General features: G+C 40.1%; 2 protein-coding genes and 1 long non-coding RNA gene across 7 annotated transcripts in view; 2 read left to right on the top strand and 1 right to left on the bottom strand.

Annotated features, from left to right (window-relative positions):
* Window positions 1–13,756: 13,756 nt before the first annotated feature.
* slc30a7 (solute carrier family 30 member 7) lies at window positions 13,757–37,910 on the top strand. The gene is made up of 11 exons (XM_080430264.1): window positions 13,757–13,917; window positions 15,161–15,262; window positions 16,977–17,090; window positions 21,004–21,091; window positions 21,305–21,434; window positions 23,306–23,518; window positions 27,340–27,384; window positions 28,332–28,467; window positions 34,725–34,815; window positions 35,501–35,650; window positions 37,490–37,910. The coding sequence occupies exons 1-11, from the start codon at window positions 13,835–13,837 to the stop codon at window positions 37,535–37,537; spliced, it is 1,200 nt and encodes a 399-aa protein (XP_080286390.1). The 5' UTR covers window positions 13,757–13,834; the 3' UTR covers window positions 37,538–37,910.
* An 84-nt stretch (window positions 37,911–37,994) lies between these two features.
* LOC308087576 lies at window positions 37,995–41,145 on the top strand. 2 transcript variants are annotated; one of them, XR_013933350.1, is made up of 3 exons: window positions 37,995–38,504; window positions 38,780–40,612; window positions 41,006–41,145. It is a non-coding gene; the product is annotated as an uncharacterized lncRNA (long non-coding RNA). The 2 variants fall into 2 exon arrangements; XR_013933351.1 differs by lacking the exon at window positions 37,995–38,504 and adding an exon at window positions 38,676–38,695 and having other exon boundaries at window positions 38,776–40,612.
* A 30,541-nt stretch (window positions 41,146–71,686) lies between these two features.
* dph5 (diphthamide biosynthesis 5) overlaps window positions 71,687–72,089 on the bottom strand; it is a 33,658-nt gene continuing 33,255 nt past the window's right edge. For all 4 annotated transcript variants that reach the window (XM_080430698.1, XM_080430700.1, XM_080430699.1 and 1 more), the window contains one exon: window positions 71,687–72,089. This exon is cut by the window's right edge and continues 597 nt beyond it. The gene's annotated coding sequence lies outside the window, so the exon portion shown is untranslated.

Raw genomic sequence — 72,089 nt, 5'->3', positions numbered from 1 at the left:
AACAGTCACCAGAGCATTAAATAAAAGATCATTAGTCACTTTTAAAAGTGCCGTCTCTGTGCTGTGCAGTGCCCTGAAACCCGACTGAACATTTTCAAAGACAGAATTAAAATTCATAAAAGTAATCAATTGCTTGGTCATGATTTTCTTCTAAGATTTTCGATAAAAACGGCAATTTGGAAATAGGTCTAAAATGATTCAAAACAAGGGGGTCAAGTGACGTTTTTTTTAAAGCGGTTGGACCAGGGCATTTTTAAAATTTGAGGTAAATATTCCAGTGGACAATGAACAGTTCATAATGGATACTATATGGGGGGCAACAGTCTGTATGTTCTCCTTAAAAAAAATGGTGGGAATGATATCAAGGGGGCATGATGAGGATTTCATGTGTGTGACAATTTCCAAAAGTGTTGCTGTTGTGATTGGGTTGAATGAGGTGAATTGGGAGGGTGGCACCGGACAATCACCAGGCACTGTCGGTTCAGCGGACAACTGCTGTCTAATTCCCTCTATTTTGCTGGTAAAATGTTGCAGGAACTCTTCACATTTTTCTGGGGAAGCTTCTTGGGGCTGACTGGGTGGTGGGCTAATGACAGATTGGATTGCTTGGAACATTATCCTGGAGTTATGGGCGTGGGAGGCAATTAACTTGGAAAAATAGTCCTTTCTGGCATCCTTAACAGCTGACTGATATTTGTGCATCAGATCTCTGAGGTAGTTGTGTGAGGACATGAGCTTATCTTTTTTCCACTTTCGTTCTGCCTTTCTACATTGTTTTTTAATTTCCCTGGTCTGTTAATTTTGCCAGAGAATTGTCTTTGGCTTAGCATATTTGATTTTGAATGGGGCAATGGAATCAAGGATTTGAGTACATGTGCTGTTAAAATCCTTGACTAGGTCATTAACTGAAGGTTGGCCTGGGGCAGTTGGAGGGGAAGGGGAGACATAAGCTGGAAAAGCCTGTTGGAAGCGCTGGTTGGAATTTGGTTTGAAGGATCGTGAGCGGGAGGACATAGGTGGCTGTGGAGGAATAGAAGGGAGTAAGGTCTGGAAGAGCACGGCTTTATGATCTGAGGGGGGGGAGGAATCTGCTCATTTTATCTTGGTGTGTGTGTGTGTGTGTGTGTGTTTGTGTGTGTGTGTGTGTGTGTGTGTGTGTGTGTGTGTGTGTGTGTGTGTGTGTGTGTGTGTGTGTGTGTGTGTGTGTGTGTGTGTGTGTGTGTGTGTGTGTGTGTGTGTTAAAAAAAATTAAATGGCCTTCGCCAGTGTCCTCATATGACACTGACCAGCGTCCTCTGACCAGTGTCCTCATATGACACTGACCAGCGTCCTCTGACCAGTGTCCTCATATGACACTGACGGTCAACGCCTGTGTGCAAGTTCACATCAAGTGGTTAAAACCACTTTAATAAATGAACATGAGGTTGAAAATGGGTGGTGTGCTCCTTTAAAGAGTCTTTCCTGATAAAAGCATCATGATGGGATGCTACAGTTCAGACTGATGTAATAAATGTTTTTATTATGATGTTATTTATCATTGTTCAGATGGAGATGTGATCCTGGAGATGCCTGTACTTCCTGTGATGACAGGAAGTGATGTCACTCTGCACTGCCTGTCCAAACCATCCTCTGATCGTCCAGCTGGTTTCTATAAAGATGGATTCCTCCTCAGCACTGAGTCTACAGGACAGATGACCATCCACCCTGTCTCTAAGTCTAATGAAGGAATGTACAAGTGTCTCATCTCTGACCGTGGAGAGTCACCAGAGAGCAGGATGGATGTGAGAGGTACAAACACACACTTTATATGAGGACTGAGAGGCTGTGCTGATTGGTCAGCTGCTCCTGAAGACCCCTTTATGAATAAATAAGGCTTTGTTAAATGAATTAATAATAATAATAATAATAATAATAATAATAATAATAATAATATGGATATGTGTTGAACAAATTATCACCCAGGAATCATCGTTGTCTGAGTTTATCCAAAACAAGGGCAGGAATATCAGCCTGATAGGAATGACCTTGTTTGGATAAATGGATAAATGTAGACAACAATCAGGGGCGCCGGAATGGAATATGACCTGGGAGGACACATCAGGGACACATGCACGCGCGGGATGTAGACCATTTTCGGGTTATTTCGGGTGGGTTAGTTGATTTTTGGGGGGGATAATTCGGTTATTTCGGTTAATTCGGTTCGCCTCGCGCTCGTGGTGGTCGCGAGGTGCGGGGGACTAGACTGATTTTTTTTTTTTGGGCTGGACTGAATAGTGGGGGGACACAGTGTCCTTTAATTAAGCCACTGACAACAATTAATTAATGATAATCTCTCTCTCTCTCTCTCTCTCTCTCTCTCTCTCTCTCTCTCTCTCTCTCTCTCTCTCTCTCTCTCTCTCTCTCCGGCCATCAAAGACAAGGACCAACCAGACCCTCCCTACTCCTCCCCCCCTCCACCCCCCCCTCCCCCTCTCTCTCCCCCTCCCCCTCCCCCTCTCTCTCCCCCTCCCCCTCTCTCTCTCCCTCCATATGTCTATCCTGTGATGTTGTCTGGAGTCTTTATGGTTCTGATCCTGGGTCTGTGTCTGTGGAAGAAACACACAGGTATACAACACTAAATAAATCTAGAAAATCAATCGGAGTCTGCGTTCATGATTTGTGGCATTTTGTACAAAATGGGCTCCTCCAGCAAACTTTGAAAGCCTGAATATTGTTATCCTCATAGCATAATTGCCTACGTCATATTTTATCTGCTTCACCCTGCCTTATCAGCCTATCAGAATGCCTATCAGAATGCTTCTTACATTCACCCTGCCTTGTTGCCTATGTCCTCAGCCTATCAGAATGCTTGTTACATTAAAAAATCACTTTGTGCCTAATCTCTTTGACTTAGGCAGAAAGTGATTTTGGAATGTAACAAGCATTCTGATTGGCTGAAAACATAGGCAATAAGGCACAATGAAGCAGCAGTGTTAGGAGACTAAAAAGTGAGTAAGGCAATTATGCTATGAGGCTAACGATATGAAACTTTTGACAGATACATCTTCATCACATGACTTCAGAGATAAGGTTTAGTAATATGTGAGTTTTGGACAAAATCTGTAGGAGTGAAAACATAATCCCTCGCCTTTAGCTGTTCCGGCCTGAGGGGAATAAAATACATAATTAAAGAATAATAACAGATTAATTAGTGAGAACTAAATTTGTAATGTGCACACAGTTGAGTGAGTATCTCTGCCAGGATGGGTTGCCTACCCAGGATTATATATATATATATATATATATATATATATATATATATATATATATATATATATATATATATATATATATATATATATATATAATTAAAAAAAGTAATCAATTTTTTGTCATATTCAAAGTTTGAATATGACAAACATCTTGATCACATGACTTCAGAGATAATGTGTGCCGAGTTTTGGACAAAAGTTGTAGGAGTTGTAGTAAAAAGTGTTTTGAATGTAGTAAAATGTAGTAAAATGTAGTAAAATGTAGTTGACACAAATGGCCGGAGTATTGCTATGACGATAACTTGGCATAGCAATTATGAAGGATTAAAGATTTACATATAACTAACTGTGTGGCCTTTTTTATTTTATTTACAGGTCTATGCTGTGTCAGGTACGTTCAGTAAAGATATATATTCATCAACATGACAGTAGAATAGATTAAATCTGGTTAATACCTTATTTATGTTAATTATACTGTATATATTTTAATTACAGACGTGTTCAGTCTCAGGGAACCAATCAGGGATCCTCTGCAGTCCAGATGACCAATCAAAGTGCAGCTCCTGATGATGCGTACGATACACTGCAGCACGGTCAGTCTGTCAACCAATCATGTTGGTTTATGGAACTTCTGACAACTAGTTCAGTTGTTCTAATTTAATCTAGATTAATTAAAAACTTTATATCTGAAAATAGGTTTGTTTATTTACCTTTAGGCTACACAAGTGACTATGAACAACTCCCTCAATCTCATGACCATGAAAATGGTAAGTACATAATACATAAAGTTATTCATCATTTGAGGGCAAGTGGTTGTTGAGTAAATGTCCAGTAAACAGAGATATGTGTGAATTATTATGACAATTTAACTCAGTGAACAACAAAACCCTGTCAACAAACTGAAATGAAAACACCTGACTGAACATAGTTCAAATTTAAGTTTATATGTCCCAAACTGGGCAATTTATGTTACAGCAGATAATGATAGGAAACTCCAAGACACAGTAAACATACATACATACATACACAAGACATAAACATAGACATAAACATGATCACAACATCCAGATAATAATAGCTACTAATAGCTACCTCCTCCTGCTTCCATTATTTAATGGAAGTACTGTAGGTAAAGATGAGAATTTGTACCTGTTGTTTTTAGCTGCAGGGGTCTTTAACCTTTGGCCAGAACGCAATAATTCATATTCAGGATTTAGGGGGTGAGAGCTGTCCGCTATAAAAGATGATGCTTTCTCAAGCACCTGCTGGTCATATGACTCAGACAGCTGAATCGCACCCCCACAATCTTGCTAGCCCCCCTCACAACCCCGTTAAGGGCATTTTTCTGTCTAACGCCAAGGTTTCCATACCAACAAATGACAGCAAATGAACAGACTCTATGAAAGCTCTGTAAAATAAAATCATCAATGACTTATCCACCTGACATGTGTCTAGCTTCCTTAAACAGAAGAGGCACTGCTGACATTTCTTACACACCATTTCATATTCATCTAATGAACTTTTAACTCATATTTCAGTCCCAGAATCTTCAAGACGTCAACAAGCAGCTGATCCAGTTTATGCAAATCAGGATTGAGTCAACATGAAGCTCTTTGATAATGATCTGGAGGTAATGCTGTATATCATCTGTTAAATGTTTTATTCTGAGTTTCTAAGCTGTATGTTTAAAGGGATAGTTCACCCCCATATTGACTCATTTTCTATCAATTACACACCCCATGGAGCCTTGAATTCATGGAGATTTTTTAGTTTTTGTCTCATTCCTAAGACAATAATTTGATGAGCGGCGGCGTTCCGGTAGGAGACACAAAGAGTCTCCTTTGAGTCTCCTACCGGATACATTAGCATCTTTCTGCCGGTCATCAAATTATTGTCTCAGGAATGTGACAAAAAACTAAAAAACTTCATGGGGTGTATAATTGATAGAAAATAAGTCATTTTTGGGGTGAACTATCCCTTTAAGTTGTATATTCCACAGTTCTTGTAGTAGTACTGTAAAGTGTTACCACAGCAGATAAAATGCAGGCTACATTGTACAATGTACAGCATGTTTAAAGGGATATTTCACTTTCAAACATGTTTGAGATCATTTTATCGTCTACTCAGGATTTTGTGTTTCATCACAGTATTTAAGTTGCTTGATTCAATATTTAGATATTTGATATTCATTTTATCAGACACGCCCCCTTCCTATACAAACCCATTGTAACTTCAAACTCCATTTTAACCATGATAGATTAATCAGAAACACCCGTCCTTGATTCTGGTGACTGATATGGTCCTTCTATTGCGTGAGGCGGCTGTGTTTCTTTAATACTTTTTTTCATTTATTTTATAAATGTATATTCATTTATTTTATTTATTTATTTTTCCCAAAGAAATATACATAACTAGAAAAAGTGCTCCTCGGAGCACAGGTCTCCGCCAGGTCAGGTACGTTATTCTGGCCTCCTGGTGGCGCTATAATAGGCCAATGTGAAAAGGGTGCCATTTATTCTTAGGCCTTTCACGGCAATCAGACACTGCATTCATGATTTGAGGCATTTTGTTCCAAAACATTGTTTTGCTAAATTAGACCTGCTGGTGGTGCTATGACAGGCCAATGTGAAAAGGGTGGCATTTCTTCCTCGGCCTACGGAAATCGCAAGCTGCGTGCATAGTTTGAGGCTTTTTGTTCAAAACGGACCAATCCTGCAAACTTTGGAAGCCAACCTTAGGCAATGAGGATGGAATATGGGAAATCGGACAGATCTGTGTTGATCACATGACTATAGAGATACTGTGTACCGATTTGCATGACATTTGGATACAATCTGTAGGAGTAATATAAAAAAATGGGTTTTGCACAAATCGGCCTCCTGGTGGCGCTATAATAGGCCCATGTGAAACATTTGGGGCAAAGGTTCTGAATTGGCATCCAGGGAGTGTGTGTGTGCACAGTCTCTCGCCATGCCTTTCGGCCTGGCGCAGACAATAAATGAAAAAAGTAATTGAAAAAACACTGAACCAGGTTTCTGTTGAAAATGAGACCTCAATGAGATTACCTGTCTAATTAATTAATACATTTCGGCTGAAGGCGAGGGATTATGTTTTCACTCCTGTGAGTCCGTCCGTCCGTCCGTCCGTCTGTCTGTCCGTGAAGAGCTAATCTCTGGCACCGTTTGACCAATGCGGTGTGAAACACTTTTTGCTACTAATCCTACAGATTTTGTCCAAAACTCACACAAATCGATACAAATGTCATGTACATGTCAGATGCCAGGTTTATTTGTTGACCTGACATCCTATAGTGATATTCTACTGTTTAGATTGATGATAGGTTCTTCTTGGTTTCCCTATGATCCTAGATTACTCTTTCTATGCATTTGATATATTACCTCGTGAAGTGAACCACACACAGTGACAGACAGACAGGACAATGAATACAGAGACAACATAAGAACAACACAACTAGAAAAGTGCAGATCCCCACCAGGCCAGGTTGCCTACCCAGGGCAGTAGTGATGTGTGGGTCAACCTATCATGGTTCTGATAAATGACCATACTGTACAGGTTTCTGGTTCACAAGACCATGATGGTCATTACTGTATATTATGTTGTGAATACTGTTGTAAACAGAGGGAAGGCTGGAGCTCTCTGCTGGAACTGTTGCCCCACGACCCGATGTGTATATATGTTACAGGGAAATTGGCATTCCAGGGAAATTGAAAAAGTAGCGCTCGTTTTCAGGCGCAGGGCTTTTCGAGACAGGTTTTTTTTACGCGAGGCGCTCCTCCTGGCGAGGAGGAGGAGGAGGGGCTTTGATGCAAGGCGGCGAGAGGAGGAGGAGGAGGAGAAGGCGCAAGGCGGGGCGCTCCTCCTTGCAAGGAGGAGGAGGGGGAGGAGGAGGAGGGGCTTTGATGCGAGGCGGCGAGAGGAGGAGGAGGAGAAGGCGCGAGGCGGGGCTTTGATGCGAGGCGGACCAGGCTTTTGTTGTTCCCCCCCACATAGCAACCAGGAAGCTACGCTAGGGGAACGCTGAACACGCGTTCACACGCACACGTGATAATAGTTATTGTCCATGACGGAGGCGCGCCGACTCAGCAAAGCTTGAGGCCGAGGAGGCGGGCCCTCGTGCCTCCAGGCGCGAGGGCCCGTGCCGACCGGCCGATGGTCTGCTAGTCGAATCAGCGCCGTCCGAGTTGTAAACCGATAGGGTGAGAATAGATCTTTTCATGGGTTATTATCCACGTGTGTGTGTGTGTGTGTGTGTGTGTGTGTGTGTGTGTCTGTGTCTGTGTGTGTGTGTGTCTGTGTCTGTGTCTGTGTCTGTGTCTGTGTCTGTGTGTGTGTGTGTGTGTGTGTGTGTGTGTGTGTGTGTGTGTGTCTGTGTGTGCGCCCCACATGTGTGCGTGCCGTGTGTGTGGTGGATGTAGGGCAGGCAGATGCCTAAGCCTAACCTACATGGTAGACGGAAATGATTCCATCTTATAATGAGCTTTATGAGGACCAGTTATATGAAGATAAGGTTGAAAATAGGTTTAAAGTGCTCTTTTAAATGACAATAGTTCATGACATATTATTATTATTATTATTATTATTATTATTATTATTATTATTATTATTATTATTATTATTATTATGTCAGGTTATGGTTACTTATGACAGAGTCATGTCAGTCTTATGAACAGTGAACACACTATGAATACAATGAACATTCATTGAAATAATCATAGTTCAGTTGTTTCATGCATTCTATCCTCTCTCTAACATCAAACAGTGAACTCATAGTGAGTGTTCATACAGACGACTGAAGCAGTTGTTGTTCTTCACACCTTAAAACCTCAACTCATCTTTACTCTGAAGAACAATGGTCTCTTCCTTCTATCTCATAGTTACCATAGTAACCTTAAGTCTGGTGGTTACAGACATGTTTCGATATGACTATACATACGCCATATGTGTGTGTGTGTGTGTGTGTGTGTGTGTGTGTGTGTGTGTGTGTGTGTGTGTGTGTGTGTGTGTGTGTGTGTGTGTGTGTGTGTGTGTGTGTGTGTGTGTGTGTGTGTGTGTGTGTGTGTGTGTGTGTGTGTGTGTGTGTGTGTGTGTGTGTGACCATACTTCTCTTCACTCAAACATGCTCCCCGGGCCTGACACAACCAGTGTTAATGACATTAAAAACACTGGGCAGCATTGACAACCTTTTTTAGACGTGTAATACATTGAGAATGTAATGTTGTGGTCTCCCCAAATATGTCTTTTCGGGGCCAAATCCCATATGCCAGCAGGTCTTACGGAAGCACAGATGAGATTAATAGTAAAAGGTTTTATTGTAGCAGCCAGGCTTATTCTATGTAACTGGAAGAGTCTGCATAAAGAGCCACAACTTACAGAGTGGCTGAAACGTATGACTGAAACGGCTGCATTAGAGGGTATGATAGCAAGGGATGATCCAAAGGGAACAGCAGAATGTGGGACATTTCTTTGGGCTGATATTGGGGATGGGACATTGTAGATGAGCTGGGGGTGACTGCCTGTCAACTGGTTGTTTTTAGTGCTCTTGTTGCGTTGTTTAGTTTTTTGTCAGGGCTGTTGTTTTGTGGATGTTGCGAATATGAATGAATACTGTTTTGTACACTGCTGAAACGCCTATATATGTGAAAAAAACAATAAAAGAACTTGAATGATAAAGGGAATATAATGCTGTTCTTATTGTTAATGTATATTATTGTCCCAGGAAGAGTAGCTGCCGTTCAGGCTCCAGCTAACGGGGATCCTTGAAAATAAACAAACAAATAAACAAAGATAATTGTTACAATACCCGATTCTGATTGGTCACTCAAGACGTCCAGGGATGGTTAGTGGTTAATTTCTGAACAACTAACAGTGTTAAGGTCGTTACAGACGGGGAGCGGTTGACGCAGGGGTTCTCGCTCGGATCAGCGGGGATCGCGCTGCAATCATAGTTGTTTTGTCCTCCTGTGCGTAGCGGGGGAAAAAAGATGACCACAATCCAGCTCTTACCGCCCGAGGGCGTGTTCACGAAAACGAGAATTTCGCGGGACAGCACCCGCTCGCCCTTCAACATCTCTGCGCGTCCCAAATAATCGGCCGCCTCTCATTGAAAATGAATTACTATGGCGCATCAACCGCTTCCCGTCTGAAACAACCTTTACACTTTTTCCCCACCTTTTTTTTGGGGGGGGGGGAACCTGAACCCTCAACTGCTCCAGTGGAGCTGCTCCCAGTACAACAGTATCAGACTGTGGTTGTACCGGTCAGCTCCCAGTACAACAGTAACACACTGTGGTTGTACCGGTCAGCTCCCAGTACAACAGTATCACACTGTGGTTAGTTGGGCCCAGTGTTGCTATGCTCATTTGGGAAGTGCTTGCACTGTATTTTAATGACGTGACGCGCACGTCGCTTAACACCTACACTATAGGTCACACAGTGGACAATTGATATGCATCTATAGGCTAATTCCTATATGTTAATGTACCTGGTGTGAGTCGGGAGCCTTTGTAAACTTTGTTGAAGTGTGAATTTAAAGTAGTTAAATCTATGCGTGTGCCTGCGTGTGCTTCTGGTCAAATAGGTTCCGGCACGCCGTGCAAGGCCGTCCAGTGAGCATTGCACCCCTGGTTGGGCCATGCCGAGCCTCGGGCTACATGAAAGAAAATTGTGTTTTCGGCCCTGAAATGATGGTAACTGTTTAGGCAGGTCCAGTTATAGGGCCCAGTATAGGGCCCAGTTTTAGGGCCCAGTTGTAGGGCCCAGTTAGGGCCGGCCCTTACTTTTCAGGCCCGTTGACAAGGTGAGGTGGTTATTATTGAAAGAAACCCCAGAAGCAGGACTGATGTTTATTCACACTGTTGAGCTTTATTATTTTAATACTGACCAGTTTAAAATAAACAAGTGGATTTTCAGGCTGTTAGTTAAAGGAAGCTTCCGTGAATTCCATTGTTTTATCCTTTATCCTTAATGTCTGACTGTACCTCATACTGTTTACATTTATGATGAATCAAATATTCCTCCAGGGTGCCTCTGCCTCTAGGAGGCCAGCAGAACAGAGTGATCTCTGATTATGTCTTATATAACTATTTTATTAACTCACTGTAGCACTAAAGACATTATGCATGTACTGTATGTCTCAATACAGTCTATGATTATGACCTTTAATAGTCAGGTAAGGTTTTATAAGATCTGTTATGGTTTCATGTATATTATCTATGCACTGACATCAAAGTGTTCATACTGAGACCTGCAGCAGAGGACAGGGGGAGGGTTTAATAACTGAAAACCAGTGGTATAAAATAACTAAGTACATTTACTCAAGTACTGTACTTAATTACACTTTTGAGGTATTTCTTTTTACTATACTGGAGTATTTCCAATTTTCAGTACTTTTACTTCTACTCCACTACATCCCAGAGGAAAATATTGTACTTTTACTCCACTACAATTATTTGAAAACTTTAGTTACTAGTTACTTTGTAGATTTTAAATATGATTACTAAACACACTAACCACTTCAGCCCTACATTTCGGTCATACATTTTGAACTTGATGAGTACTTTTACTTTTGTTACTTTAAGTACATTTTGATACCAATACTTTTGTACTTTTACTCAAGTAAATGTTGAGCATTTACCATAACTGCTGAAAACCACAGTCTGTTTCCCCTCATGCAGGATGTAACTTCTATAGCAGGAGGAGGGGCACTAGTGGTGTGGGTTTGATACAACTACACACACACACACACACACACACACACACACACACACACACACACACACACACACACACACACACACACACACACACACACACACACACACACACACACACACACACACACACAGCAGAGTTAGGCCCTAGTAGGGACATAAGTCCCTGCAGTGTTGCACCATCTCACACTAGTTTAGCTTAAATGTCTTTTAAAAAGCCATTAACTAGGTTAAGTTTGAACTTAGTGTTTGGTGGTGCAACTGACTGCTGTGTGGAGACAGTTTTGGCATTTTGCTCACCAAAATCATCAATCAATCACACCATCAATTCCAAATATAATTATTATTAAGTATTCTGCGGCACCCCTGGACTTGTACTTGCATCACGCCACGGCACCCTGGGGTGGCATGGCACCCACTTTGAGGAAATAAAGTAACTATCAATGAATGAACCAGAGCCACGAGGACACCTAGTGGTGAACTATAGCCCCGTTTGGAACCTCAACTCTCCACCATAGCTCAGAGATAAGGTCCTGCTGTACCGGGTCCAGCAGAGGTAGAGTCCGTCTTAATGCAGTGAAGATCACCTTTTTTACCACATTGTATCCATAAAGTCAACGTAGTCTCATATACATACAGATGTTTGAGAATGAACCGGAAAGTTATTTTTTTTACGAAGGAGTTGAAAAAGCCGTTTAAACAGCTTATTTAGTCATTCTGTGCCATGTTTTCACATTGTAGCCCGGAGCAGTACTGACACCTGCCGCCAGGGGGCTCTTCCAGGTTGAAAGGGAAAACATGGCCACAGGCTGAATAAATAAACCATTTAAACAGGTTTTTCAACCCCGTCCTAAAAATGTCACTTTCCGGTGAAATGTCAAACATGTGTAGATGTCTGAGACTACCTTTACTTTATGGATATGATGTTGTGAAAAGGGTGATCTTCACTGCGTTAGGACGGACTCTACCTCTGAATGAATGAATGTGTTTCATGAATTTCTGATTTGATTCATTAGATAATAAATAAATGAATAGTAATAGTAATGTGCATATTTATAAAATATCTTAATTTGTTGTTGTTTTGATGCAGACACTTTCGGTTGAATCTTTTAATACTTGATGATAGAATAGAAAGTTTAATTTTATTTATTTGTTTAAGTATTTTTTTATTTTGTTTAATTTTTTTATTTGCCCCAAAAATAGGGACATCATACTTAAAATGATTAATAAACATATCTATGACGTCGATTTTTTGGGAAGAAAGAAAGAGAGAAAAAGAGAAAGAGAGAAAGAGAGAAAGAAAGAGAGAAAGAGAGAAAGACAGATAGAAAGAAAGAAGCTAAAACAAAATAAATAAACAAATCAACACGGAAGTGGAAGTGCTTGTTTCCGGTGGTTGGTTCCGGTTGGTGTCACATTGTTTTTGTTCCCCACATAATGCCAATGAATTAGTTTAGTCTCACTACGAGTTAGAATTAAAGATGTTATTACACCAAAATAAATGAAAATAAACGATTATACCAAACTAAACAAATGTTAAACTAGGGGAATTATATTATAATTAATATATAAATATATATATATATATATGAAATAAATATATAAATATAAAACGTTTTACTGTACATATTTTTGTTTTTCTTATTTTTCAATTCTAAACTGTTTATATGATGTTCTGCATAGTAGTGTATATCTGTCTGTCATTTAATGTTTTATGCTTTACAATCCTATTTAGTTGACCTTGTATTTAAACTGTACTTTTCATGTGTTTTTTTTTCTGCAAACTTATAAATAAAGTATTCAATCAAAAATCAATCATCTTGGAGATGCACGGCACCGGTGGTTCCGGTCGTTGGTTCCGGCCACCACGATGACGTAACGTCACTTCCGTTCCAGACCGGATCAGAAACCCCGAAAACGGTATTGATCCCAGACCAGAGCCATAGAGAGAGAGAGAGTTACGACACGTTTTGATCTCGCCGCCGAGCGGAGGCCTCGATGGGCTGTTAGTTCTAAACATTGGAACTATAGACCGCCGAAGTCTGACGTCATTTACACATCCTTTGTTTGTCTACCTGGTTTGCAGTTTTCCACCCCCGTTCTGAATCCCATAGACGTATTGAATATCGCGTCAAATAAGAACTGTGTTCCAAAAATAAACACATGACCCCGGCGGGTTGACTCTTATGGATATGAAGCATCAACTGACGGTGAGAAAACGCTAATGTTACTTCCGCCGAATTAGTTACATTTTCGCCAGAAACAGACTGTATCAAATATAAGTGACTGACTATCATAAACTATACAGAACCTCCTCCCTGACAATAACGCCGACACGCGGTGTTTATTTTTGGACCACAATTCTTATATGAGACGATTCTAAGATGACCCAATGTTATTCTCCATAGAGAAATTACTTCCGCAAACCTGGGGATGAACGAGTGACGTCAGGACTTCGGTGCTCTATACCATTGAGACCTTATTTTTAACTCTATGATTGAGACAGACAGAGCACTTCCGCATTCCACTCTTACAATGGGAGTCAACATTAGAGCCATAGAGAGAGAGAGTTACGACACGCTTTGATCTCGCCAGCTATAGTTCCACACATTGGAACTGTCTCATTGAGACAGACAGAGCACTTCCGCATTCCACTCTTACTATGGGAGTCTATGCTATAGTGTCGTCACTCTCATATTATATCACGCTGCCCCAGACCATAGTTGTCATGGGAACGAGCAGCTGAGTGTGTGTCGTCTCCTGTGTGTGTTTTCCTCCCAGCTGTGTGTGTGTGTGTGTGTGTGTGAGTGAGTGTGTATGAGAGAGTGTGTTTTGGTGTAACTACACACACTCATGATGTTGCCTCTGTCAGTGAAGGATGATGAATATAAACCTGCTAAACTCAACCTGCTGGTTAAAGTCTCTGGATGGTTCAGGTAAATATATATATGAATATTCATAACTTATAACAGTTCTATTAAACTGTCTTATTATTAAGAACTAACACATGCTAGCATGCTAGGCTAGTCTGGCTAACTAGCCGGCTGCTTGATGCCATTCATGTGTATTGGAGCTAATGTTAGCCTAGCTAGCTACAGCTGGCTAGCTGTGTTTTAATGTGTTTAATAACAACATCATATTAATACAATTAAAACATTTATAATTGTTGCCTTTAGATGTGTTGTCACATTGTGTCTGTTGACACAGTGATGACGTAATAGTTATTATATATATTATTATACTTAGTGTTGTTGTGGTTGGTTAGCATCAGGGCTAAAGCTAGCTGGGCTAACTTTGACTAAAGAACTAGAGAATAAGCAAAAGAAAATAGCAGATCTACAAGCTCACAACGCGTTGCCTTGCGACGCGTTGTGAGCTTGTAGATCTGCTATTTTAACGCCACTTTTATGTGACTTTATAGCCCTTTAGATCAAGACTCTAGTAGATTTATTTCAATCGATTTGGACTTTTCAAAATAAATCTCTACCAGAGTCTTAGCTCCCCCCCCCATTTTGCCCTGAAATGTCACCATTAAAGCCCGTATTTCTCCAAACATGTACAAATGATAAATATAAGGTGTTTACCCGCTTGACACAAATATTAACTCTGTGTCTGGAGTGTGTGTGTAATGTATTAATCCATATTATTAAATAAAGAAGTGTTTTAATCCCGTCTGTGGCCGATTCTGTTGGAAGTTCCCAATGGACGGTAGCGACGGGGCGCATCCGGTGAAAGCCGGAATTACACTCAGTGTAAACAGGACGTAAACGAGGCGTTCGGCCACAGAAGGGATTAAAACACTTCTTTATTGTATAATATGCACTAATACATTACACACACACACCGGACACCTAGTTAACATTTGATGCAAGCGGGTAAAACACCTTATATTTATCATTTATACATGTTTGGAGAAATGGGGGCTTTACTGGTGACATTCCAGGTCAAACTGGGAGGCTCTCATATAGATACGAAAATAAAAGTCAGACTCGATCAAAAACGTCTACTATAGTGTTGATCTGAGGCTAATTTTAATACTTTTATGTGACTTTAACTAGTTATAACTCTATAGCTTATAGACATGCTGCCACATGTTTAGTGTAATGATAGCTTATGTTGTATTGATGATGAAGTGTATTGATCTGGTGTTTTAATGTATTTATTGATGAATATGATCAGATCTATCCTGGCCGATAAGACCTCCAGGAACCTGTTCTTCTTCTTGTGTCTCAACCTGAGCTTCGCCTTCGTAGAGCTGACTGTGGGCATCTGGAGCAACAGGTCAGTCACCATGTTATTATGATGGAGCTAACATGCTAATCCTGGCTCTGATGCTAACCTCTAGTTCCTGTTTCTACTGCCACGTATGTGTACTGTAGTGTGTGTGTGTGTGTGTGTGTGTGTGTGTGTGTGTGTGTGTGTGTGTGTGTGTGTGTGTGTGTCACACTGTGTGTGTGTGTGTGTGTGTGTGGGGAAACACCTGAAGTAATAACATGTGTGTAAACAGTACTGTATATACAGTAAGTGTGTGTGTCACTGTCACACTGTGTGTGTGTGTGGGGAAACACCTGAAGTAAACAGTGCTGTATATACTGTGTGTGTGTGTGTGTGTGTGTGTGTGTGTGTGCGCGTGTGACTATAGTTGTGAGGATCTACAGTAGAATAATAGTAATAGTAATAATAAGTTACATTATTAATAATAAATTAGTAATAGTATTTGTAAGGACATGTTCCTGGTTGTTTTATGATAATAAAAAAATAGATTTTTAGAGATAATTATGTTTACAATCAGGGAAATATTCAGGTTAGTGTTAGATATTTAGAGAATATAGCAAAATAAATAGCAGCTCTACAAGCTCACAACGTGTCACGCTCGCTGCGACACGCTGTGAACTTGTAGATCTGCTTTTTTCAGCTTTAGTGTTAAGAGTTAAAATATGGCAATTTTTTTCAAAGATGACATTATTAAAATTGCCGTCCTAAAATGTTGATGTCATCACAAGGTGTGTGTGTGTGTGTCAGAGAGAGATTGTGGAAATTGTGGTTGTGTCTCATTTATCTCAGAGTGTCAAACATGTAAATTCTTGGGGCAAATCTAAACAAAGCACCGCCTTGTTTATATTTGTTTTTAACCACACCCGGGGTCCCACAGGGCTCTATACTAGTAGCCCCCCCCCCCATCATCTATAATAGTAGATCTGGTTTAGAGCAGTGGTTCTCAAGCCTACGGGTCCATTTGGTTCCATTTGTACTCTCAGAGTTATGCGGTCCTTTCAAATTAAAACTTTTGAGAACCACTGATAATAGTGGATGCTACAAGTTAGTAGAATAATAATGTAAATATTACTGTAGGAGTAATACAACTGTAGAGCAACATCAACTGAAACATTCTAAATACAAAATAATGGTTACTGTAAATCAGTGGTCCTCAACCAGTGGTCCAGGGACCACCAGTGGTCCTTGAGGGGGTTCCAGGTGGTCCCCAGCTAAATGATGGAGAGTTGGTAACCAAATGGACCCTTATAGATTTTTAACTCTTGAGAGAGTAAAATGTAACCAAATGGATCCTTACGGGTCCATTTGGTTACATTTTACTCTCAAGAGTTACATTATTGTTAAACATCTGCATTACTTTGATCAACGTTTTGCCTGTTATCTCTCCTATGGAACCAACATCAATACAACATGGATGGAATTGTGAACAAAATCTTATCCAACGATAACCAAATATCTTAAGGTCTGAGAGTCTAAATGTCATCAAACGATGGTTCATCAAATAAATAATGGACCTTGATATGAAAACCACTGCTGTAAATGACATCATCCTGTGTGATAAATTACTTGGTATGACATAGACTGACATACTCACCCAGACAGATACCAGTATTTAGGCCGTTATCAACATCTATTACCTGGTTGCTGATTCCACATGTTCTTTGACTGCACTGTGTTGTGTAGTTAACATTGTGTATTTGTCTCCATGTGTGTGTGTTAGTTTAGGCCTCATCTCAGACTCCTTCCACATGTTCTTTGACTGCACGGCTCTGCTGGCTGGTCTGGCTGCTTCAGTCATCTCTAGATGGAGATCCAACGACTCCTTCTCATATGGGTAAGAATACTTTATCTGGGTAAGAATACTTTATCTGGGTAAGAATACTTTATCTGGGTAAGAATACTTTATCTGGGTAAGAATACTTTATCTGGGTAAGAATACTTTATCTGGGTAAGAATACTTTATCTGGGTACTTATCTGGGTACAATACTTTGATCTGTATAATTGAGTGTGTTTTCACCCATGGATCATCTCAGGCCTCAGAACCAACGTTTAGGGAGGATGTGTTGCTCATTATGTGAAGAACTAGGGATGTGAAACCACTCATATTTTGCGAGCCGACCTGTCGAGGGCAAAAATGTGTCGATCGATCTTTCATTTATTTATTTATTTAGCTGAGCAGCAGTTAAGTGGAGAGACAAATTGAGCTTTCTTTTAAGAGCCACACCTTCTGCAGCTGCACCCATCATGTTTAGACTTTGTATCAAAGCCCTAATGATAATAAAAATGAGACTTTATTTTGTAAACATGTTTATTAAACACAGAACACTTGTTTAATCCGTAGGCTACAGCCTAACTAATGAGGCTGACGTTTTTAGAATAATGTCAGACAGAGCTCTCCGTCCCGATGCCAAATAATAATAGTAACAACAGAACACGTTCAACAATATGTAGCTATAGGCCTCAGGCCGCCTCATACAAACTTTTACAACATCTTACGGAGCGTTTGGTAACCTCAGCGAGATGCTCGCCCTAAAACACGGTCGCCCCGGATCAAATCCGGCGACCGCCAGGTACTCCTACATGTAAATACTCAGTAAAAGAAATAGCGGCGAGTGTGTTTTGAGACGATCGTTCCGGTTACCTCAGGGTACGTTCTCTCTCTCGTGGCGCTGTCATTGTTTGACGACAGAGCACGGTGTATTCTGAAAATGTCATCTCACGGAAGCCTTTCCCCTCATCAACACTAATAGTAGGCGTCATATCTTAGGCCATCATTTTGGCTGTCAAATCAGTGATCCTTTCTGCCCGCCGGTCATCACTATGGCGAGGTTTCACGGTGAAGACTGACATTCTGTTGTGCTTGGGTAATGGGCTTAATGTGATTTGACATCACTGATGTTAATGATGAGAGATACGCATACTTTGTTGCGAACGCAGCGGAAGGAGGCGCGCCTCCGCGCAAGTGGAGCTTACTATGAAACCGTGCTCGGGTTGTGTCTCTCTCTGTGTGTGTCTCTGTGGGTTGTGTCTCTGTGTCTCTGTGTCTCTGTATCTCTGTGTGCACTGCCTGTGTGCAGCTCCTCTGAGATAAGTAAATGTCCAATTTAGACGTACCATACATCAAATGAAAGGTCTTTGAAAACTGAACACACCTGTCAAGGTTGCGTTTAAGCCCGGCCCTTCCCCTGGAAGCCACGCTCCAGAGAAGGTTCCTAAAAACTCCCCATTGAAACCCCATGTTAAATGAAAAGTGCCCGAATCGCTCCGAAACTTTTTCTACCCCCCCTAAGTGGGGGTCTACGAACAAATACTTCGGGCTCGGATTTTGGCTCTGCCCCCCGGAAGTGGGTGAAACAGGCACTTCAAACACTTTGTTGAATTGTTCAAAAACATTCAAAGTTTTGTATTTTTCTAAGATGCTCCTTTCAACGCAGATTTTTTTTGTATTTTTTATTTATTTTTGTATTGGTTACTTTTTTTTACATTTTTTTTCAGATTTCTTTTGATTTTTTTGCGTTCGCTTCCCGCGTTCGCGCGTCTTACTTGTGTTGCACAATTTGCATGACACTGTTTTATCCCACACCACTCTTGCTGCCATTTCCAAGCGGGCTCAACTCTATGAGGCTCAACAAGCAGGACTAGCCAACACGCACACAACCATGCAGACCGCCGGACAAACACAGACAGACACACCGTTCCTCTCATTTGGAAAATATTTGATCATTTTTTACATTTTGAACTGGCTATTTTGGAAAACGGTAAAGTTTATATTAATGTTTTTGAACAAGCCATTACAAAAACAATTATATATATATATATATATATATATTTATATATATATATATATATATATATATATATTTATATATATATATATATATATATATATATATATATATATATATATATATATATATATATATATATATATATATAAATATATAAATATATAAAAAAACTTTACTGTGAATTAATGTTAATATCTTGCTCAATACTGAGTATAGATTTGTATCTGATTGACTCAAGTGTAGTATAACCTTGTAGTGTCCCACCCCCCAAAAACGTGTTTGGTTCCCCCCAAAACAGTGTCACCTTTTTCACCGTGTCACCTTTTTCACCATGAGCCTGTTTGCATGCCTGAGGATTACTGCATGTTTTTATGAGGGTATTAACTATCCTAGGAGACACAGGGAGAACATGCAAACTCCACACAGAAAGACCCTTTCACCAACCCCACCTAGGGTATGGTTACACTAACCCCACCTAGGGTAGATCGGCTGTTTTCAGTGATTAATTTAAGATGAGAGAGTATTTGAAGTGGTCACATGGTCACACTAGTGATGCAATACATGTTCAATCTTCCAGAAAACCCTAATGGTCTCTGATATTTCATTAACCCATTCAGACCTGAGGCCCATTCTAAAAACACCTTCTAAATCCTGACCTCAGTTTTCTGAAAAACTTCAAAAATTACAACAAAATGTATGTTACTATATACTGTACATAATGTATGTTACTATGTACTGTACATAGCAACATACTGTACATAGCAACATACTGTACATAGCAACAACAACCCCTAAAGGTGTTCCTGTCCTGAAAGGTAAAGTTACACATAGGGGTTCCTGTCCTAAATTGATTAAACGTTTAAAAAAGTGTGTTTGAGCGGGGAAGCAACTGTGTTTAGTTGACTTTAAATGTCTGTGGAATTTACAATAAGTCAATAGTATAGATATTGAGATGTTTGGCATAAATATTGAGGTTTGTTCATATCTCTCAGCCCCAGAATTCACAAGTAAAGTAAAAAAAAAAAAGGGTGTTAAAATGAACGGTAATTAAAATTGTACCTATCACCATTTACTTTACGGGCAAGTAGAACATGACCTCTGGGCAAGTAGAACATGACCTCTGGACAAGTAGAACATGACCTCTGGACAAGTAGAACATGACCTCTGGACAAGTAGAACATGACCTCTCTGGACAAGTAGAACATGACCTCTACCCAACGGGAGAGTACCTCTGAGTCCTTCATGTCGACGCCTGTGAACATGGTTTGTCAGACATGTCTGTCCAAAGAGCAGCTCTGAATCCTAACAACAGATCCTAGATCAGATAAACCACAACAAGCTACATTAATCAAGAGTACAAAGGTCACACACACACACACACACACACACACACACACACACACACACACACACACACACACACATTGATCTCAATATAAACATGTGTCACAATGAATAGTTCATGTATTCAATGTTTACTTTAAGTGATGTTTCTGGATGGTGGCTGTTGTTCAGCTCCATTAATAATGACATTCTATCAACGAATGAACAAACAATGATAATGCAGAGGTCCTAACAAATCTATAATATATATATATGTGTGTGTGTGTGTGTGTAGGTATGTGCGTGCAGAGGTCCTAACAGATGTATAATATATGTGTGTGTGTGTGTGTGTGTGTAGGTATGTGCGTGCAGAGGTCCTAACAGATGTATAATTATATATATGTGTGTGTGTGTGTATGTGCGTGCAGAGGTCCTAACAGATGTATAATATATATATATATATATGTATGTGTGTGTGTGTGTGTGTGTGTGTGTGTGTATATAGGTATGTGCGTGCAGAGGTCCTAACAGATGTATAATATGTGTGTGTGTGTGTGTGTGTGTGTGTGTGTGTGTAGGTATGTGCGTGCAGAGGTCCTAACAGATGTATAATATGTGTGTGTGTGTGTGTGTAGGTATGTGCGTGCAGAGGTCCTGGCAGGCTTTGTAAATGGATTGTTCCTCATCTTCACAGCCTTCTTCATCTTCTCAGAGGGAGTGGAGGTAATGTAGTATTATTATTATTATTATTATTATTATTGCAGTAAAACATTCAGGCTAAAAGGATAACATTCCATGGTATTCAGTTCATCAACAGAGCAGAATATTAACACATTAATACATGTCATTAAATACAGATAGCTGTATTTACAGAGGAGAGGACATGTGATGTATCTATGGTTTTTATCAACATGTACTTTCTATGTTTGCCACCAGAGGGCCCTGGAGCCTCCAGATGTGCATCATGAGCGCTTGCTGCCGGTCAGCATAGCTGGTCTGTTGGTCAACCTGGTGGGAATATTTGTCTTTCAACATGGAGGACATGGACACTCACATGGAGACTCAGGTACTGTGTGTGTGTGTGTGTGTGTGTGTGTGTGTGTGTGTGTGTGTGTGTGTGTGTGTGTGTGTTGTTCATTTTACTGTAGCTCCACCATAGCACTGAAATAACCCTTCAAACTATGGGATCATCCCACAGCTCGTTGATCAAAGTGAAATAAAATAAAAACCAAACGCATGCTAAAGCAGAAAGGTGTGCTCCTCAGAGCTCCTCAGAGCACAGGTCTCCACCAGGCCGGGTTGCCTACCCAGAGCCAGCATGTCATGTGATCAAGATCATACTTTATGTGAGTTTTGGACTAAATCTGTAGGAGGAATAATAATAATAATGAATTGGGCCGCTCTGCCCCTGAGACACTGCTGTAGTAGTACTAACAGTAGTAGCAAAAAGTGTGTTTTGAAGAAAACACACTATGGCATAAAGTCTACAGTAATATTATATTTGCACAAACAGGTCTATAAGTTGCTCCTGATCCAAGGAATCCAGAGAATAAAACATGTTGATTGTATGACCTACGTACGGCTCAAGAGATATAGGACAACACATGGACACAAAATACTGACCCGGTGTGCAAGATCCTTGACTGTCTGTCTCTCATCCTGTCTCACTCCTGTCTGTCTGTCTGTCTCTCTCTCTGTCTCTCTCTCATCCTGTCTGTCTGTCTCTCTCCTGTCTGTCTGTCTGTCTGTCTCTCTCTCTGTCTCTCTCTCATCCTGTCTGTCTGTCTCTCTCCTGTCTGTCTCTCTCTCTGTCTCTCTCTCTGTCTCTCTCTCATCCTGTCTGTCTCTCATCCTGTCTGTCTCTCTCTCTGTCTGTCTCTCTCTGTCTGTCTCTCATCCTGTCTGTCTCTCTCTCTGTCTGTCTCTCATCCTGTCTGTCTCTCATCCTGTCTGTCTCTCTCTGTCTGTCTCTCATCCTGTCTCTCTCTCATCCTGTCTGTCTCTCTCTGTCTGTCTCTCATCCTGTCTCTCTCATCCTGTCTGTCTCTCATCCTGTCTGTCTCTCTCTCTGTCTGTCTCTCATCCTGTCTGTCTCTCATCCTGTCTCTCTCTCATCCTGTCTCTCTCTCATCCTGTCTGTCTCTCATCCTGTCTCTCTCTCATCCTGTCTCTCTCTCATCCTGTCTGTCTCTCATCCTGTCTCTCTCTCATCCTGTCTGTCTCTCATCCTGTCTGTCTCTCATCCTGTCTGTCTCTCATCCTGTCTGTCTCTCATCCTGTCTGTCTCTCATCCTGTCTGTCTCTCATCTCTCATCCTGTCTGTCTCTCATCTCTCATCCTGTCTGTCTCTCATCTCTCATCCTGTCTCTCTCTCATCCTGTCTGTCTCTCATCCTGTCTGTCTCTCATCCTGTCTCTCTCTCTCCTGTCTGTCTCTCATCCTGTCTGTCTCTCTCTCTGTCTGTCTCTCATCCTGTCTGTCTCTCATCCTGTCTGTCTCTCATCCTGTCTGTCTCTCATCCTGTCTGTCTCTCATCTCTCATCCTGTCTGTCTCTCATCTCTCATCCTGTCTGTCTCTCATCTCTCATCCTGTCTCTCTCTCATCCTGTCTGTCTCTCATCCTGTCTGTCTCTCATCCTGTCTCTCTCTCTCCTGTCTGTCTCTCATCCTGTCTGTCTCTCTCTCTGTCTCTCTCTCATCCTGTCTGTCTCTCATCCTGTCTGTCTCTCATCCTGTCTCTCTCTCTCCTGTCTGTCTCTCATCCTGTCTGTCTCTCATCCTGTCTCTCTCTCATCCTGTCTGTCTCTCTCCTGTCTGTCTCTCATCCTGTCTGTCTCTCTCTCTGTCTGTCTCTCATCCTGTCTCTCTCTCATCCTGTCTCTCTCTCATCCTGTCTCTCTCTCATCCTGTCTGTCTCTCATCCTGTCTGTCTCTCAGGTCATGGTCACAGTCATTCTCTATTTAACGGCAGTGCGACCCACGACCACGCCTCCAAACACGGGGACAGTCATCACGGCCACGCCCACGGAGGTCACGGCCACGCCCACGAAGGTCACGGCCAAGCCCACGAAGGACACGGGCACGCCCACGAAGGTCACGGGCACGCTCACGGAGGTCACGGGCACGCTCATGATGAGCCACCGTGTCACGGTGAGTAGGAGCAGGCTGAGGCAGCAATATTTCACACTCTAGAGACTCTTAGAGACACAACTTGGAGCTTTACAGTAAACTGTAGCTTTCCTGTGGAAAAATATAAACCTCATGAAATAAAACATATAATTATGTGTACCAACAGACAGCCGTAAACATTTCTCTCTACAGACTCTCTTAGAGACACAACTTGGAGCTTACAGACTGTAAACTGTAGCTTTCCCGTGGAAAAATTTATTAAATCTTATCTCTATAAAAAATAGATTATGTGCACATTCTGCACAACACGCAACATGTTCACCAACAATAAACATTTCACTCTCTAGAGGCTCTTTCTTAGAGAACTGCTTACTGTACGCAAGCTTTTTGGTGGAAAAATAAATACGTCATAAAATAAAAATGAGAATAACTAACTCTTATGTCAAAAAATAAACTCAAACTGCAACATAAACAGGCTATAGCAAAAATATAAAATACAGTTTCAAGTCAGTTTGTCTCTGCATGTAGGAGATAACATAGTGACACAATAATAAGTGGGCAAACAAGTTCACAGCAATAAACAAACACAATGTAATATCTGTAGTCTGTAGGCCTCATTTATTTCAGCTGAAGTAGGCCAATCTATCTAACTGTTTCAGCTGAGGTAGTTTATCTCTGTCTGTAGGCCTATCTATCTATAACTTTATTTCAGCTGAGGTAGTTTATGTTGCCTTTAGAGAGTAGAGAGAGAAAGCCATGGGCAATAAAGTGCCCAGTAAATACAAAGGAAAAGAGAAAAACATTGCATCTATCTGTAGGCCTCGCTAATGCCTCTTGAGGCATTTCTTGTGACTTTTAGAAGGATAGGAAGAGGAGGGGTTAGAGTTCACAAAGCTTACTTCTGATAAAGCAGCATGAATGGCAGGTTTACTTGGTAAATAGAAGCATCTCTGGTAGTTAACCTGTTCCTCTTCTCATCTACAATAAGTCCTGCTGTACTGAGAAGACGCTACGCTAAGACTATCTACACTTGTGAAGATGCACAGAGATAGGATGGTGCTGCTTGTGAGAGAGCAGGGAAGAGGCCTTTATTGTCCTTCTAAAAAGCAAGTGGCTGTTGTTTTCCTGGGATAACTGTCTCTGATAGATACAGAGTTATCTCAGATGATGTTGTGTTGTCAGCAGCTTCATGTTGCCCGTCTTCAGCCAACAGTCCATCATACGGTACATAGCATGTCAGCCAGTTGGCGGTACCTTCTGTGGGGACTCGGCGTCTGAGCCGCTCGCTGCTAAACTCTGTTGCTCCTCTGCAGTGTCCAGGAGGACGTCAGAAAGCAGCCCACGGATCTGTGGCTTGAGGGCGGCGTGGAAAAATGTGTCTTTATACCTGTCAGAACAAAACAAAATGAAACATTCATTCATTCATCATGATGGATTTCGTAGGTCTTGCTTAACGTTTGATTAGTCATGGGCTTGCCTGGCCTCACAGCATAGTCCACGTGTGTTTTTATTCTATAGTTTATATTAACTACTTATTTGTAAATCAAATTCCGGTGGATTTGAGGGAAATGCAAACCATCCGATCCTACACTACAGGATAGCACAACACAACACTATTGTTCAATGTTATCTTTAAGCATAGCCTCTTTTATCAATCATTTAGGCCAAAACTATAATAAATGTCTCTCTTCTCACTCTCTACACACACACTCACACACTCCACACCAAAAGTACTAAAATGTTTGAAAATAGCAGATCTACAAGCTCACAACGCGTCGCGATGCGACGCGTTGTGAGCTTGTAGATCTGCTATTTTCAAATAGCCTATGTATAAAATAGGACTAAAGTGGTTAATGTATGTTTTATAATATCATAATTTTTATCTGCAAAGTAACTAGTAACTAAAGTTTTCAAATAATTGTAAAAGTACAATATTTGCCTCTGAGTAAAAAATATTGAGAATTGGTAATACTCCACTAAAGTAAAGATAGCTAAAACCTTTACTTAAGTACAGTACATGAGTAAATATACTTAGTTACTTTACACCACTGGTTGGGGCCGTTAATTTCTTTCTGAATATCTGGAGTACTAGGCAAGGTGAGAACGTTTAAAATGACCGACGATGCGTCGCCCAATTGTGATGATATCAGTGATGGCACGCTGTGCCAAAACGCCCTCGTTCACAGCCAGCTGGAGTGTGTGTGCGCCATGCCCGAGAGACTTCTGCATCCCTCATAGCCTTCTCCATACTCCTAGCATTATCCTGTAGAATAACGTGCACTTTTCTCTTTGGGATCCCCATGCTGAGAACACGGCTCTGAAAGCCTCAGCCATAGTTTCCTGTGTGTGACCCAGAGTGAAACACAAGTTCATCTCCAACTGTTCATCAATAAACTGTCCAGTTAGGCTCAGCAAGTTTGATTTAATTTTAGTCAGTCTTTTGAATAAAATTCCATTTAGTTTTAGTCATATTTAGTTATAAACTTAGTTATATAGTTTTAGTCATTCTGAAATGTTTTTGTTTTTGTCTAGTTTTAGTCGACTAAATTTAAGATTTTAGTCGACTAAATCTACAGTTGATTTAGTCGACTATAATGTGTGTTGGCCGTGCCTTGATGGCGTCGTAGTGGCAGATTTTACACTTGGTGCATGCGAAAACAGCCGATCTACAAGCTCACAACGCGTCGCAGTGCAACGTGTTGTGAGCTTGTAGATCTGCTATTTTCAGAGCGGAACCAAACATAAAATGACTTGTCTTTTAGTGGATCTCTTCTCCACTAGATCCTCACTGACATTTAGTCTAGTTTTTATTTGTTGACGAAAATGTCAATATATTTAGTCTTAGTTTTAGTCATCATAGCTTAGTTTATATTTAGTTTTTATATAGTTTTTATATAGTTTTGGTCAGTGAATAAAGGCAGTCGACCAATATTTTTCGTCATAGTTTTAGTTGAGGAAATCAACAGTGTCATGGACAAAGGAGACTCACTGGAACTCTAAATGTCACTCGTGAAGCCGATTGACGCCGTCTTGTCGTCCTCCATAAGGCTTTTGATATGCCCGTATATGGTCATGTATAACAGGCAGGCAAACATCAGTGAAAGGTTTACGACCTGGAAGTGTGTATGGTGGATCCAAGCTGGAAACGAGGCGCTTGAACCCGACGTCTTCCACAACAGACAGCGGCTGATGATGGAGTCATACTGTATGAATTCCATTACTTTTGTATTTCATTCTTTTAGTTTCTAGCTGTAGGGAATAGGATGCTGTCGTTTCAAAGTCTCTGTTACGGTCAGCTGAGTGAGTGGCGTTTGGGTTGCTGCACGCTCTTCTTTCTCTTTCCCTGCCTTAGCGCTCGCTAATGTTTTATACTCATCATACTCCTTGATGTGATCTTTCAAATGTCTTGGTGTTGTCGTGGTGTTGAAATGCTTTGGAAGTGATCCTCCTCACGAGGTACCCCTTCACACACACATTGTAAACGGCATATTTGATGTCCCTCTTCAACACTTTGTAAAACCTCCAGAGCGAGTTTTTCACCCACATGTAGAGAGACAGCCATGGACTCTATAACATGATCTATGTTGAAACATCATCTGATCGGCCCGCGCCGATCTGTTTCTGATAACTCTGATCAAAGCACATAGAGGTTATCGGCCGATTGCAATCAGTCGCCGATCGATTGGAGCGCATCTAGAAATAAAGTTCAAAAACTTACTTTAGGAGTTTATTTGGTTTATTTTACCCCCCAAAACATAAATGATGTGTTATACATAAAAGTGTTTAATGTGTTGTTTTTATATGGTGTTATTTATAAAAGTGTGTATAATGTGTTGTTTCAGATGAACACACACCAGGGAAAGGCGCCAGTAAACAAATCCTACAAGGTAAATATACCTGTCTGTCTGTCTGTCTGAATACGTCTGTCTGTCTGTGTCTGAATATACCTGTCTGTCTGTCTGTAGTACTGCTCTGTTTCATGATAGAGGATTCCTACTGCCTGCATGCAGGGTGGTGTTGTGGCCAGTAGGCGGCAGTCATACACTGTCAACTACAGAGACATACTGTGTGTGTGTGTGTGTGTGTGTGTGTGGTTATCATTGTGTAAACATTTTAAGTTCCAATAGTCATCCCAACAATATTGATATTAAGGTAATTGGTACAAAATGTTGTGGCCCCTCAGTGGTGGAATGAACTCCCCACTGATGTCAGGACAGCAGAGTCACTGAAAACACACCTCTTCAGGAAACACTATCCTTCCTCTTAGCCTGGCCTACTTGTTGTTAACTAGTTGTACGAACTCTTGTTTTATTGGATCTTGTTTAGTCGATACACTTATTTGTTTTATCTCCTGCTCATTTGATTTTGCTATTTTGTCTCATCTGTTTAAGACAGTAGGTAGCTGATATATTGCACTTTTACCTTAGTGCTAGGTATACTCTTAGTTGCTTGTTTTAGAAGAAAATGCACTTAAAGGGATACTTCACTTTCACATAAAATAAACATTAAAAAAATATATTAAAAAAAAATGAAAGAAGTTATGGCAAAATAAAGGCCCCCTCACACACTCTAATGCGTGAGGGGGCCATGAATTTTCCATTACTTTTTTCATTTATTTTTAATATATTTTTTAAATGTTTCCCTGACCCAAAAGTGAAGTATCCCTTTAAAACTTCTGGTGATTAGTAGTTTTGTTCCCTACCTATGTTGAATGCACTTACTGTAAGTCACTTTGGATAAAAGCGTCTGCTAAATGACTGTAATGTAATGTAATGTAATATATAATGTAATGTAATATATAATGTAATGTAATGTGTAATGTAATGTGTTCCAGGTGTGTTCCTGCACATAGTGGCTGACACACTGGGCTCTATAGGAGTAATCATCTCTGCTCTCCTGATGCAGAGATATGACCTGATGATCGCTGACCCTGTCTGCTCCATGCTCATCTCTCTGCTCATAGGAGTCAGGTACACACACACACACACACACACACACACACACACACACACACACACACACACACACACACACACACACACAGTGTGGAGGTGGGGTCAGGGTGGGGTTGTGCTCCTCCCAGTGAAACCACAGCACCATGTTTAGTGGTTCTACTGGGAGCAGAGCAGCTGGAGAGGCCACAGGGTGGGACTGAAGACCACCCTGTACCCTCCCTGACACCACCCTGTACTCTACACCCTCTACACCACCCTGTACTCTACACCCTCTACACCACCCTGTACTCTACACCCTCTACACCACCCTGTACCCTTTACTCTACAAACAAAATGGTCTCTGGAACAACATATTTTGAGATGGGGGTCCGTGGCAGAGTCCTGTAACGGGCGGGTACCCGCGGATACCCGACGGGTACCAGACGGGTACCCGCGTTTGACGGGTGAAAAATATACTTTTATAAGATCACAGGGACGGGCGGTTCTGAACTAAACGTGGGGGGTGGGTAACATTTTATTGTAAAAATCAGAGAGCACTGTTTCCGCCCAAACAACGTGACTTGTGTAACTTAACACAGCACCACGGCATGGAGCACACTGGTCACTTATCTTAACTCACTAAAACACATTGAACATCCTGTTAAACCTTCAAATTAAAACCATCTGACAACGTAAACAACGACACATGCGTAGGCCTACTGCGTATGTGCGCGTTCGCGCGCGTGGCTTAAGCTCGCTACTCCGTCTTCACTTGATTTCTGAACGAATCTGACCACTGAATGTAGCTCTATTGTTGAAGGCTGCTATCTTTTTCAACACGTTTCAACACACTTTTACAATGAGTGACTGTCTGTAGGCTGTTTACATTTGACTCTGCATGTAATCACGGGTAAACGGGCGGATAACGGCTCCATTATTTGACGGGCGGGGCGGGCGAGGGTTCTCAAAATTGGACTTGTGCAGGACTCTGGTCCGTGGCCAAATACATATGATGTTGGGGGTCCTTGACATGATAAAGTTTGAGAACCACTGGTATTATAGCAACATACGTTTAAAAAAACTGTTAGGATTTAGAAGACATTTGTAGAATCCCCCAGAAGCAAAGATTTGAGTTAAAAATGTTCACTTAAAAAAAATATATATTCAAAGATGTGCTAAATATTTTCACGATTTTCAAAACAAATAGCAGATCTACAAGCTCATAGTGCGGCTCTCAGTGTCACACTATGAGCTTGTAGATCTGCTATTTTTGAATAGCCAAATAAATCTAAAAATGACACGGATGTGTTAATGCTTATTCTGACCGCACACTTGTAAGTCACTCAGGATAAGATTGTGTGTGTGTGTGTGTGTGTGTGAGCCAGATGTTTCAAAGTGGTTTGGTGTGTGTGTGTGTGTGTGTGTTGGCTTTGTGGTGGGCGGGGCTTTCACGTTAATGACAGGCCTGTCCTCCAATGGCCTTGGCTCTTAGCTGGTTGATGACTCTGTGATGTTTACCGTGACCTTTGACCTCATCTAGCGCGTTGCCACATCATGGTCACTCTGCTTCTACACAGTGTTGCCATGTTTGTGTGAGAGAAAAGCAACTAGGAAAACAAGCCCTAAAGAAGGGACTGTCGACCAACAATGAGCGTCAGATATATGAACATAACGAATCACGCGACCCCCAGTGGTGGAAAAAGTACTCACATTTTTTACTTAAAGTATCAATACTGATAGCAGATCTACAAGCTATCAGTATCGCGATGCGACGCATTGTGAGCTTGTAGAGCTTGTAGATCTGCTATTTTCTAGTGGCCGGAATGTATATAGGACTGAAGTGGTTAATGTATGTTTTGTAATTATAATCTAAATCTACTAAGTAAGTATTCAAGTAAAAGTATTCAAAATTGGAAATACTCCAGTAAAGTAAAAGTACCTCAAAATTGGACTTAAGTACAGTACTTAAGTACAGTACTTGAGTAAATGTTCTTAGTTACTTTACACCACTGGCGACCCCAACGGCAACCTTCCCACGACCCCACATTGGGCCGAGACCCATAGTTTGAGAACGGCTGCACTAGAGCCATGATAACCTGGCTTAACGTTCACATTTATACATTCTACTGTGTGTGTGTGTGTGTGTGTGTGTGTGTGTTTGTGTGTGTGTGTGGTGAACCACAGTAACTCTGGGTCTGAACAGAATTCCTTCAACCAAAGCGTTGAACATTCTGTGAGCTCTGAGCTCATAGCATACTTCATGTTCTCTAATGGAAACACAGTCTTCTAACTGCTGGGTCTCATCTTAAGGTTAACCCATACAACCCCGGGAACGCATCTGTGTCACTTTAGATTTCTATTAAAAAATAGCAGATATTGTAGATCTGCAATTTAAAAAAAAAACAATCGTGAACATTTGTGCAAATCTTTGAATATATAAACTGAAAAAAAGTTCGGAAACTTAACGGTCAATTATATCTCTCCTTTAATAATACCCAGTGGTATTATGTTTTATATCATTTTTATCATTGATTAGTCACCTTTACAACGAGGTACAGCTTGTAAGGATTGGGTATTAGTGGAATGAGCAACACAGCTAAACGTGTGGGTAGCGCCTCCAAAGAATTTGCCAAAATCCCCCAACATGCTTCTGTTGGTAATCGCTCTTGTTTTGAGCGACCTGACTGACACACACCTGCTGAGAGGTGTGTGTCAGTCACAGGTTCTACACCTGAACATGGGTTCTGCAACTTTGTTGAGTTTGTGTTGATGCTCCAAGCAGTAACACTGACCTCATGGAAAGATGACACGTTTGTCCCTTCAGGATAAGGCCCGTGCAATTAAGCGTGCCAACGTGTCGTCACCAGCAGAAGGGGCAAATCAGCCTGCGGGGGCGAGGCATTGGGCGTGGCATTGGGCAATGTTAAGTCACCCTGGTTTTTACCCCTCAAAGATGTCCGCAGCTACCAAAAGACACTTGTTGACGCCCCCTTCAGGATTTTTGGCACGCTCTATAGGGCAAGTGAAGCTGGTGTTCCGTTATGCAGATTACACATTATTTGATGTCAGCCCTGGTACCATTTGCAGGCAGGTGTGTGTCAGTCACAGGTGTGTGTCAGTCACAGGTGTGTGTCAGTCACAGGTGTGTGTCAGTCACAGGTGTGTGTCAGTCACAGGTGTGTGTCAGTCACAGGTGTGTGTCAGTCACAGGTGTGTGTCAGTCACAGGTGTGTGTCAGTCACAGGTGTGTGACTTCTAATGAATGTTAGACTCATTAAAACACACGTCTCTGCTTCTAGTGACTGAACTAATTCTGGTGGTAGGTAGGTCTCAGGGGTAGAGCGGCTGGATGGTAACCGTGAGGTTCCCAGTTCGATACCGGGCTCCCCCTGAGTTAGTGTAGAAGTGTCCTTGGGCAAGACACTGAACCCTACATTGCCTCCAATAAGTCGGTCAGCTCTAGCTTTGCCACCAGTGGTGTGAATGTGGGAAAAAGTGAGGACGCTGGGGGCGACTAATGTATGAATGAATGAACCATAGCTCCTAATGTATGAATGAATGAACCATAGCGCTGTAAAGCGCTTTGAGCACTTGGAAAAGCGCTATAACAATGCAATTCATTATTATTAATTCATTGAACTTAATAAACTGTCTGGAGTGAAACACAAAAGCCAGAGTAGACTTTAAAGTGAAATAGCCCTTTAATAGATACTTTTAAAAACAGCCAACAGACACAACATAGAACAGACACAACATAGAACAGACACAACATAGAACAGACACAACATAGAACAGACACAACATAGACCAGACACAACATAGACCAGACACAACATAGACCAGACACAACATAGACCAGACACAACATGGAACAGACACAACATGGAACAGACACAACATGGAACAGACACAACATAGACCAGACACAACATAGAACAGACACAACATAGAACAGACACAACATAGACCAGACACAACATAGACACAACATAGAACAGACACAACATAGAACAGACACAACATAGAACATAGAACATAGAACAGACACAACATAGAACAGACACAACATAGAACAGACACAACATAGACCAGACACAACATAGACCAGACACAACATTGACCAGACACAACATGGAACAGACACAACATGGAACAGACACAACATAGAGCAGACACAACATAGAACAGACACAACATAGAACAGACACAACATAGAACAGACACAACATAGACCAGACACAACATAGACCAGACACAACATAGACCAGACACAACATAGACCAGACACAACATGGACCAGACACAACATGGAACAGACACAACATGGAACAGACACAACATAGACCAGACACAACATAGAACAGACACAACATAGACCAGACACAACATAGACCAGACACAACATAGACACAACATAGAACAGACACAACATAGAACAGACACAACATAGAACATAGAACATAGAACAGACACAACATAGAACAGACACAACATAGAACAGACACAACATAGACCAGACACAACATTGACCAGACAACATAGAACAGACACAACATGGAACAGACACAACATGGAACAGACACAACATAGAGCAGACACACAACATAGAGCAGACAGACACAACATAGAGCAGACAGACACAACATAGAACAGACACAACATAGAACAGACACAACATAGACCAGACACAACATAGACCAGACACAACATAGACCAGACACAACATAGACCAGACACAACATAGACCAGACACAACATAGAACAGACACAACATGGAACAGACACAACATAGAACAGACAGGAACAGACACAACATAGAACAGACACAACATAGAACAGACAGACACAACATAGAGCAGACACAACATAGAACAGACACAACATAGAACAGACAGCCTCCATCAGTCCATCAGTGTCATGATGTGAAAGTATCCTCAACATAGACCAGAGACATATAAAGGTAGAGTTGAGAGTCAACATAGACCAGAGACATATAAAGGTAGAGCTTCCTCTGGCTCTGAGGCGTCTGTATCTCGGCCGTCATTTTGGAGAAGGCAAGTTGTATAAAGATATGAAGGGATATTTTCATACGACTAGATTCTTCCAAGTCCCGAAAAACACAGGTCGCTCCAATGAACTGCATCGGCCAATGAGGTGTCTAGGTTTATATATCTATGAACTGCATCGGCCAATGAGGTGTCTAGGTTTATATATCTATGAACTGCATCGGCCAATGAGGTGTCTAGGTTTATATATCTATGAACTGCATCGGCCAATGAGGTGTCTAGGTTTATATATCTATGAACTGCATCGGCCAATGAGGTGTCTAGGTTTATTGCGAACGCAGCGTAAGGAGGCGCGCCGAAGGCGTGCCTCCGCGCAAGTGGAGCTTACTATGAAACCGTGCTCGGGTTGTGTCTCTCTCTGTGTCTCTGTGTCTCTGTGTGCACTGCCTGTGTGCAGCTCCTCTGAGATAAGTAAATGTCCAATTTAGACGTACCATACATCAAATGAAAGGTCTTTGAAAACTGAACACACCTGTCAAGGTTGCGTTTAAGCCCGCCCCTTCCCCCGGAAGCCACGCCCCGGAGAAGTCTCCTAAAAACTCCCCATTGAAACCCCATGTTAAATGAAAAGTGCCCGAATCGCTCCGAAACTTTCTAAGTGGGGGTCTACGAACAAATACTTCGAGCTCGGATTTTGGCTCCGCCCCCCGGAAGTGGGTGAAACAGGCACTTCAAACACTTTGTTGAATTGTTCAAAAACATTCAAAGTTTTTTTTTGGTGAATTTGTATTTTTCTAAGATGCTCCTTTTAACGCAGATTTTTTTTTATTTTTTTATTTTTTTTTGTTACTTTTTCTTGTTTTTATTTTTTTCATATTTATTTTTTATTTTTTGCGTTCGCTTCCCGCGTTCGCGCGTCTTACTTGTATATCTATGAACTGCATCGGCCAATGAGGTGTCTAGGTTTATATATCTATGAACTGCATCGGCCAATGAGGTGTCTAGGTTTATATATCTATGAACTGCATCGGCCAATGAGGTGTCTAGGTTTATATATCTATGAACTGCATCGGCCAATGAGGTGTCTAGGTTTATATATCTATGAACTGCATCGGCCAATGAGGTGTCTAGGTTTATATATCTATGAACTGCATCGGCCAATGAGGTGTCTAGGTTTATATATCTATGAACTCCAGAGACCAATGAGGTGTCTAGGTTTATATATCTATGTTCATGACCTTTGTGTTTGACCTCTGTGTGATCTTTGACCTTTGTGTTTGACCTCAGTGTGATTCCATTGTTGAGGGAGTCGATCGGGATCCTGATGCAGAGAACTCCTCCTTCTCTAGACCACACCCTGCCTGAGTGCTACCAGAGGGTAAGAACATGTATATTCATATGTATTACACCATGTTTATCATCTTATTTTAGTTGTTTGGTTAACTGGAAATTGTATGAATTAATTCATTATTGATTAAAAAAATCTGTAATCATTATGTCTGCTCTCCTCCCAACACACACACACACACACACACACACACACACACACACACACACACACACACACACACACACACACACACACACACACACACACACACACACACACACACACACACAGACTACACAAAGGAACACATTGGACAGATGTTTATTCATATACATTTGCGTCAATAAAAATGTCATCAAATCTAAACCCATCTTTTCATGGTTTTTGACGACAGGGTTAGTTGTGCTGTGACAGTTTATTACACTATGTTGTGTCACATGACATGAGGGTTTTAACTCTTTAACTGCCAGAGTAATAGTGTAATAGTGTAATAGTGTAATAGTGTAATAGAGTAATAGTGTAATAGAGTAATAGTGTAATAGTGTAATAGTGTGCCACTGCTGCCAGTGAAAAGGAGTCCGCTCACAATCACAGCAGAGATCAGCTCATTACACACAGGGGTGTCGTAGTAGAGGAAAAAGAATGTGTCCGGTCGTGAGATTACTGTGTAATTGAATGTAACACTTTGTGTGTGTGTGTGTGTGTGTGTGTGTGTGTGTGTGTGTGTGTGCAGGTACAACAGCTCCAGGGTGTGTATAACATCCAGGAGCCTCATTTCTGGACTCTCTGCACAGACGTTTACATCGGAACCATCAAACTGCTGGTCGCTCCCGATGCCGATACACGATGGGTCCTCAGCCAGACACACAACATCTTCACACAGGTACACACTATACACACACACACACACACACACACACACACACACACACACACACACACACACACACACCCCATCATCACACAGGTACACACGCACACACATTGTGTACACAGGTACACACACACACACACACACACATTTGAAATATTTATGTCCACATAAACAGAAGTACTAGAATGCCTTGTACAAAGCACATAAACACTGCCAGATAATGGGAAAACAGCCAGTTACAAAGTGCATGTAAGGCAGAATATTGACACCAAATAGAGCGGCTTCCTATAATAGCTGATATTGAGCAGTACCTTGCTAATTGTTTAGCCCTCCTTTTGGAGAGGCCGGCCATTTGAAGGCCGCTCACAACCAACTTGTGTCCTAGACTACCAAAGATAAAAACCAAAAGTTTACATCTGTAGCCTAGCTGAGAGATGGTCTGCTCTAGCTGATGGTATTTTAGCACTTTGGTTAGTAAGGCTTCCTCTAAGCTGTAATCAAAAGTACAGCCGACCTCCAGAATGAACACCTCCCTATGTCTCTACAGCATGATGGAGGACCTGAAAATAGAAGTGATATCTTTTGATATTAAATCCACTATTCTGTCATGCCTACTTATGTAGAGTTCCCTGTATACATGGCACCCATTTAAGATGTGGGACATGGTTTCAGCTATTTGTTCATGACCATGATATATACAGTGAGGAGCATGGTTGCCTGGAAACCAGATGGAGAGGTTAAGTTTAGATGGTAAAACCTGCAACCTCGCTTTCAGAGTAAAGACAACAATGCACTCGTCTAAGGCAACATTTTTGTAGACAGAGAGACAGACAGAATGGACAGCAGGGAGACATGCAGTCTTAGCTCGGTCCAGTGTTGCTGCTGCCTTTGCTGTTGTGCCCATAAGAGGCGACCTCGGGCATTAGTCAGTGGGAGTTGGTGTTCTGCTCCACACACAGTCATAGATGCTCTGACAGAAATACTGGAGTCAGATATAAAGTCCTCCGAGACAGCCATCGCCTCAGAGTTAGACCCTACCCAGCCCAACACACGCGCACACACACGCACACGCACACGCACACGCACACACACGCACACGCACTTTATGCCGGCACTTTATATTTCTGAATGTAGCCTTTTATTTGATCTCTTGCACTAGATGCGCCCAGACTTATGTTTTATGCTATGGTATTTCATGTCTGTTGTTGTCCTGTACTGTCTGTATGTTTTAAACCACTACTCTTGCTGTAAACCTAATTGCCCTTCTGGGACATTAATAAAGACCTTGACCTTGACCGTGTCAGTGTAACACCCTGGATTTGAACCCTGGTCTCTCTTGCATGAGGGGAAACTTAAGTCAAACCTCATCTCCGCTAGTTTAAAGGGGAATCCTTGTAAAATGGGGGAGATGTGTTTCATGGTTGAAAAAAATATGTTTAGAGATACGTTTAAATTACAATTTAAAAAAAGATTCAGCTTGGGTTTATGATGAGACATTTAGAAGTTAGGTTTAGGATTAGAGATAGAGTTATGCCTGATTAACACGTTGCATCGTGCACCGAAAAATATCGGATCTACAAGCTCATAACACGTCTCACTACAACGCGTTGTGAGCTTGTAGATCAGCTATTTTTCGGCTTTAGTTGTAAAGGTTAAAAATGGCATTCATTCACTCTCTTAAAATGATGTCTTCACAAGTATTCTAATAGTGTGTGTGTGTGTGTGTGTGTGTGTGTGTGTGTGTGTGTGTGTGTGTGTGTGTGTGTGTGTGTGTGTGTGTGTGTGTGTGTGTGTGTGTGTGTGTGTGTGTGTGTGTGTGTGTGTGTGTGTGTGTGTGTGTGTGTGTAGGTGGGTGTGAGACAGCTGTACATTCAGATCGACGTGGCGTCGATGTAATAAAATAAGGTTCTTTGTGAACCTTGTGGGACCAAAGCCCCTCCCCTTCTGTGCTGCTGTCTGTGGAGAAGCTCCGCCCCTGGCTCCTCCCCCTTCCACCTTTTTATAAGGCTCTGGCTGGCCCCGCCCCTCCCCCCCCGGCCAAAGCCAAAGCCCAACGGACCAATGACAAAGCAGGACGGCCAATAGAAGGACACAGACTGGCCGGCGATGGGAGCTTAAACCTCCTTTCCATAAATGGACATGAACATTTTAAATAAATAAAAAAAAAATGTCTAAGTACAGGAACTGTCAGGTGGAAACCTTGTGTCTAAAACGGTTACTTTTCAGAACATCTGTGTGTGATTTTAAGATTTATTGGGCTATTCAAAAACAGCAGATCTACAAGCTCATATGGCGGCACTAAGTGCCGCCATATGAGCTTGTAGATCTGCTGTTTTTTTTGGGGGGGGAAATCGTGTACATTTTTGCAAATCTTTGAATGTATGTATTTTTTAAAGTGAACATTTGTAACTCAAATCTTTGTTCCAGGAACCCCCAGAAGTTGTAACAGAGTTAAAACATGTTCGCTTTAAAAAATATATATTCAAAGATTTGCACACATTTTCCACGATAAAAAAAAAAAAATAGCAGATCTACAAGTTCATAGCGCGGCACTCGGTGCTCCGCCATGAACTTGCAGATCTTCTATTTTTTAATAGCCAAAATAATACATATTTATAAAACCCAAACACAAACTAATCACTTAAATTTGATTTTTTTCTCTTTTTTTTTTCTTCCCAAAAATAACCGGTCTAGACCGGTTATTTTTGCTGCTTCTGTGTGACACTAGTTAGTATGATGTAAAAGGGCATTAATTAACGGAAGAAAACAAAAACATAACGAGTTAAAGTGGAGATACAAGGTTTCTGCCACAAAGTGGAGATACAAGGTTTCTGCCTGACAGTGGGTACAGCCACACATGTCCGTAAAGCGTCCGTCAAGTTGCCGTACGGACGGCGGAAGTCCCATCCACTCCCATGTTAAGTTTAAAACCGGAAGTACCGTTCCGTTTTTTTTTTTAACATGGGAGTGGATGGGACTTCCGGCGTCCGTACGGCAACTTGACGGACGCTTTACGGACATGTGTGGCTGTACCCAGTGACTTGAGTACCAGACGTACCAGGAAGTACCAGGTACGGGAACATCCTGTACTTCCTGTTGAGACAGGAAGCAGTCGGTTCATTTCCAGCCGACAGTGAGAAGGAACGTCCACACATACGTGACAAGTGGCCGGAAGTTCCATCCATTATATCATTATATGGTGCGTCCACACATGAAATAATACATTATATCATTATATGGTGCATCCACACATGAAATAATACATTATATCATCATATGGTGCATCCACACATGAAATAATACATTATATCATTATATGGTGCATCCACACATGAAATAATACATTATATCATCATATGGTGCGTCCACACATGAAATAATACATTATATCATCATATGGTGCATTTCCAGTTTTTCCTATAACATGGGAGTGGATGGGACTTGTATCTTATGTGTGGGAAAAGCCCATCTAATGGGAGTGGATGGAACGTATGTGTGGACGACGTACCTAAAGAGAAAAAGTTACAACTCTCACATTTCTGCCTCCTCCTCCTCTGGTGTGTTACAGTGAAACTGGTGACCTGCGGAAATATGTGACCATCTTGAAAAATGTCAGCCGTTAATGTTTATAAACGGTTTGTTCAGGAACAGTTAAACCAGGTTCATGTGTTCACGTCCAACCAGATTAAAGTGTTACTAAACAAACCTTCACACATTGACATCAATGTGAAGTCCACAGGATGGTCACATATTTCTGCAGGTCACCAATGTCCCTGTAACACGCTGGAGGACAGGAGGCAGAAATGACAGTTTTAGGATTAGTCTAGAGAGAGAGAGACACCGTATTCCTCTGAGCCGTCTCTCTCTCTTTTGTTTTCATCTCATCAATGTTTAAGTGCCTTTTTCATCGACCAATCGGAGACAATCGGAAGCTCCTCCCACTGGACCACCGGACTTCCTGTCACATGATGTGAGCCCCCCCCCAACAGAAGAAGGACTAAAACAGAGCGGTTAAGTTGACGTCTTAAAGGGACATTTCAACCAAAACCCATCTTGATGTTTGTTTACGTTCATTCCATGTTTGGTTGTAAAAATGGTTATTTTATAATTATGGGTTAAATCATTGAACTGTGTCATTTATATATAAACCATCTCATTATTAACATGCTGGATTTAAAGGCTCAATCCCCCAGGAATCTTCTTTTCTGTTTGTTTTTTTTGGCTTTATGCTTTTTCAATCTCAGCTGGTAAAATCCTGCTGTTTGACATCTCTGTCACGTCCAAAACTCTTATTGTTATGAAAATCATTTAGTCACAAGATAATACTTTTCATTGGTTCAATATTTATAAAAGCCCCACACACACACACTACCCACTTTGACTTAAAAAAGCGTGTTAAATAACAGATCTACAAGCTCACGTTTGCGATGTGTCGTGAGCTTGTAGATCAGCTATTTTTACTACTTTTGCGCAACACTTTAATTTACAAAAACAAAAACATTGAATCATGGATGTAAGTTTTGTACCTGACAGAGAGAAGTGTTCTCATGATGGTAAATAAACGCTAGCTTTGAGTGAGGACTGCTTTTTATTTCCATACCATGTAGGAACGTCCCATATTGGCTTTTTTGCCGATTTTCCGATATTGTCCAACTCTGATTCCGATATCAACCGATAACGATGGATGCTTTTTATCACCAAAACTAATGTCAGGGAACATATATCTCCTGTCCTGGAATTAACACATTATGAATCATTTTATAATCAAATTAGTCATAATGTGTTCATTCCACAACAGAAAACCAATATTTTCCGATATTACATTTGTATGTTAATATGGGCCGATAATATCCAATATCGGGCATCTCTAAGACGATGCTACTTTTAAGACGATGCTACATTCAGACACATCTCTAAGACGATGCTACATCTAAGACGATGCTACATTCAGACTCGCATCTCTAAGACGATGTTACAGCTGGGGGATCACAACTCCTGGGCTCCTGAGTCCATTGTGAGGGCCTAAGTTGGCCAAGTGATGGCCAAGGTGCTAGACCAGTTAATTTGCATGTCATTGTCTGAAACCTTTACTTTATTTAGAAGTGCAGACGATAAAAAACCCAAGCAAGCCATATGGCTGGTTTAAATTGGAGTCCTTAGTTAGTTAGTACATTATAATCTCCTGTGTTCATTTAACTCTGTTTCACATTCCAAAACAATATAATTGTGCCGGAAAGTAGTTTATAATGCATTTTATTGAAATGTTACTTTTAGTTGACTAGTATAGTTACTAGTTACTGCTCTCAGAAAGTAGCAGCTTTGGGAGCTGCCATTTTTTTTTACCTCTGACTTTCCAAGGAGTAGTAGGACCAGCAGACTCGCATCTCTAAGACGATGCTACATTCAGACTCACATCTCTAAGATGATGCTACATTCAGACTTGCATCTCTAAGACGATGCTACATTTAAGACAATGCTACATTCAGGACTCGCATCTCTAAGACAATGTTCAGGACTCACATCTCTAAGACGATGTTACATTCAGACTCACATCTCTAAGACGATGTTATATTCAGACTCACATCTCTAAGACGATGCTACATTCAGACTCACATCTCCAGCGTTGATAGGCCTACGTTATACTTCTGTAGTACCGCGGTGTCACTCGCCCCCAAAATAAACAGATGGACTGTCGTGTGACAGTGTAAATGAAGTGTAGGCAGTGTGTCAAAAGGCTACAATGTGACACAGTGTAAATGAAGTGTAGACAGTGTGTCAAAAGGCTACAATGTGACAGAGTGTGAATGAAGTATAGACAGTGTGTCAAAAGGCTTCAATGTTTTCTGAAATGTTTGCGTTTGGTACAATGCATATCTCTGCTGTCGGGGAGAAACCAGCTAACTCCACCCCCCTTTGGTGGACCTAGCTGGTTTAGCAGAAAGTTTGAGGATCCAATTTTTACCAACACACAGACGTAAGGGTGTTCAATAGCACTGATTTATGGAAAAGAAATGCAAAAGCATCAAAATGGAGTTTGAAGCTGGTTTCTGCCCGACAGCAACGATATGTAGAATGCATATTACATAGTATGCATTCTACATATTATGCATACTATGTAGAATGCATACTATAGTATGCGTACTACATTCATTGTATGTGAAATGTCCCTTTAATTCCCCGCAGCTGTTTGTCTGTCAGGACCGGTATGTTTACATGTTACTATGACAACCACATAATTATCAAATCACGGTTTATTCAAACGGAGCATCTTTTCCTGTGCCAAAGCAATAATGCTACAAGAAAACATAGAACATAAACAGTTTATTATGAAGTAAGTGTGAATATTTATCATTTATAAACATAATGTCCATAAAGTGTTCAGCTCTCAGTCTGTTTCACAATCACACATATTATGTTTGCCAGACCCAAGGGGTCGGGCTTACATGAGGCTTTGTATCTGTTTCGTCCATACATGGGCAAGTCTGTCCCCCTTTCGTCCATACATGGGCATAGACACAGGCTGACACGTCATGTGAAGTCCGGCTTAGCCGTGACGTAGTGCTCTGATCTTATAAAGTAAGATCAGAGCTAATAAGTACTTATTCTGGGTCTGGCAGAACAAGGTCTCCTGGTCTTGTTTTATATATTATTTATGTTTATGAAAACAAGGTAAACATCCCTGTCAGGCCCTGTCACAGGGATATCAGGCCCTGTGACATATGCCTTATTCGGATGCTATCAATGCACTGAATGGGTCATTATCACGTTTTATCAGACCATTGAATGGTCTAAGTCAGTGGTTCTCAAACTTTTTCATGTCGAGGACCCCCAAATTGACACTTAATAGCCCTCAGACCCCCATTGGAAAAGATAAGCCAGGGACCCCTTATAAGAGAACATTTTTATGGCTTTAGCAGTGATTCTCAACCATTTTAATTTCAAGGACCTCCAGTTTGACATGCATTAGGGCTGCGGACCCCCATTTAATGGCATTTATATCTCTGGGACCCCAGTTTATATTGTAAAATCTATGTCAATGTAACAGACCCATAAGGGTCCATTTGGTGCCTAATCTATCATTTAGCTGGGGACCCCCTGGAACTCCCTCAAGGACCCCTGGGGGTCCCCGGACCCCACTTTGAGAACCAATGGTCTAAGTAGACGACATACTGTTATCAAGACATACTGACCTACCGACGGAGATGACTTAGTCTTGGACCATGACGGAGGAGCACAGTCTCAAGCCAACTGGAGCCACGTGAAGCACCACAGAGTGAGCTAAAGCCAGCGAGTTGCCGTGCTGAACGTTGTGACGCTGTACCGATAGACACAGAATGGTAAATCATGTTGTGGCTCTGCCTCTGGGTAGGTCACTATCTCCTGATTAGGAGTATGAGAAATCACATTTTGATTTAGAGAAATCAGAAAATGATCGGGCCAACCAGTGACTGCTTTACAACTGCTGTCTGTCTGTACAACAGAGAAAAGGGTTAAAAAAAGGTCTTGATACAGACAGGGCTCAGTGATGTTCCTTTGGTACACCATTATGGACACCATTATGTGCACCTTAGGGTCTCCCTATTAGGCAGAGGTGGACAGTAACTAAGTACATGTACTCAAGTACTTTAAAGTACAATTTTGAGGATTCTTTACTTTACTTGAGTCTTTCCATTTTTCTATACTTTTACTTCTACTCCACTACATCTCAGATACAAATATTGAACTTTTACTCCACTACAATTATTTGAAAACTTCAGTTACATGACATTACATTACATTACAGTCATTTAGCAGACGCTTTTATCCAAAGCGACTTACAATAAGTGTATTCAACATAGGTAGGGAACGAAAACTACTAATCACCAGAAGTCTTTAGTGCATTTTCTGCAAAAACAAGCAACCAAGAGTATACCTAGCGCTAAGGTAAAAGTGCAATATATCAGCTACCTATTTCCTTAAACAGATGAGACAAAATAGCTAAATCAAATGAGCATGAGCTAAAACAAATAAGTGTATCGACTAAACAAGATCCAATAAACAATACAACAATAGAAAACAAGCGTTCGTACAACTAGTTAACAACAAGTAGGTCAGGCAGAGAGGAAGGGTAGTGTTTCCTGAAGAGGTGGGTTTTCAGCCTGCGGCGAAATATGGGCAGTGACTCTGCTGTCCTAACATCAGTGGGAAGTTCATTCCACCACTGTGGGGCCAGAACAGAAAAGAGTCGTGACCGTGTGGATCGGCCAGAAGGACCCTTGAGTGACGAGGCAATCAGTCGCCCCGAGGTGGCAGACCGAAGTGGTCGGGCAGGGGTGTAGGCATCGACCATAGCCCGGAGGTAAGAAGGAGCTGTTCCTTTCACTGCCCTATAGGCTAGCACCAGGGTTTTGAACTGGATGCGAGCCGCTACGGGGAGCCAGTGTAGAGAACGGAGAAGGATGGTTGTGTGGGAGAACATGGGGCGGTTGAACACCAGACGAGCCGCAGCTTTCTGAACAAGCTCCAGAGGTCTGATGGCAGATGCCGGAGCACCAGCAAGGAGCAGGGACGCTGGAAGTCATTTATGCCAAGGGGGGCTGGGTTTGGCGGGGGACTCCGCACGCGCGCGAAGCGCGAAACAAATATTTGATTCCCCAAAGTTAAATACATCATTGTTTTAATATATAAGTGTGTATATAGACTTTTAAAATGATATATATTTGTTTAATTTACAAAAAAAAAAAAAAAAATCAATTTTTTTTCAAATTTTTTTCTTTCTCTTCCCCACCACCAGGGGTGCTGCAGCACCCTCAGCACCCCACTTCCCGCGTCCCTGGCAAGGAGGGAGTTGCAGTAGTCCAGGCGGGACAGTTACTTTGTAGATTTAGATTATCATTCCAAAACATACATTAACCACTTCAGCCCTATATAAACTTTGGCTATTTGAAAATAGCAGATCTACAAGCTCACAACGCGTCACATGGCGATGCCTTGTTAGCTTGTAGATCTGCTATTTTCAAAAGCCTTTTACACACGCTTTTTTCCTCCTCCTACAGATTTCCTTCAAGTCTGAAATTGTTGGAAATACTCCATAAATACCTCAAAATTGTACTTAAGTACTTGAGTAAATGTTCTTTACTCACTTAGTAACAATGGACAGAGAGGAAAACTGCTGTCTCTAGTGGCCATCAGCAGACACTACATGTGTCTGGAGATTATTATGGATCTATAAATCAGTTGTTCTCAAACTTTTTCATGTCAAGGACCCTCAAATTAATGTATGCATTTGCCCACGGACCCCCATCTGAAAATATGTTGTGCCAGGGACCCCCACAAGAGAAGATTTATGTTAAGAAATTCAACATTATTCAAACTTTTCCAAAAATTTTCGAGATTTTTCAAAACGTTTTAAAAAAAACAAGCACGACACGAAGTGACGTGCTGTGTCTGTGAGCTTGAATATCTGATATTTTTGAAAAACCAAAGTATCAAATGTGGAGCTTTGTGACACAGGTGTAGATGGTTTAGTGTTGATGACTGAAAGCAGTCTGGGGATCAATTCACTCTGCAGGTTGAACATCCGGTCAGAAAACGGAAACGGAAATGGTGCGTCCATGTTTGGTGAACGTCTTCAACACGCCGGATCCAGTAGGCGGGGCTTTAGACCGGATGTGAATACGGGTTTAAAATGGACGCAGGCGCACAAAGCTCGTTTGGTTTGAATAGTTTGGTTTGTCACGCGCCACGCCACTCTGTAGAAGGTATTTATATATATATACATATATTATAGAAGGTATTTATTTATATATATATATATATTATAGAAGGTAAACTGATGTTTGATTTATATCAACATGACACGTTTTTATCCACTAATATTTAACACTATTATCATTTAAGCATTCGAGGTGTTGTAGGACTGTGAGTTATTATGACACCAACATGGATAAATATGTGAAATATTGTGTTTTATAACCGAGGGAGAAAATGCATCAAACTAGTCATTTTTATCGAGTCTTGACTTTTACTTCATAGATATAATATGCAAATGTATAAATCGATTATATTCATCTATTATAGTCTTGATTCAAGGCCAGGCTATAGCATCTAACAAACATTTGTTCCAAATGATCACTAAACTAAATTGTCACCTAAAGTTTAAACCTTAAACCACACTCACTGTGAGGGGGTTTGTAGATCTAATCCCGCCATATATACATTAATGTGCGTTTATAATCTATTTAAGCCTTGGATCAAGACGGTCAGGGATTTTATTTATGGTGATCGAGTCTGATGTTTGTTGGTAGTTTTAAACGGCTCATAAATCCCGATAAATGAACCCAATCCAACACATGTTCAACGTTTAAACCCAAAGCCACTGATGTTACCCGTCCATACGGGTCTGTTGTGTTCCATAATATTACGTAGAGTTTAATAAAGATGTGTTTTGATCCCGTGTGTGTCTGAACGCCGTTCTATTTCCTCATTTACATGGGGTGTAGTACCTGCGTTCACCTGCTGCAACAGCGCCACTTTCTCAATTAGTTTGTAGTTCTGTGTTTAAGGCTCGTGCGTCTACATTTATGTATACATTGTAAATATAAAGTGATTATCTTAAAGCCACAGATGTTATCCGTACATACGGGGTGTTAGTGTTCAGTTCATGTTCAGTATAATTTAATAAATACGTGTTTTAATCCCGTCTGTGGATGAACGTCATTGTATTTCCTGGATTACATGGGGTGTAATACCGGTGTTCACCTGCTGCAACAGCGCCACTTACACCCATTGAATGATAGTGATGACAGTGATGTTCAGACAGACCAGATTGAACCATTTATTCATTGAATAATGTGGAATATTACTGAACATAAAGGGTCCATATGGTGAGATAACATCTGTATATTAATATTACTGAACATAAAGGGTCTGTATGGTGGGATAACATCAGTGGCTTTGATATAAACACTTTATATATAGAGTAATATACATTTATCAAGATGTTTGAGACTTTAACATGGAACTAACTCCAAACACTATTATTGGAGAGTGTTCAAGAATGTCATAGATGAGATCATAACATTTTATTTGTACAGCACTTTTCACATTTCATACTTTTCATAAAATATCTAGAACAAAACAATGTAAAAGCCTAAGGATGGAGATTAAACTGAGCTAAATTGTAACATAAGATAAATAACACTCAGGCAGGAGAATAATTAATCTAAACTAAATATCTGAGTCTTGATCTAATGCTAAGATGAAACTATAATATCGTCTCTATCGGGAGGAAACCTCAGAATGTCCAAAACTGTTACTTTTCAGGATTCAAAAATGGCAAAAAGTATCAGATCTACAAGCTCAAAACGTGTTGCTTTGTGCGTTTCAAGCTTGTAGATCTGCTACTGTTGATGCTTTTATGTGATATATAATTATATTATAATTATAATTATAATATATAATATATAATAGTGATATATTATTCATTATATCAGGTTAATGGTGATATATTATTCATTATATCAGGTTAATAGTGATATATTATTCATTATATCAGGTTAATAGTGATATATTATTCATTATATCAGGTTAATAGTGATATATTATTCATTATATCAGGTTAATAGTGATATATTATTCATTATATCAGGTTAATAGTGATATATTAGTCATTATATCAGGTTAATAGTGATATATTATTCATTATATCAGGTTAATAGTGATATATTATTCATTATATCAGGTTAATAGTGATATATTATTCATTATATCAGGTTAATGGTGATATATTATTCATTATATCAGGTTAATAGTGATATATTATTCATTATATCAGGTTAATAGTGATATATTATTCATTATATCAGGTTAATAGTGATATATTATTCATTATATCAGGTTAATAGTGATATATTATTCATTATATCAGGTTAATAGTGATATATTATTCATTATATCAGGTTAATAGTGATATATTATTCATTATATCAGGTTGATAGTGATATATTATTCATTATATCAGGTTAATAGTGATATATTATTCATTATATCAGGTTAATAGTGATATATTATTCATTATATCAGGTTAATAGTGATATATTATTCATTATATCAGGTTAATAGTGATATAATATTCATTATATCAGGTTAATAGTGATATATTATTCATTATATCAGGTTAATAGTGATACATTATTCATTATATCAGGTTAATAGTGATACATTATTCATTCAGGTTAATAGTGATACATTATTCATTATATCAGGTTAATAGTGATACATTATTCATTATATCAGGTTAATAGTGATACATTATTCATTATATCAGGTTAATAGTGATACATTATTCATTATATCAGGTTAATAGTGATATATTATTCATTATATCAGGTTAATAGTGATACATTATTCATTATATCAGGTTAATAGTGATATATTATTCATTATATCAGGTTAATAGTGATATATTATTGATTTCAGCTGTTCTAATTCCAAACATGCAATCATGACCCGCTTTAATTACTTCAGTCTATATTAGTAGCTTAATGACTTTATGTCCAATGTATTTGTATATAAGTTCATAAAGTTAACTTAAGTATAACTAAATGTACTTGAAATTAAATTAAAAAAATACTTTTCAGGATTCCAATTAAAAAATAAAAAAAATAAAATCAGGATTCCAATTCCAAAATAGCAAAAATAGCAGATCTACAAGCTCAAAACGTGTTGTGTTTTGAGCTTGTAGATCTGATATTTTTGCTACATTTGTGTGACATACTAGAATGACAAATTTAATTTATGAAAAAAGTAAAGAATAAGGAGATAAGAAGTGTCTGCCCGACAACAACAATATACAATGTGTTCCTCTGGAGTGAGTGTGGAAATATAGTGGTCCTCTGCATCATGTTACATCACCCCTGTACTATAGCCTACTTAAAAACTATATTTTCTATTATTATTATTATTATTCTATATTAAATGTAATGTTGGTGTATATCTGTGTCTTGCAGGTTAATCATGAGGGTGACCTTCAGCAGAGTGGACTAAATCTACTTCATACAGTGAGTTAAAAACGCTGAGTCATGGCTTCTAGCTATGACTCAGCGTTTGACTCTCTGTATGAGTTCTACAGTGAAGGTCCTGGATGGATGGAGTCATCAGGAGATAGCTGGTAATAGAGTGTCTGTAACTCAGGACAAGGGGCTTGAAGATGGAACCTCCATGGAGTCGACGCAGCAACGAGCCCTGAGAGCTGAAACGTATAACGGTGCCAACGAACGCTCTCCGTCCGAGATACAAGGCGTACGGTGCTCGGGACGTGGTGCCATACAACCTACGCGGCTCTATTAATACCAGCTATCTTCAACCACACGGCTCTATTAATACCAGCTATCTTCAACCACGCGGTGGAAGACCTCACACGGTACGTACCTGGATCACACCTGAACACTATAAACTATAGGGCTGTGTCACCGTTATAAAATGTACGTTGACTATTAATTGTCACACAAATGATTGCGATTAACCTATTAAGTCCAGGAACGCATCTGTCATTTTAAGATTTGGCTATTCAAAAATAGCAGATGTACAACCTCATAGTGCCGCGCTATGAGCTTGTAGATCTGCTATGTTTTGAAAAATCGTGAAAGTTTGTTCAAATCTTTTTATATATTTTTTAACTAACATTTTTAACTAAAATCTTTACTTCTGGAACAATGTTTTGAGATGGGGGTCCGCGGCCAAATACATATTTTTGGGGGTCCTTTCCTTGACATGAAAAAAGTTCAAGAACCACTGATTATAGCAACATACGTTTTTTCAAAAAACTGTTTTTGAATAGCCTAAATAAATCTAAAAATGACACAGATGCGTTCCCGGTCTTAAAGGGTTAATGATTTAATTGTGTTTGGCGTTGAACATTGGAACATGTGAATGCAATTATTATTTTTTTTCGCTTTTAGGGCTTTGTAAACACAAGTTGCACAAGGCAGATATGACAAATAATATACATAATTTAATTACTTTTATACTTTAAAAAAACACATTAATAGTGGAATTAGTGGAAATGAACGATCTACAAGCCCAACGTGACACGTTTTGGAGCTGGTAGATCTGCTATTCCCACAAGAAGAAATGTTTGAAAATGTATGAACATTTTAAACATGGTAACGATTATGAGGATTGTGCAAAACATTGTGAGCATTATGTATGTCATTGTGACAGGTCTAGTAAACCCTAGAGTTTGTTTCAAATTCCAACCCTCAACATTCTGCCTACTCCAGTGTTATGGAGAAATTGGTGACCTGACAAAAGATGTGTCCATCTTGTGGACTTCACGTTATGTCAAACATCCAAAGTAAATCACTGCTGTTAGTTTATGAACAGAGTTGCTCTGTCACATTGATGTTTGTGTGAAGTCTACGAGATGGTCACATGTTTTCTGAAGGTCACCAATTTCACTGTAACACCACCATTGTAGGAGGGAGGCACAAACTGAGTTTTGGAATCGGCGGCCATATTAGAAATAAATTGGGCCTCTTCCTCACTTCCCTTCACAGGTGTTACCAATGATGCTAATGAAGGCTCTGTTCCATTTAGTGTAACACAGTGGTTCTAATGAAGGCTCTGTTCCATTTAGTGTAACACAGTGGTTCTAATGAAGGCTCTGTTCCATTTAGTGTAGCACAGTGGTTCTAATGAAGGCTCTGTTCCATTTAGTGTAACACAGTGGTTCTAATGAAGGCTCTGTTCCATTTAGTGTAGCACAGTGGTTCTAATGAAGGCTCTGTTCCATTTAGTGTAACACAGTGGTTCTAATGAAGGCTCTGTTCCATTTAGTGTAACACAGTGGTTCTAATGAAGGCTCTGTTCCATTTAGTGTAGCACAGTGGTTCTAATGAAGGCTCTGTTCCAAACACCCCTTGCGGGTGTTTAACTCTTAAGTGTACAAATGGAAACAAATTACGGGTCCATTTGGTTCCATTTGTACTGTCTGAGTTATGGGTGTCCTTTGAGAACCACTGTGTTACACTAAATGGAACAGAGCCTTCATTAGAACCACTGTGCTACACTAAATAGAACAGAGCCTTCATTAGTATCATTGGTAACACATGTGAAGGAAGTAAGGAAGAGGCCCAATCCTTGGCCAAATGAATATTCATTAGGGGGTCCTTGATATGAAAACTTTTGAGAGCCGCTGTCTTTAGTTGTTTCTGAAACTTGATGAAATGATATAAGCATTGTGTAGACTTTACTTGAACATGGTGTTTGATACAGGAACAGACGCACCTCTTTGTTAAATTGGTTATTTTTCTCCCAAAATGTAAAACAAATGAAGAATTAGCAAAATGGTGTTAAAGGGATAGTTCACCCCCAAAATGACTTATTTTTCCTATGGATTAGTCACCCCATGGAGACGTGAATTCATGGATATGTTTTAGTTTTTGTCTCATTCCTAAACCAATAATTTGATGACCGGCAGCGGTTCCGGTAGGAGACACAAAGTGTCTCTTTGTGTCTCCTACCGGAACCGCTGCCATAATTCAAGTCTCCATGGGGTGACTAATGGATAGAAAATAAGTATGTTTTTGGGTGAACTATCCCTTTAAGTAATGTAAAGTATACATGATGTAAACATGTACGGTACATCATTATCAGATCTAAACGTACCTTCTACTTATTGTTTTATGCCCACAGTGGCTGTAGGAGAGGTTTTGTAGCAATTGTAGAAATATTAGGCCTCAATTGTCAAACTTTTGGTCATTTTATCATCTACTCATGCTTTTGTGAGCCCCCCAGACCGTTTTTAAGCAGCTTGATTCATTATTTAGATATTTGATATTCATTTTATCAGACCCGCCCCCTTCCTATACAAACCCATTATAACTTCAAACTCCATTTTAACATGTTGGATTCATCAAAAACACCCGTCCTTGGTTCTGGTGTCTCACCCCGCCCTCCTAATACGCGAGGGGGGCGTGTTTTTTTTATATATTTTTTCATTTATTTTATCTTTGAAATTTTTGAAATTTTCAAAAGAATATATTAAAAATAAATGAAAAAAGTTATCGAAAAAACCCGGCCCCCTCGCGTATTAGGAGGGCAGGGTGAGTCACCAGAACCAAGGACGTTTTTTTTATTTATTAATCTAACATGTTAAAATGGAGTTTGAAGTTATAATGGGTTTGTATAGGAAGGGGGCGTGTCTGATAAAATGAATATCAAATATCTAAATAATGAATCAAGCAACTTAAAAATGGTCTGGGGGGCTCACTAAAGCGCGAGTAGATGATAAAATGACCCAAAGTTTTTTTGAAAGTGAAATATCCCTTTAATTACTTACTTTGAGAAATAGAAATGGCCAATTGAAGTGCCCACTTTTCTGGTTACAACATTTGCAATCAAATTTGGTTTGAGGTAATCGCAATTCGTTTCCATGTTGAATTTTTTTTTTAATGCATTTTCAAACATGTTCATAAAATGGAGGAAATGGCCGATCTACAAGCTCACAGCGTGCCGCGATCACAGCGCGTTGTGAGCTTGTAGATTTCCAAAATCTAAAAACAAAGTCAAGTCAGGTAATATGCCATTCAATTAATCTGAAGTTATTTGTCATATCTGCCCTGTTTACGAAGCTTAAATGCCAGTATTTTTTTTAAATTATGTTCAATGCCACAATTAAGTCGTTAATCGCAATTATTTGTGACAATTAATCCAGTAAAATGCCATAATGGTGACACAGCCCTGTCAGTGACCAGCAATATGGCTCTATAGACCATCATGGCTTCCAAAATGTCACCCTGTAGACCTGCTCAACTCAACGTTTTTGTTTTCTTCTGTTTTTGTGTCTTTACAGAACATGAAGATGACAAGAAGAAGACGTCCGTAAGGTAGGAACTCTAAGCTGCTGTTGCTGCTTGCTGTGTGCAGTGAAGATGGCAGGAAGGTAGGAACCTTTTGATTGCAGCTGCTGCTTGTTAAGGGGGCTACATGCTACATGCTACCATACCATGCATGTTGTCATTTGCGTCGTCTATCGTATCGTTTTGCGTCGCGTCATTTGTGGATAAAGCTTCGTCATGTGGGTCCACATCACATAGGACCATGTGCCCTGTATGTGATTTATTTATAGTTTCACGTAATTTGCGGCTAAAGCTTTGGTCACGTCGGTCCACATGTAGCCCCATTAACCCTGTGTTTACAGCCGTCTATGCTGTAGGTCTGTGCAAACTAACAGAGAAAGCAAATGATGTCCGTTGTGTCATTTGCTTCCTTTATTAGTGTTTTATTTTTATTTGCTGTTTGAGTCGTGGCTGCTGTTGAAGGTAAGTGATAGTAGTGACACGGTCTATCATTGGTTGTCGGGCAGAAACCTTGTATCTCCATATTTAAACAATACATTTCTTTACTTGGTCATACTACAGTGTCACACACTAAAGTAGTACAAACAGCCGATCTACAAGCTCACAACGCAAAGATCATGATAATTACATTGGATCCATTGGAACACAGGTTCTTTTACCAGCTTGCAAAGCATGCTGGTCTAAGAAGAGTCTAGTCAACACTTTCTAATCATTGGCTGCCCTTTAAGCCAATGGGGATACTTTCCCATACTCTGAACTCCCAAGCTATGGTACTAGACACGCCTCTCGCCTCTATGAGGAGAAATAAGCAACAGGTCTAAGCCAATGGGGAGCCACTAGCAGTGTTGCCAGATTCTGCGAGACAAATCAGAGAAAACAGATAGCAAGCTGGTATACATGACTGGGTTATGTCTTGTTTGTGTCCATTTAAAAAGTAACAGTTTTGGACTTACAAGGTTTCTACCAACCTGACCTCCATACTTTAACTTCCACTCTCTTCTCTTCTCTATTATTTACTTTAATAAAGTTATTCGTTTTTTGTTTTCTAGTGTCTTTGATTACTCAGAATGACACTCTTTATAAAGTCTTATTTCTTATTTATTTCTTCTTGCCCGTCTATTCTACTAGTTCTTCACTAGTGGTTTTCGTGTACAAATGGAACCAAATGGACCCGTCACTGGTCCATTTGGTTCCATTTGTAGTACTGACAGCATACAGTATACGTATACTAGGCTGTTTATGTAATGACAGGGTACAGTATATGTAGGCCTACGCTAAGCTGTATAATATAGTGACAGGGTACAGTATGCGTATACTAGGTTGTATAATATAGGTACAGTATACGTATACTAGGTTGTATAATATAGTGACAGGGTACAGTATGCGTATACTAGGTTGTATAATATAGTCACAGGGTACAGTATTGTGGCTCTTGGTCACATAGCAAACTCACATAGTTAAACCTATTTGTGCTTTAGCTATTTTTGATAAAGTTCAAAATATAGCTTTTTTTGCCCTGTCATAGTATCAAGTAAAAAATGTTTTGTTTTAACCGTAAAATTTGCATCAGCGTCGTTCGCGTAGCGCCGCTTGCGTTGCGTCACTTAACGGGTGACGGGCCAACGTTTTGCGTCGTTTGCGTTCAATGCCCGTCATTTGTGAAGAATATTAAGTAAGAAAGGACTGGACCAGTGTTTTTTTATTATTGGGTCACGGCCAGCATTTGTGTGATTTATGTCTCGTAGCATTTCGCGTCATTTGCGTTGCGTAATTTGATTTGCGCCGTGTCTCAGGATTTCACGTCACATCCGTCATGTGCAGGTAAGTCTTCAACACGTCAGCCCACATCACATATGACCGTAGTGTGTGTGTAGTGTAGTGTAGATATGTGGTGTGGATTGATGTGATGTATGTGCTGTCATTTCACAACATATGCGGGTAAACCTTCATCACATTTGATTTGCGTCTCGTCTTATCATTTCACGTCACGTCCGTCATGTGAAGGTAAGGCTGCATGACGTCAGCCCACATCACATATGACCATACAGGGCCGTATGTGATGTGGGTTGATGTGATGTATGTGTTGTGTCATTTCACAACATATGCGGGTAAAGCTTCATCACGTTAGTCCACGTCGTATGTGATGCATGTCGTCATTTGCGTTGTGTCTCGTGTCGCTTCACGTCATTTGATTGGCGTTGTACCGTTTCAGGTTATTTGCGTGTAAAGCATCATCACGTCAGGCCACATCACATTACTGGTCGTATGTGATGTGGATTTACGTGATTTTGTGATTTAACGACATTTGCGGATAGCTCGTCATTCACATCGGTCGGCATTTTTTTCTTTTAGGCGAGGTACACGCCGTTGTTTAGGTCAGAACAGGAAGAGCTGTAGGGCTATCATTCATATCATATGCATTTAATCACTTTGGTTATTCCTGTTGCTGGTGTTGTATGTTGTGTATTAATGTTATTCATAGTGTTGTATGTTGTGTACTGATGTTATTCATAGTGTTGTATGTTGTGTACTGATGTCATTCATAGTGTTGCATGTTCATGTATTGCTGACAAATATTGGCACAATTGATTTTGCGTTGCGTCATTTGCGGTAAAGCTTACTCACGCCAATCCACATCACATATGACCAGTATGTGATGTGAAGGTGTGTGACGGATGTCGGCATGTGCATCACGTTAGTTACTCGTTATTTGTGCCGTCATTTGCGAGTAAAGCTTCATCACGTCAATCCGCATCACATAATAATAATATAATAAAAAATGATATATATATATATATATATATATATATATATATATATATATATATATATACATACGACCATATGACCAGTATGTGATGTGGACATCGTTTCACGTTATTTGCGGACAATGCTCGTCATTTGGCAGAAGAATGAAGTAAAGGACTGATGCTGGACTGAGACGATGCAGAGAACATGAAGCAAAGAATGCTGCTGCCATTGCGTCATATGCGCCTCGTATCATTTATGTCAATCGTCCACAAATGACGTAAATTATACGAGTATCTCTCTATCTCTCTATCCCTCTCATCTCTCTATCTCTCCCCCTGGTGAGTAGGTTGGTGAATGTAATGCACATCACAAAGTGATTTGGTTAAAGCTACTATAGATAAATGCACCATTTAAATTGTAAACTTTGAATTGAACTCATAGGCATCAGCTAGCAGCCACTGTGACGCTGTGTAAGAGGCAGTTCAGTCACTGTACACTGTATTACTTCTGGAAAATAAAATAAACATAAGTCATAACTGTGTGACTGCATTCTAAACATTACAGTCATAACTGATTGCATTTCAAACATTACAGTCATAACTGTGATTGCATTCTAAACATTAGTCATAACTGATTGCTTTTCAAACATTAGTCATAACTGTGATTGTATTCTAAACATTAGTCATAACTGTGATTGCATTCTAAACATTAGTCATAACTGTGATTGCATTCTAAACATTACAATCATAACTGTGATTGCATTCTAAACATTACAATCATAACTGATGTCATTCAAAATGTGTAAGCTCTATATTTAACTGCTACCAGGCATTGTGCCACTGCAGAGGTTACCAAACCTTTTAGCTCAGGACCCAAACTAGTGAAAATAATACATTTGCAAGCTCACAACGAGCTTGTAAATCTATTTTCACAACCTCTTTTTTTTTGGTTTCTAATTTATTGCTTAGATCTGTTTTCACGAAATGGCACATGTTCTATTTTTGCTTGCTTCTTATATGTACTTTTTATTCATTTTAACTTTACTATTTGACCCCAGGAAAAATATTCACTAATGAATCTGGATCTGAAATTAACAAACAATGGCAAAAACACACTGGGATGTAAACATTTCAGTGTAAAGATTATCAACGTTTTAGCTCGAGACCCAAAAGAGAAATGTGATTTCTCCCTGGGACCTAGTGAGAATAGCAGATCTACAAGCTTGGCTTGTAGATCTGCTATTTTCATTACTCTTATTTTAATATTTTAAATGGAATTTCTTTGATTTTTGTTTTTAAATGTATCGGTTTCTTTTGAAACAAACTTTTTACTTCTCTAAATGTTTTATTTTATTCTTGTAAATTTAGGATACTAAAAGGAAAGAGTAATATTTACTGACTGATCTCAAAAACAAATTAAAACTGGCAGAAATAAAGATTCACTCCATAAAAACTTTAAGGAAAACTCCTTAGACAGAGACTAAGAATCTATTTTTTTATTTTTCCAATGTTCATAAAGTGCTCCAAGTGTTCAAAGTGAAAAGTGCAGCAACACACATTTAGGTCATAGGACCATCGTCAGTGCTATATCATCAGATCTAATCATTTGCAGTTAAAGCTTCATCACGTCAGTCCACATCACATAATGACCGTAGTGTAGTGTAGTGTAGTGTAGTATGTGATGTGGATTTATGTGTTGTCATTTGTGGGTAAAGCTTCATTATTCAGGGCGGTCAGTAGGCGAGGCACTGACGATGGTCCTTTGAACGTTTGCTGCTCTACTTTTCACTTTTAGCACTTGGAGCTCTTTATGAGCATGAAAAAATAAAACACCAATATATTTTCTTAGTCTCTGTCTAAGATGTTTTTCTTAAGGTTTTTGTGGAGTGAGTCTTTTCTTCTACCGGTTTTCCTTTTGTATAAAGATGTTAACATGGCTACCCATTATGGTCTGTAAATGATTAAATTATTACAAATTTCTAAATGTTTTTGGTTGGAAGAGTCAAGATTGTATTTCACACTTATAAGTTCTGTGGATATTTTTGCTTCTGTTTTTTTATACAAAATATGATCTATTGTTTACCCGATTATTAAAAGCATTATCAGGTTATTTAAAAAAAAAAAAAAAATCCACAGAGCTTTTAAAAAAGTGTTGAATAAAATATTTTTTCCTTTAAAAAATATCTTAATTGTGAAACTTAAAGGGATTGTAGGCGATTCAGAGATAAACAAAGGAAAAAAATCCAGCAGTTCGTTTCCCCGACCACCAGGGGGTGACGCACGGAGGACTTCCATAGAGTAAGCAGACTTCTAAACGGGCCATGCCGAATATAGGTTACTTTATTCGGATATAATTCGCGGAACTGCCCGCCCCTGACGGTTCTCTGAATTTTTATTTTTAAATAGGCTCTTTCATGACAAATTGACCACATATATGAAGTTAAACAACTAAATTCTATCCAAACGCTTTTTGAAAAGTAAATTATGTGCCTAAAAAACGAAGTTTGAGAGCATTTTAAAACCGAAAGTAAAATGTTCACACGGACACGGACGCGCACGGATGCGCACATGCGTGCGTGAATTTACGCACCGGATACCCGGATGTGTAACCTAAATAGTAGGGAAAATACGGATTTCAGAAAGAGGAGTGTTTTTCAATGCAGGAAAACACCCCAGCATCATTATATAGTGGCTGATAGAGGGGAAAAAATGCAAAATATATATATATAGAGGTATTTTTCAAATATAGGCTTAATGTTGCCTACTATACCTTTAATAACATTTTGCTCATGTACAGAGCGTTAATCGATAAGGTTATGTTTTGATGTTGTAGATCTTTGAAATGTGTAAATCAGTGCTTCTCAACCTTATTCTGGATCTGACCGCTTAACATGGCAGCCGTGTTAAGTGGACAGATGGGTGGGCCTTTTCAGAGCATGTTTTAATGACCAATCAATCCATTGGAACTAACTTATTTATTTGGTATCACTTTTTTATATTAAATATTAATGTTTTTGACAATTACTTGGACGGAGAATCACTGGTTTAAATTTCAACTAAATGTAAGTTGTATGTTAAACAAATGAAGAAAATAAATAAATGTTTGCTAATATTTTTTTCCCTACTTCATGGAATTGCTTCTTTTTTTTTTTTACTTTATTAAATGCGTTTGTGCTTGTGAGCTTGTAGATCTTCACTCTTGGAGATTTTCACTCTATTTTCTTTTCTTTATGGAATTTCTTATTTAGCATTTTCTTAAAATACATTCTTTTGAATGTTTTTGATTATTTCCGTGACATTGATCTTGTAGATCGGCTATTTTCACTTTTCATAATGTTTTTGGGACAGCAACAATATTCCAATATGTCATATCTGCTCCGTGCAGAACAAACCGATTATCATTTTCAAATGTATTTAATAAATTACAATGTTCAATGAACTTTAATCCACGGCCAATTACCTGCTGGAAGCTTTGATTGATTGAATACTTTATTAACAGGTTCGGGGGGGGGGGGTTTATTTACTCATGACCCAAGAAAATGTGTCCACGACCCCCAAGTCCCGACCCATAACTTGGGAAACAGCGGACCAGGGTCCATTTGTTGCCTTAAATGTATGAGGTTCTTTTGAAATATGAGACTTTATTTCTGTAAATGTTTTATTTTATTTAAAAAATTGTAGGAAACTAAAAGGAAAAAGAGGAATATTTACTGACGGTAGCTGGTCTCAAAAACAAAGGAAAACTGGCAGAAATAAAGACTCACTCCACAAAAACCTTAAAGGATCTACACCATGAATTTAAAAAAAATATTTGATATTTAATATCATATGGTGTATGTTCCTCAAACCTTTTTCAAAAGGTTTGAGCCTAAATCATCACTCAGATATACTCATCCCAAGTCAATTGTCTCTGGCTTATACAGCAAAAACGTCCTTTTGGGCAGGGGGGGGCTACTGAGCAATTCTGTCTGGCCATCATCAATGCAATGGCAATGCAAGTGATGTCACTTGCATTGCCATTCTGAAATGGCCTGTTCAGACACGCCCATTCTGAAAATCTCTGAAATGAGAATGAATGACTGAATGTTAAAAATAATTTTTTTTTGGGGTACAAGAGACACTGGGGAGCCCAAAAAATACCCCCCCCCCCAAAAAAAAATGAAATTCATGGTGTGGCCCCTTTAAGGAAAACTCCTTAGAGATTAAGAAATGTATTTTTGTTTTATTTGTTCATGATCATAAAGTGCTCCAAGTAAAAAGTGCAGGAACACACATTTAGGTCATAGGACCATCGTCAGTGCTATATCATCAGATCTAATCATTTGCGGTTAAAGCTTCATCACGTCAATCCACATCACATATGACCATAGTGTGTAGTGTAGTGTAGTGTAGTATGTGATGTGGATTTATGTCTCGTATCGTTTCGTGTAATTTGATTTGCGTCTCGTCTTATCATTTCACATCACTTAAGTCATTTGAAGGTAAGTCTTCATCACGTCAGTCCACATCACATATGACCATAGGCCCTGTATGTGATGTGGATTTATGTGTTGTCATTTGCGGGTAAAGCTTCATTATTCACGCCGGTCAGTAGGCGAGGCACTGACGATGGTCCTTTGACCCAAACGTTTGCTGCTGCACTTTTCACTTTTAGCACTTGGAGCTCTTTATGAGCATGACAAAATAAAACACTAATATATTTTCTTAGTCTCTATCTTAGGAGTTTTCCTTGAGGTTTTTGTGGAGTGAAAACATGGCTACCTATTTATGGTCTGTTCATGAATTTTCCATGGCCAGTAATTTGGGATCAATATAAGTAGGAAAAAAGGCTGTTATTTTAGTCCAGACTTGTCCTTTAACATGTCAGGTGTTAACATGGCAGCCTTGTTAAGTGGATAAACTAAATTGGTAAATGGATGAACTGTGACGGGATAGATGAGGGAGGTCAGCAAGAGTTTTTTTTGTTGCAAATATTAATTTGAATATCTGTAATTTATTGTATCTTATCTGTAAGTTTTTCTCCTTTTTTATTGTTGTACTGTTAATTATTGACATGTATTTTGTGCTATTGTTTCCTCTTTTCTTCTTGGTCGTCATGTGACCAACAGCGTAACTCATTGTTGTAATGTGAAGACTCTCCTCTTCAGACTCCACCTCAGCCTGTAGCACTTAGATGCATTTTGAGCTTGTAGATCTGCTATTTTCAAATAGCCAAAGTTTAAATAGGGTTAATGTTTGTGTGTGTGTGTGTGTGTATGTTTTGTAGTAATAATCAAAATCTACAAAGTAACTAAAGGTTTGATGCTAGGTTCTTGGTTTACCTGTGATCCTAGTTTACTGAGACACTACAATGTCTCTGCATTCTATGTATGTGTTTACCTTGTTTATTGTAAGTCACTCTGGATAAAGAGTATAGATGAATATCTACATTGTAAATTGTGAAGTGACTTTACTGTTGAAATGTAAATGAGTGAATGTTACCATGTGATTTGTTTTAAATGAGTGTGAATGTTACCATGTGATTGTAAACACAAAAACAAAGGCTCTGGTGTGGTTCTCCTGGTTTACCGGGATGGGGTTCAATTCCCTGCAGTGCCCTACTCATAGTGTTGTATTTACCATTGATATGGTCTGTTTTATTTATGTTCATAGTGTTGTATTTACCCTTTATATGGTTTTATGTTTTATTCTTTATGTTCATTGTGTTGTATTTACCCTTACATGGTTTGTTTTATTATTTGTTCATAGTGTTGTATTTACCCTTATGTGGTTTATTTTATATTTATGTTCATAGTGTTGTATTTACCCTTACATGGTTTGTTTTATTCTTTATGTTCATTGTGTTGTATTTACCCTTACATGGTTTGTTTTATTATTTATGTTCATTTTGTTGTATTTACCCTTACATGGTTTGTTTTATTTTTATATTCATTGTGTTGTAGTTACCTAGTTTATTCTTTATGTTCATTGTGTAGAGTTGGGATCCTTCATTATCATTATAATTGTTGATGACCAAATGGACCATTACAGGTCTGTAACTCTTTAGTGTACAAATGGTGGTCCTTGAAATGTAAAAGTTTGAGGACCACTGGAATTGTAATGGTTTATCAGACCACACACCAGCTCTGACAGTGTGATGGATACGGTTCCAAATGCTAACGCAGCTACAAGCTCTTAGCCTGTCTCAAAGTGGGTCCGGGGACCCCCAGGGGTCCTTGAGGGGATTTCAGGGGGTAGCTAAAGTAGTTAAGGTAGCATCATAAAAATTTTCACCACTTTATCCATTTATATGTTTGCTATTCAAAAATAGCAGATCTACAAGCTCACAGCGTGTCACTTCGTGCCGCGCTGTGAGCTTGGACATCTGCTATTTTTGAACATTTTCGAAGGCCCGCTCTTGTCCCCCGACGGCCAGGACGTGCTCGCCTCTTTCGCCGTTTCCACGCTATGATCCCTGCCGAGACAAAGGGAAGATCTCCCACCACCCAACTGGGTGGAGGGTTTTCCGCGAAAAAGTCCAGAATTCTGTGTGCGATCGCTGTGCTAATGTCCAGAAGTGCTTAGCTCCTTATAGCTCCTTAGACACCCGACGGTGTAGGAAAAAAAGAAAAGGCTTAAAAATACTAAAAAGGAAAAACGCTGCCACGCTGAGGAGCGTGTACGGAAGCAGCCTTCCCACTCCATTGGCGCTCCCATATAATGGGAATTCAATACCCATATAACAATGAATTCAATACCCATAATTCTAGCTTCACATGTGTACTTTTTATAAAATGTCATATCAGAAGACAGATCCTCGCAGCGTAAAGAATAGTTATACCCTTCCAGTCAGAGCTCCTATGTCTTGAAGGACCCTATGTCCGTCCCGATAGAGCGAGCTCTGAAAGCAGAGATGACCGAAAGGAGCCTTTAGGGAAGTGTGTTGTTAGGCTTATGTTCTAACATTAATAGAGTATTGATTCCAACATTAATAGAGTATTGATTCCAAGTCCTTGGAATCTATAAGCGAATAATAGTTGCCCCTCCCTACCGGCGTCTATAAGGTATATGTTGCATTCTGACTTTGACTCTTGCCTTGAAGACGACTGTGTCCGCCGGGATATGACTCTTGTCTGGAAGGGTATTCTCTACGCTGCACGGCTCTGTCTTCTGATATGACATTCTAGTCATTAAATTCATGCAATAATAATCCTGAAGTCGTAAAGACTGCTAATTTGCGATGTGGCGATCAAGCTCAGCGTAGCCATTTAGCTCAAATATAATATTTGAGTTGATATAATACATATATTTAATTAATCATGAATAAAAAGTACATGTAACTACGAAATATTTGAGTAAACGATAATAAATCATGGTTATCGATTTACAGAAGTACAAGTAACAGAGGTTTCAGCTCTGAATACATCTGACTTTTGAGTTTGGTAATCTATATATAGAAGTACAATTAACAAAAAAAGTTCAAGTTCTGATTACTTAACTTTTTAGGTAAATGATTGCCTGAAAGGTTTTGAGTATTGATACTTTTACTTAAGTAAAACATTTGAGTACTGGAACACTGTATAAATGGGTACTCTCTCTTGATTAGAGTTTTTGTTGCCTACCTGAACATGTTTATTAAAGAGCTGGAGAGACTAGGAGACTCCTGTTACTGAAAAACACAAGTTGAAAATAACTTTATACTTAACTTTTTATTCTGGGGGAAACATTCGTCAAAAATAGCAGATCTACAAGGCTAGAAGCTTGTAGATCTTCATTTGTTGTTTCTGGTTTATTATTGTTGTTGAAGGGCAACTGTTCATCACACCGCTCATCACATTAAGACTTATTTAAAGGAGGAGTTCACCCAAAAAATGATTTATTTTCTATCAATTGCACACCCTATGAAGCCTTGAATCCATGGATTCTTTTTTGTTTTTGTCGCATTCCTTAGCTAATAATTTGATTCCCGTCTCCTACCGGCTAATGTATCCGGTAGGAGACACAAAGTAGATTATTTGTGTCTCCTACCGGAAATACACACGGTCATCAAATTATTGTCTTAGGAATGCCACAAAAACAAAAATAAATCCAAGAAATCAAGGCTTCATGGGGTGTGTAATTGATAGAAAATAAGTATTTTTTTGGGGTGAACTCCTCCTTTAAGGCAACCACCACCATTGTATTGTGAAGTAATTGTAGAATTAGTCTGTAGTAAATTCTGAAGAACAGCCACAACGGAAACCTGTGATCAGTGTTGCCATGTCTGCTTATTATGTGACTTTGGGCTTGTTTGTCTGCAAAATGGCTTATAAATAGTGGTGGTTGTCGTTTTTTGGGCTACCTTCTGTTGTTTAAACCGGTGGTTCTCAAACTTGTCACTTTAGAGCAGATTTTTTTTGGAACCATTACATACTCTGGGCATGACTAATTCCTGGAACTTTTTCCAGTTCCAAGAATTAGTCATGCCCGAGTATGTAATGTTTTTTTTGGAACCATTACATACTCTGGCAGTACCAGGAATTAGTCATGCCCAGAGTATGTAATGGTTCCCAAAAAAACATTATATACTCTGGGCATGACTAATTCCTGGAACTTTTTCCAGTTCCAAGAATTAGTCATGCCCGAGTATGTAATGTTTTTTTTGGAACCATCACATACTCTGGGCATGACTAATTCCTGGAACTGAAAAAACTATAATGCTCGGGGCATGACTAATTCTTGGAACTGAAAAAACTATAATGCGCGGGGCATGACTAATTCCTGGAACTGAAAAAACTAATGCTCGGGGTATGACTAAATCCTGGAACTGAAAAAATTATAATGCTCGGGGCATGACTAAATCCTGGAACTGAAAAAAATATAATACTCGGGGCATAACTAATTCCTGGAACTGAAAAAACTATAATACTCGGGGCATGACTAATTCCTGGAACTGAAAAAACTATAATACTCGGGGTATGACTAAATCCTGGAACTGAAAAAACTATAATGCTCGGGGCATGACTAAATCCTGGAACTGAAAAAAATATAATACTCGGGGCATAACTAATTCCTGGAACTGAAAAAACTAATACTCGGGGCATGACTAATTCCTGGAGCTGAAAAAACTATAATACTCGGGGCTTGACTAATTCCTGGAACTGAAAAAACTATAATACTCGGGGCTTGACTAATTCCTGGAACTGAAAAAACTGTAATACTCGGGGCGTGACTAATTCCTGGAACTTAAAAAACTATAATACTCGGGGCGTGACTAATTCCTGGAACTGAAAAAACTATAATATTCGGGGCATGACTAATTCCTGGAGCTGAAAAAAAAAACAATACTCGGGCATGACTAATTCCTGGAACTGAAAAAACTATAATACTCGGGGCATGACTAATTCCTGGAGTTGAAAAAACTATAATACTCGGGGCATGACTAATTCCTGGAGCTGAAAAAAAAAAACAATACTCGGGCATGACTAATTCCTGGAACTGAAAAAACTATAATACTCGGGGCATGACTAATTCCTGGAGCTGAAAAAAAAAACAATACTCGGGCATGACTAATTCCTGGAACTGAAAAAACTATAATACTCGGGGCTTGACTAATTCCTGGAACTGAAAAAACTATAATACTCGGGGCATGACTAATTCCTGGAACTGAAAAAACTATAATACTCGGGGCATGACTAATTGAAGTAATTGTAGAATTAGTCTGTAGTAAATTCTGAAGAACAGCCACAACGGAAACCTGTGATCAGTGTTGCCATGTCTGCTTATTATGTGACTTTGGGCTTGTTTGTCTGCAAAGTGGCTTATAAATAGTGGTGGTTGTCGTTTTTTGGGCTACCTTCTGTTGTTTAAACCGGTGGTTCTCAAACTTGTCACTTTAGAGCAGATTTTTTTTGGAACCATTACATACTCTGGGCATGACTAATTCCTGGAACTTTTTCCAGTTCCAGGAATTAGTCATGCCCGAGTATGTAATGTTTTTTTTGGAACCATTACATACTCTGGCAGTACCAGGAATTAGTCATGCCCAGAGTATGTAATGGTTCCCAAAAAAACATTATATAGGCATGACTAATTCCTGGAACTTTTTCCAGTTCCAGGAATTAGTCATGCCCCGAGTATGTAATTGTTTTTTTGGCACCATCACATACTCTGGGCATGACTAATTCCTGGAACTGAAAAAACTATAATACTCGGGGCATGACTAATTCCTGGAGCTGAAAAAACTATAATACTCGGGGCTTGACTAATTCCTGGAACTGAAAAAACTATAATACTCGGGGCTTGACTAATTCCTGGAACTGAAAAAACTGTAATACTCGGGGCATGACTAATTCCTGGAACTTAAAAAACTATAATACTCGGGGCGTGACTAATTCCTGGAACTGAAAAAAAAAACAATACTCGGGCATGACTAATTCCTGGAACTGAAAAAACTATAATACTCGGGGCATGACTAATTCCTGGAGTTGAAAAAACTATAATACTCGGGGCATGACTAATTCCTGGAGCTGAAAAAAAAAAACAATACTCGGGCATGACTAATTCCTGGAACTGAAAAAACTATAATACTCGGGGCTTGACTAATTCCTCGAACTGAAAAAACTATAATACTCGGGGCATGACTAATTCCTGGAGCTGAAAAAAAAAACAATACTCGGGAATGACTAATTCCTGGAACTGAAAAAACTATAATACTCGGGGCTTGACTAATTCCTGGAACTGAAAAAACTATAATACTCGGGGCATGACTAATTCCTGGAACTGAAAAAACTATAATACTCGGGGCATGACTAATTCCTGGAACTGAAAAAACTATAATGCTCGGGGCATGACTAATTCCTGTAACTGAAAAAACTATAATACTCGGGGCATGACTAATTCCTGTAACTGAAAAAAACATTAATACTCGGGGCATGACTAATTCCCGGAACTGAAAAAACATTAATACTCTGGTGCTGACTAATTCCTGGAACTGAAAAACAATAATGTTCTGGTACCGACTTAGTGGTTTAGTCAGTACCATAGTATTATACATCGATATAAATGCACTTTTAACCTTTAAATGTAACTACACTTACAGTATAAATACACTTTTAACCTGCAATCAGCAGACACCGCAGGGAATTGAACCCCATCCCAGTAAACCAGGAGTTCCATACCACCGTCTTTTGCTTCTTCACTTATTTACAGGTTGAAGATAGTGTAAACAGACTATCTGCACATCTCTAAAGTGACAAGTTAAAGACTTTAAACATCTTTTTAATACCTTTAAAAAAAATCTGCTATTTAAAAAAAACTCACAAAAGAACATGTGACAAATGTGGAATGTTTTGGAAGTAGCTATTTAATAAACAGAACATACATTTTCAGGTACAGTAGGTGATGAAATGTCAGCCAATCAGGAGAGAGTACCCATTTATCAGCTTCATTTATTGTGTTCCAGTTCTAATGTTGTATCTGCTCATTTCTTTGTGTCATCACTTCCAATTTCACTTGTTTAATCTATATCCTGACTGAGTTCTCTATCCAGATTGGATAAAATTGGTATCCTGACCTGAAAATGCATTTTCTGTTTAATAAATAGGTGGAGAGACGTGGAGACTCCTGTTACTGAACAAACACTCTATAACAATGATTACCATCAGAATAGAGCTTTTTAACACTTATTTTAACCAAATAAAATCACTTGCACTACCCCTTTAAGTGCCAAAACACAAATTCTGTCTATTTTTGCATGTTCTTTAGGGAACCTTACAATGGTCGTACTCCAGTTTGTAAACCTGGTTTTAATGGAATGTGTTATAATTACACAGCTACTATATATATAGTAAATGCATGCTTCCTGGTGTGAAGGGTATATTCACAGGAAGAGACACACTCGTGAGATTTCCTTCAAGTGCCTTAATCCATTTAATCCGGGAACACATCTCTGTCATTTTTAGATTCATTTGGCTATTCAAAAATAGCAGATCAGAAACAGAAACAGAAGCTCTATGAGCTTGTAGATCTGCAAAAAAAAATTATCTTGAAAATGTGTGCAAATCTTACATTTGACATTAGATTACACAATACATTTTTAACTAAATTTTCTTTTTTCATTTTGGTCCCAGGAACAAAATATTTTGAGATGGGGGTCCACAGCCAAATACATATTATTTTGGGGGTCCTTGACATTAAAGAGTTTGAGCACCACCAATATAGCAACCTCGGTTTTTCAGAAAAAGATTTAGAAGACATTTGTAGAATCAGGTCCTCAGCAGTGTTGATTTTGACTGCAAATTCTGATTTAGTTTTAGTCATATTTTAGTCATCTGAGATGTTTTATTCTTTGTCTAGTTTTAGTCGATTAACTATCATAAGATTTTAGACGACTAAATCAACAGTTGATTTAGTCGACTAAAAGGTATGTTGTCGGTGCCTTGATGGCGTCGTAATGGCTGATTTTACACTTGTTTGCATGCTGAAAATAGCAGATCTACAAGCTACTGCGACACGTTGTGAGCTTGTAGATCTGCTGTTTTCAGAGCACAACACCCGAGCTCAACCAAACATAAAATGACTTGTCTTTTAGTTCTACTAGATCTCTTCTCCACTAGATCCCTCACTAACATTTTAATTTAGTTTTTATTTGTTGACGAAATTGACAATATATTTAGTCTTAGTTTTAGTCGTCGTAGTTTAGCTTTTATTTCGTTTTCGTCAGTGAAACAATTTAGTCGACCAACATTTCTCGTCAGAGTTTTAGTCGACGAAATCAACACTGATTTAGAAGACATGTGTCCAATCAGGTCCTCAGGTCTTAAAGGGTTAAACCGGCTACGAATGATCTGTGTCATTCTTACATTTCTTTGGCTTTTCAAAATAGCAGATCTACAAGCTCATAGTGCCGCGCTACAAGCTTGCAGATCTGCTATTTTTCGTGATGATTTGTGCAAATCTTTGAATGTATATATTATATTTTTTAAAGCAAACATTTGTAACTGAAATCTTTGCTACAAATGTCTTCTAAATCCTAGCAGTTCTTTTTTTAAACACATGTTTCTATATCAGTGCTCAAACTGTTTCATGTCAAGGACCCCCAAAGTGTATTTGGCCACAGACCCCCATCTCAACATATTTTGTTCCAGGGACCAGCTCATAGCGCTGAGGTGGTCCCTGATCTAAAGCTCATAGTGCTGAGGTGGTCCCTGGAACTTTTGTACTTTTACTCAACTCAGTTTTGAACTATTACTTTTACTGAGTATTTCTCCATTGCAGTATTGATACTTTTACTTAAGTAAAACATTGAGTACTTTTTCCACCACTGGAAAGCAGTGGGTTTATCAGTCTGTGGTGTGGATCTGTTTCTCTACAGTCCAATCAAACAGCTCCAGTCTGACCATCACAAACAACACATAACTGACAACAGGACAAACACACTGAAAGCTCAAATTAAATAAGTCAGTTCATCACAGGGACACCACACTAACCACACACTAACCACACACCCATGTGTTCATTTAAACATCTCAACTGATTGCTCATTTGTGGGTGAATTTGTACATTGACCATTTGTACATTGACCTTGATCTAAACGCATGTTCATGAATTCTACTGTAGGACTGTAGGCTCATAGGACTGTAGGCTCATAGGACTGTAGGCCTGTAGTACTGTAGTACTGTAGTACTGTAGGCCCGTAGTACTGTAGGCCCGTAGGCCCATAGAACTGTAGGCCTGTAGGCCCATAGGACTGTAGGCCCATAGGACTGTAGGCCTGTAGGCCCATAGGACTGTAGGCCTGTAGGCCCGTAGGACTGTAGGCCTGTAGGACTGTAGGCCTGTAGTACTGTAGGCCCATAGGACTGTAGGCCCGTAGGCCCATAGGACTGTAGGCCTATTGGCCCGTAGTACTGTAGGCCCGTAGGCCCATAGGACTGTAGGCCTATTGGCCCGTAGTACTGTAGGCCCGTAGGCCCATAGGACTGTAGGCCTGTAGGACTGTAGGCCCGTAGTACTGTAGGCCCATAGTATTGTAGGCCCATAGGACTGTAGGCCTGTAGGACTGTAGGCCTGTAGGCCCGTAGTACTGTAGGCCCATAGGACTGTAGGCCCGTAGTACTGTAGGCCCGTAGTACTGTAGGCCCATAGGACTGTAGGCCCATAGTATTGTAGGCCCATAGTATTGTAGGCCCGTAGTACTGTAGGCCCATAGGACTGTAGGCCCATAGGACTGTAGGCCCATAGTATTGTAGGCCCATAGTATTGTAGGCCCGTAGTACTGTAGGCCCATAGGACTGTAGGCCCATAGTATTGTAGGCCCATAGTATTGTAGGCCTGTAGTACTGTAGGCCCATAGGACTGTAGGCCCATAGTATTGTAGGCCCATAGGACTGTAGGCCCATAGGACTGTAGGCCTGTAGGACTGTAGGCCCATAGTATTGTAGGCCCATAGGACTGTAGGCCTGTAGGACTGTAGGCCCATAGTATTGTAGGCCCATAGGACTGTAGGCCTGTAGGACTGTAGGCCTGTAGGCCCGTAGTACTGTAGGCCCATAGGACTGTAGGCCCATAGTATTGTAGGCCCATAGGACTGTAGGCCCATAGGACTGTAGGCCTGTAGGACTGTAGGCCTGTAGGACTGTAGGCCCATAGGACTGTAGGCCTGTAGGACTGTAGGCCCATAGTATTGTAGGCCCATAGGACTGTAGGCCCATAGGACTGTAGGCCCATAGGACTGTAGGCCCATAGGACTGTAGGCCTGTAGTACTGTAGGCCCATAGGACTGTAGGCCTGTAGGACTGTAGGCCCATAGGACTGTAGGCCCGTAGTACTGTAGGCCCGTAGTACTGTAGGCCCATAGGACTGTAGGCCCATAGTATTGTAGGCCCATAGTATTGTAGGCCCGTAGTACTGTAGGCCCATAGGACTGTAGGCCCATAGTATTGTAGGCCCATAGTATTGTAGGCCTGTAGTACTGTAGGCCCATAGGACTGTAGGCCCATAGTATTGTAGGCCCATAGTACTGTAGGCCCATAGGACTGTAGGCCCATAGGACTGTAGGACTGTAGGCCCATAGTATTGTAGGCCCATAGGACTGTAGGCCTGTAGGACTGTAGGCCCATAGTATTGTAGGCCCATAGGACTGTAGGCCTGTAGGACTGTAGGCCCATAGTATTGTAGGCCCATAGGACTGTAGGCCTGTAGGACTGTAGGCCTGTAGGCCCGTAGTACTGTAGGCCCATAGGACTGTAGGCCCATAGTATTGTAGGCCCATAGGACTGTAGGCCCATAGGACTGTAGGCCTGTAGGACTGTAGGCCTGTAGGACTGTAGGCCCATAGTATTGTAGGCCCATAGGACTGTAGGCCCATAGGACTGTAGGCCCATAGGACTGTAGGCCTGTAGTACTGTAGGCCCATAGGACTGTAGGCCTGTAGGACTGTAGGCCCATAGTATTGTAGGCCCATAGTATTGTAGGCCCATAGGACTGTAGGCCCATAGGACTGTAGGCCCATAGGACTGTAGGCCTGTAGGACTGTAGGCCCGTAGTACTGTAGGCCCGTAGGACTGTAGTACTGTAGTACTGTAGGCCCATAGGACTGTAGGACTGTAGTACTGTAGGCCCATAGGCCTGTAGTACTGTAGGCCCGTAGGACTGTAGGACTGTAGTACTGTAGGCCCATAGGACTGTAGGCCCGTAGTACTGTAGGCCTGTAGGACTGTAGGCCTGTAGGACTGTAGGCCTGTAGTATTGTAGGCCCATAGGACTGTAGGCCCGTAGGACTGTAGGCCTGTAGGACTGTAGGCCTGTAGTATTGTAGGCCCATAGGACTGTAGGCCCGTAGGACTGTAGGCCTGTAGGACTGTAGGCCTGTAGTATTGTAGGCCCATAGGACTGTAGGCCTGTAGGACTGTAGGCCCATAGGACTGTAGGCCTGTAGGACTGTAGGCCCATATGGCTGTAGGACTGTAGGCCCATAGGACTGTAGGCCTGTAGGACTGTAGGCCCATATGGCTGTAGGACTGTAGGCCCATAGGACTGTAGGCCTGTAGGACTGTAGGCCCATATGGCTGTAGGACTGTAGGCCCATAGGACTGTAGGACTGTAGGACTGTAGGCCCGTAGTATTGTAGGACTGTAGGCCCATAGGACTGTAGGACTGTAGGCCCATAGGACTGTAGGACTGTAGGACTGTAGGACTGTAGGCCCGTAGTATTGTAGGACTGTAGGCCCATAGGACTGTAGGACTGTAGGACTGTAGGCCCATAGGACTGTAGGACTGTAGGACTGTAGGCCCATAGGACTGTAGGACTGTAGGACTGTAGGCCCGTAGTATTGTAGGCCCGTAGGACTGTAGGCCTGTAGGACTGTAGGACTACTCGTGCCGTTTGCATCCATCCATGTAAACATACCTGTCCATCATTTCTAAAGTGTTCATCTTTTTGCTTTTATTTCAATAAATAATTTGACTGCATGCAATATATTCAGAGGGTTTTTATTGTTTTTTTATTCATCTTGTTCTGTGGATGCATTGTGAGCTTGTAAATCTGCCATTTTCAAATAGTCATATGAATGTATAAGGGGTTAAAGCATACATGGGCAACTGTCGGCGCGGGGGCCACATGCGGCCCCCACCTTCACTTAATACGGCCCACAGGTTAATATCAGAATAATGATATATTATTGATCTCAGCTGTTATGATTCCTAACATGTAAACATGACCCACTTTAATTACTTCAGTCTATATTAGTAGCTAAATGACTAGTATTAACATTCTATTGTCTTTTTTATGTCCAATGTATTTGTAATTAAGTTCATAAAGTTAACATAAGTATAACTAAATGTATTTGAAATTAAATAAAAATGTAACTTTTCAGGATTCTAATTCAAAAATAGCAC

The sequence above is a fragment of the Gymnoscopelus braueri genome (assembly GCF_963280865.1).
Source record: "Gymnoscopelus braueri genome assembly, chromosome: 6".
NCBI lineage: Eukaryota > Metazoa > Chordata > Actinopteri > Myctophiformes > Myctophidae > Gymnoscopelus > Gymnoscopelus braueri.
The sequence above is the reverse complement of the archived record's forward strand: the minus strand, read 5'-3'. Positions and strand labels throughout refer to the sequence as shown.

Coding starts and splice junctions, on each gene's coding strand:
- slc30a7 (XM_080430264.1), top strand. CDS start 13,835: ATGATGTTGCCTCTGTCAGTGAAGGATGATGAATATAAACCTGCTAAA. Junction 28,468..34,724: donor TCTCTGCTCATAGGAGTCAG/GTACACACACAC, acceptor GTTTGACCTCAG/TGTGATTCCATTGTTGAGGG. Junction 34,816..35,500: donor TGCCTGAGTGCTACCAGAGG/GTAAGAACATGT, acceptor GTGTGTGTGCAG/GTACAACAGCTCCAGGGTGT.